Source organism: Capricornis sumatraensis, chromosome 1 (assembly GCF_032405125.1).
Source record: "Capricornis sumatraensis isolate serow.1 chromosome 1, serow.2, whole genome shotgun sequence".
Classification (NCBI taxonomy): Eukaryota; Metazoa; Chordata; class Mammalia; order Artiodactyla; family Bovidae; genus Capricornis; species Capricornis sumatraensis.
Genome location: NC_091069.1, coordinates 141,953,845 through 142,025,933, shown reverse-complemented (window position 1 = coordinate 142,025,933; position 72,089 = coordinate 141,953,845). Strand labels below are relative to the sequence as shown.

Sequence of the window (72,089 nt, the reverse complement as noted above, 5' to 3'; positions counted from 1 at the left end):
GGAAGAAGATGACTAGCAGAAAATGGATACAGGAGAGTGTGCAAGCCTTCCCTAGAGTATTGTGTCTTTCCTCAGGCATTAATATCCAAGAGCAACAGTGTGATTTTTACACTATTTTATACACACCATTGAAAAGATTCTCTCTGCATCACAGAATTAATAAAAGACCATCTATAATAAAGAGCCTCCTCCAGTGGACCTCATTTTGTCGGAACTCTTTACTGTGACCTGTCCAACTTGGGTGGCTCATAGCTTCATTGAGTTATGCAAGCCCCCTTGCCACAACAAGGCTGTGATCCACTGAAGAGGGATACACTGGAGAGGAAATGGCAACACACTCCAATATTCTTCTCATGAGAACCCCTTGAACAGTATGAAAAGGCAAAACCATATGACACCGGAAGATACGCCCCCCACCAGGTCAGAAGGTGTCCAATATGCTACTGGGGAAGAGGAGAGGGCAATTGCTAATTGATCCAAAAGGAGTGAAGAGGGTGGGCTAAAGCAGAAAAAATGCTCAGCCATGGATGTGTCTGGTGGTGAAAGTAAATTCTGATGCTGTAAATAACAGTATTGCATGGGAATCTGGAATGTTGGGTCCATGAATCAAGGTAAATTGGACATGGCCAAGCAGCAACTTGCAAGACTGCATGAACATGGACATTTTAGGAACAGTGAACTAAAATGGGTGGGAATGGGTGAATTTAATCCAGATGACCATTATATCTACTACTATGGGCAAGAACCTCTTAGAAGAAATGGAGTAGTCTTTGTAGTCAACAAAAGAGTCCAAAATGCAGTACTTGGGTGCAATCTTAAAACCAACAGAATAGTCTTGGTTCATTTCCAAGGTGAACCATTCAAAATCACAGTAATCCAAGCTTATGCCACAAACAAGGATAGTGAAGAAGCTGAAGTTGACCAGTTCTATGGAGACCTATAGAACCTTCTAGAACTAACACCAAAAGAACATGTCCTTTTGATTATAGGGGATTGGAATGCAAAAGTAGGAAGTCAAATGGTACCCAAAATAACAGTCAAGTTTGATATTGGAGTACAAAACAAAGCAGGGCAAAGGCTAACAGAGTTTGTGAAGAGAACACGTGGGCCATAGCAAACATCTTTTTTCAACAACCCAAGAGACAGCTCTACACATGGACATTACCAGATGGTCTGTACAAAAGTCAGATTGATTATGTTCTTTGCAGCTGAACATGGAGAATTTAGTCAGCAAAAGCAAGACCTGGAGCTGACTATGGTTCAGACCATGAACTCAACTGTTGCAAAATTCAGGGTTAAATTAAAGGAAGTAGGGAAAACCACCAGGCCATTTAGGCATGACCTATGTCAAGTCCCTCATGATTATATAGTGAAGGTGATGAATAGATTCATGGGATTAGATCTGGTAGACAGAGTGCCTGAAAATTATGGACAGAAGTTCATAACATTGTATGGGAGGCAGTGACAAAAACCATCCCAAGGAAAAAGAAATGCAAGAAAGCAAAGTGTTTACTCTGAGGAGGCTTTATAAATAGCTGAGGAAGGAAGAGAAGTGAAAGGCAAGAAAGCAAGGGAAAGGTATAATGAACTGAATGCAGAGTTCCAGAGAACAGCAAGGAAAGATAGAAAGGCCTTATAAAATGAAAAATGAATAGAAATACATTAAAGCAATAGAATGGAAAAGACTAAGGAGCACTTCAAGAAAATTGGAGATATCAAGGGAACACTTCATGCAAGGATGGGCATGAAAAAGGACAGAAACAGTAAGGACCTACAGAAGCAGAAGAGATTAAGAACAGATGGCAAGAAGACACAAAAGAACTATGTAAGAAAGGTCTTAATGACCTGGATAACAACACTGGTATGGTCGCACATCTAGAGCCAGATGTTTTAGGGTGTGAAGTCAAGTGGGCCTTAGGCAACATTATTATGAACAAAGCTAGTGAAGGCGATGGAATTCCAGCTGAGTTATGTAATATCCTAAAGATGATGCTGTTAAAGTGCTGCAGTCAATATGTCAACAAATTTAGAAATTTCAGCAGTGGCCACAGGGCTGGAAATGATCAGTTTTCATTCCAATCCCAAAGAAGGGCAATGCCAAAGAATGTTCAAGCTACTCTACAATTGCACTCATTTCACATTCTGGAAAGGTTATACTCAAAATCCTTCAATCTAGGCTTCAGCAGTATATTAACCAAGAACTTCTAGATGTACAAACTGGGTTTAGAAAAGGAAGAGAAACTGGAGATCAAATTGCCAAAAATCAGTAGATCATGGAGAAAGCAAGGAATTCCACAGAAACATGTACTTCTGCTTCACTGAAGAACACTAAAGCCATTGACTGCGTGGATTATAACAACCTGCTGAAAATTCTTAAAGAGATGGGAATACCAGATCATCTTACTTGTTTCCTGAGAAACCTGTATACAGGTCAAGAAGCAACAGTTAGAATCAGACATGGAAAAACTCACTGATTCCAGACTGAGGAAGGAGTACATCAAGGCTGTGTATTGTCACCCTGAGTACTTCATGCTAAATGCTAGGCTGGAGGAATCACAAGCTCGAATCAAGATTGCCAGGAAAAATATCAACAACCACAGATATGCACATTATACCAATTTAATGGCAGAAACTGAAGAGGAACTAAAGAGCCTCTTGATGAGGATGAAAGAGGACAGTGTGAAAGCAGGCTTAAAATTCAACATTCAAAAAATTAAGTTCATGACATCTGGTCCCATCACTTCATGGCAAATAGAAGGGGGAAAAGTGGAAGCAGTGACAAATTTTATTTTCTTGGGCTCTTAAAATCACTCTAGATGGTGACCATAGCCACGAAATTAAAAGACACTTGCTTCTTGGGAGGGAAACTATGACAAACCTAGACAGCATATTAAAAAGCAGAGACATCACTTTGCTGACAAAGTCTGTCTAGTCAAAGCTATTGTTTTTCCAATAGTGTATGGATGTGAGAGATGAACTATAAAGAAGGTTGAGAGCCAAAGAACTGATGCTTTTGAATTGTGGTGCTGGAGAAGACTCTTGAGAGTCCCTTCGACAGCAGGGAGATCAAACCAGTCAATCCTAAAGGAAATCAACCCTGAACATTCATTGGAAGGGCTGATGCTGAAGGTGAAGCTCCAACATTTTGGCCACCTGGTGTGAGGAGGTGACTCACTGTAAAAGACTCCAATGATGGGAAAGATTGAGGGCTGGAGGAGAAGAGGGTGGCAGAGTATGAGATGGTTAGATATCATCACAGACTCAATGGATATGAATTTAAGCAAGCTCCAAAGGATTGTGGAGGACAGAGGGGGCATGCTGCAATCCATGGGGTCAGAAAGAGAGGAAGTGACTAAACCATATAACAGTAAGTAATGAGTGGTGGAGATGATTGTTTTAGTGATTTATCTTTCTGTATAAAATGTAAAATTGTAGTGAGATAGGAACTGTTTGTGACAGCATCTTATCAATGAGATGTCCTATGAGAAAATATTGATTTGCTTTTTTCAGGGAATGAAACTGCCCAGATCCTTTACATTTGGGCAGATCATCATGGCCCTTATTAATTATGCCATCTAGACGAGGGGAACTTGCACTGCACTGATGTGTGATAGAGTCTTTGTTTTACAAAACAGCCTGGGATGCCCATATTTACGGCTCTGTGGATGAGGCCATTCATTCACATGAGGAACCTAGAGATGGAATTATTCCTTGTATCCCCTCCTTGCTCCTGCCAGCCGCACACATAACCACCTCAGGACAGCTGAGGAAGGTGGTACTTGTGGTGTGGACCTAGTACCATATCTGAAGAGAAAGCAGTGTGAGAGGATTCTGGGTTCAGATTGAACCTTTCCAAAATCACCTTGTATCCTAAAGAGATAGGGGCAGGAACCAAAAGTGTTCCTTTTTAGGAGTTACAAAAATGCGACTCATGGCTGTAAGGGTCTGGGGCCAGCTTCACAGTGCATAATTCATACGCATTTGCTTCTCTAACAATTTCTTTAGCCAGTCAATGGCCTGCACCTGCCTCTCAGAGGATGCCTTAAGCTGTATAAACTTAGGCAGTGGAATGAAAGGCTTGGACGACCCTTGTCAACCAGCGTGAGAGCTCTTTCCATTGACAAGAAACACATAAAACATGTCGGTCCACTACCCTAGGTGGTGTGACTTTGTGGCCAACATTTTGCTCTAAACTCTCTGTGTACACGGGACAGGTTATCAATAAGACTGTGAAACTTCACACCACATTTAGAAAATGGTTAATCTGAGAGAAGCTATATTGTAACTGGGGGCAATGCAACCAAAGATGGAATTGGACCCCCAGCCCCTGCCACCTGCTCTGACATTTCTGCTTCCAGCTCTGCTGCTTCTGTGTGATGGCTTCAGCCTCGTCCTCTATGTCCTCCTTGAGCCAGTTTCTAGACTCCATATTCCAAGCTCTGTCATGCAGGGAAACTGAGGTCCATTCTCCCATCTTTAAAAATTTTAAAAAACAAGATCAGAGTTCTTAAGAAAGAGCTTTGCTTGATTTGTCTTTAGATCAGGATTTGTCACCTAAGCATATTGACATTCTGGGCCAGCTAACTGTGTGTCAAGGATGGCCATCCCGTGTGTTATAGGAGGTTTAGCCGCACCTGTTTCTTCTACCTACTAGGTGCCAATAGCTCAGTATCTCCTGTTGGACAAAATTGTTCCATGGTTGAAAATCATTGCCTTATTCACTGTGGTCAGAAATACAGGATCCCTTTATGACAGAGCAGGATGGTGAGGTGGGATTGGGAGAAAGAATAAATCCTCAATTTATTGTGAACTAGGCAGCCACCACAACTTGAACTTGCATATCTTATATCTTCCAATGCTACTTTAGCCATGTAGGCTCTTTCTAAGCTTTTGCACAGATACATTCTCTAGTCTTTGTTGTCACATGGTTATTTCATTACCGTGGAAAGTTATTTAAAAGGTTTGGATGAGTGAAGAATAAGAATTTGGTAAAATACCAGATAATTTTTATAATATTTACCCATATTGAAACATGAGTATATTTAAGCAACTTATCTCAAATGTACAAATAACAAAATCATTAGCCATAATTAGATTTATAGATTAATATTTTCCTTTGACAAGGAGGATGAATTATTCATTATTTTTCTATTTTACTTATATCAAGGAAAATCTTTTCATTGGTTAAATAAAGGGGAGTATAATTTAAGAATAATTATGATAACTGTGAAGGTCCTTCCCTGGTGACTCAGACGGTAAAGAATCTGCTGCCGTTCAAGAGGCCTGGGTTTGATCCCTGGGTCCCTGGAGAAGGGAATGGCAACCCACTCCAGTATTCTCGCCTGGAGAATCCCATGGACAGAGAGGCCTGGCAGGCTACTGTCTATGGTATCACAAAGAGTCACACACAACTGAGTGACTAACACTATTATAATTTTGAAGGTCAAGTTGATAATTTTGAATGTTTCACAGGATAAATATCTATGTGGTTATCTGTAACTAAAGAAGCTCATATGTCATTCACATATTATTTCATGTTAGGGTTTATTTATTGAGTTCATTTCCAAGATTCTTCTTGATTCCTTTTTCATGGATATTGCATTTAAATCTTAAGAAACTACACCATATCATTGTAGAGTATCTATTCATTAGGCCTTGCAAATGTGGACATATTAAGGCAGAAAAAAATGTAAGCATGAGAATTCTGGCTGGCTAACGTTATAGAATCAAAGAAAAAATCTCACCCACCCAATAAGTCCTCAGAAAATGATCAGAGCATGTGTTTTGTCCTTGAAATTTTTGCTATTCTTTTGATTTATAAGCAGTCTAGAGAAGAATCCTATAAATTAAAACATATACTCCTGCATCTTAATTTTTATACAGAACCCAGTGGCAGATTTACAGTCATTCAAGACCTACTTCATCATAATTAAATTGTACTTGTCAGCTTTTTATTGCTCTTCTTAGAGATAAATCCTTATCTTAGAGGTTCCCACAGTGATTGTCATCATGGCCTCTTGCTTTCATCATGGAGAGGGGATTCTAACAGAATCATAACTCCTACAGATCTTGTATGACATACCTTCAGCTTCATTTCTTTATCACAAAACAGTTATTTTGTTATCTAAAAACATTTTGATTGCTCATTTTGTCAAAGTTTTCCAGAGCTTTTTCCCCCTCATTCTATTTCACTTCCTCTGTCCCTTTTATTCTTTCCTTTTCTTCAAACAAAAAAGAATTGTTGATTTTGCTTGACTTTGTTTATAATCACAGAACTTCCTATTCCACTGTGTTTAATGGAAGTTTGCCTCCATATTACTCATCAGAGAGTAATAAATATTCTTGCTGTAAATGTGAAGGTCTCTGATGAAGAAAAGTATCCTTTATCTCTAACTTGCCTATCCCAAAATTAAAACTACATATGCCATCCTTTCATTCTCTTTTCTCCTATTTATTTATTTGACTTCTAATAAAATTTAGATATAATTTTTCCAAAACATCTCATGCCATAGTCATCAAATAAGGGGAATAAAAAAATATTTTGTTGGTGGTGGTTTTTATCTATTTTTATGAAGCAAAAATATTTTACAAGATTTATGAAATGACTCATTTGTTTTATGCATATAGGAGTTAGTTGTATGTCAATCTGAAAACTAAAGGAAAAAAGTATACTAAATATGACAGATAAAAGTGATAATTTTAACATATTGATAAATACTGAAGTTGCAATAAATGAGGGAAAAAATATAAAAATATTGAGAGACAACTTACATAAATGCCCAGAATACCTCATCAATTTTAAAATTTAATAAAAATTAGAGCAGTTAAATGTCATACTGATGTTTAAACTAACAAATATTTTTGAAAATCAGAACAGGTAAATATCAATACAAATCTTTTATATTAGCAAATATTTTGAAAATATTACTATATTATTCTCCCAGGCTGCTGTAACAAAGTACCACAAACTGGATGGCTTGAAACAAAATAAATGTATACTGTCACAGTTCCACAAAATAGAAGTCTGAAATCAAAGCAATGATAGGGACATGCTCCCTTGAAGAGCCGACTGGTTAGAAAAGACGCTGATGCTGGGAAAGATTGAAGGCAGGGGGAGAAGGGGATGACAGAGGATAAGATGGTTGGATGGCATCACTGACTCATTACACATGAGTTTGAGCAAGCTCTGGGAGATGGGTGAAGACAAGGAAGCCTGGCGTGCTGCAGTCCATGGGTTGCAAAGGGTCAGACATGACTGAGCAACTGAACAACAACAGCCCTTGAAGAGAGCATCCTTTTTCCTCTTCCAGCTTCTGATAACCCCGGGCCTTCTTGATGTTATGGTGCTGTAACTCCAGCCTGTGCCTCTGTGTTTACACGGCCATCTTTCCTCTGTGTCTGTGTCTCTTCTCTTCTTATAGGAATACATATCACGTTGAATCAGGGTCCACCCTAGTTCAGCATGACTTCATAGGTGGCCCTTGTGGTAAAGAACCTGCCTGCCCATGCAGCAGACATAAGAGATTCAGGTTTGATTCCTGAGTCAGGAAGATCCCCTGGAGGAGTGTATGGCAAAGCAAGAGAATTCCCCAAAAATATCTACTTCTGCTTCATTAACTATGCTAAAATCTTTGACTGTGTGGATCACAGCAAACTGTCAAGAGATGGGAATACCAGATCACCTAACCAGCCTCCTTAAAAATCTGTATGCATCTCAAGAAGCAATAGTTAGAACCAGACATGGAATAACAGACTGGTTGCAAATTGGGAAAGGAGTACGTCAAGGCTCTATATTGTCTCCCTGCTTACTTAACTTATATGCAGAGTACATCATGTGGAATGCCAGGCTGGATGAAATGCAAGCTTGAATCAGGATTGCTGGGAAAAATATCAATAACCTCAGATATGCAGATAACACCACCTTAAAGAAGAAAGGGAAAAGGAACTAAGGAGTCTCTTGATGAAAGTGAAAGAGGAGAGTTGAATATGTTGGCTTAAAACTCACCATTCAAAAATTGAAGATCATAGCATCCGGTCTCATCACTTCATGGCAAATAGATGGAGAAACAATGGAAACACTGACAGACTTTATTTTCTTGGGCTTCAAAATCGTTGCAGATGGTGACTGCAGCCATGAAATTAAAAGATGCTTGCTCCATGGAAGAAAAGTTATGACCAACCCAGTCAGCATATTAAAAAGCAGAGACATAACTTTGCCAACAAATGTCCATCTAGTTCAAGCTATGGTTTTTCCAGTGGTCATGTATGAATGTGAGAGTTGGACCATAAAGAAAGCTGAACGCTGAAGAATTAATGCTTTTGAACTGTGGTGTTGGAGAAGCCTCTTGAGAGTCCCTTGGCCTGCAAGGAGATCAAACCAGTCCATCCTAAAGAAAATCCGTCCTGAATATTCACTGGAAGGACTGATGCTGAAGCTTCAATACTTTAGCCACCTGATGCGAAAAACTGACTTATTAGAAAAGACCCTGTTGTTGGGAAAGATTGAAGGCAGGGGGAGAAGGGGACCACAGAGGATAAGTTAGTTGGATGGCATCACCAACTCAATGGACATGAGTTTGAGCAAGCTCTGGGAGATGGTAAAGGACAGGGAAGCCCGGTGTGCTGCAGTTCATGCAGATGCAAAGAATCAGACATGACTGAGTGACTAAACAATAGCAACAGCTCCAATAAATAGTCTTACGGACAAATTTCTGTGCATATCCAAGATTATTTCTATAAAATAAGTTTGTGGAAGTGGAATTCGTAAACCAAAACAGGAATATTTCTAAGGCATTGACTTGTGTTGCCACCAATCTTCCAGGAAGCTCTTTACCACTGTGTATTCTTGTTGGCACTGTAGAAGAATGCTCATTTCCTAATTTACTTACCGATGGTGCTTTGTTTTTGATATTATATACTTGCTTTCTTGGACTTTTGGTTAATTTTATGTTAGAAATATAATCTAATTGAAGTCTTGTTTCTGGTGACTGTATGGAGCTTCTCCATCTTTGTCTGCAAAGGATATAATCAGTCTGATTTCAGTATTGACCATCTCCTGATTTTCATGTGTGGAGTTGTCTCTTGGGTAGTTGGAAGTAGGTGTTTGCTATGACCAGTGCATTCTCTTGGCAAAACTGTTAGCCTTTCCTGCTTCATTTTGTACTCTAAGACCAAACTTTCCTGTTATTCCAGGCATTTCTTGATTTCCTACTTTTGCATTCCAATACCCTATGATGAAAACAATATCTTTTTTTTTTTTTTTTCTTTTTTGGTGTAGTTCTAAAAGGTCTTGTAGGTCTTTATAGAACTATTCTACTTCAGCTTCTTCAGCATTAGTGGTTGGGGCATAGACTTGGATTACTGTGATATTGAATGGTTTGCCTTGAAAACGAATCAAGATCATTCTGTCATTTTTGAGATTGCACCCAAATACTGCATTTCAGACTCTTTTGTTGACTGTGAGGGCTACTCCATTTCTCCCAAGGGATTCTTGCCCACAGCAGTAGATATAATGGTCATCTGGATTAAATTTTCCCATTCTGGTCCATTTTAGTTCACTGATTCCTAAAATGTCGATGTTCACTCTTGCCATCTCCTGTTTGACCACTTGCAGTTTACCTTGATTCGTTGACCTAAAATTCCAGGTTCCTACACAATATTGTTCTTTACAGCATTGGAATTTAGTTTATCACCAGACACATCCACAACTGGGTGTTATTTCCCCTTGGCTCAGCCTCTTCTTTCCTTTTAGGGCTATTTCTCTGCTCTTCTCCAGTAGCATATTGGGCTCATACTGACCTGGGAAGTTCATCTTTCAGTGTCATATCTTTTTGCCTTTTCTTACTGTCCATGGGCTTCTCAGAGCCAAATTGCTGAAGTGGTTTGCCATTCCCTTCTCCAGTGGACCACATTTTGTTAGAACTCTCCACCATGACCCATCTGCCTTTGGTGGTTCTGCATGGTATGGCTCATAGTTTCTTTGAGTTAGACAAGGCTGCAAACCATGTGATCAGTTTTTTTGTTTTTGTTTTTTTTTTTCTGTTATTGTGGCTTTCATTCTGTCTGGCCTCTGATGCTTAAGGATAAGAGGCTTGTGGAAGCTTCCTGATGGGAGGTACTGGCCCTGGGGCAAGTCTTACTCTGATGGGTGGGGACATGCTCAGTAAATCTTTAATCCTGTTTTCTGCTGATGGGTGGGGCTGTGTTTCTTCCCAGTAGTTTGGTCTAAGGCCAATTTATGACTACAGAAGAGACTATGAGTCTATAAACCAGATTTTAAGGCCAAACTACACTAGGGGTAATGGTAACTAATCTCCTTTAAAAGAACTTACACCACCATGCTGCAGCTCCTAGGACTGTTGTACTCAGTGCCCCTGACCCCATGGCAGGCCACTGTTGAGCCACGCCTCCGCCAGAGACTCCTGGACACTCACAGGCAAATCTGGCTGAGTCTCTTATGGGGTCACTCCTCTCCTCCTTTCTCCTGGGTCCTGGTGTGTACAAGATTTTGTTTGTGACCTTTAGGAGTGTGTTTCCCCAGTCCTGTGGGAGTTCTATAATCAAATCCCACTAGCCTTCAAAGTCAAGTTCCCTGAGGATTCTCAGGCTCTTCTCTATCCCTGGGTTGGGGATCTGGCAAATTGTTGTGCAGTCTGTGGGTCCTTTGCTCGGCAGCTCTGTGGTGGGGCTGATGGTGACCTCCTCCAAGAGGACTTGTGCCATGGGCCATCCCCCCCGGTCTGCTATGCCCAGAGCCCCTGTGCCCACAGCAGCCCACTGCTGACCCATGCCTCCACAGGAGACATGCAGACAGGATTATCAGTCTCTTGTGGGGTGCCTGGGTCCTGGTTCACACAAGGTTTTGTTTGCACCCTCCAAGTGTCTCTGGAGGGTATGAGATTTGCTTCTAAATGCAATTTGGCCCCTCCTGCTGTCTTGTTGGGGCTTCTCCTTAGCCCTTGGGCACAGGGTATCTTTTTTTGGTGGGATCCAATGCTCTCCTGTCAATGGTGGTTCAGCAGCTAGTTGCAATTTTGGAGTTCTCACAGGAGAAAATGAGTGCACGTCCTTCTACTCCACCACTTTGGATGATATGAAATTATCTTCTTTATCCCACTTAGGAAAACCATTATTGTTGCTTTTGTTCAGTGGCTCAGTCATGTCTGACACTTTGCAACTCTTTACTGGAGTTAATTGCACTGAAAAATTGCAAATTAAATATTTAATAATAAGATATAGGTTTAATAAATAATAAGACATCCAGATAATAAAGTGCTATATATTTAATGACATGGGAAAATGGGAGATAAACATTTTACAGAAGAGAAAAGAAAATTACAAAACAGTATTTATAATCTTATCTCATTTGTATGTTAAAGCTAATTTATGACTACAGAAGAGACTATGAGTCTATAAACCAGATTTTAAGAGTGGTAAGATTGTGGGGACTACACATGCTTTTGAGGATTAAATAAGTTAAAACAGCTTTCAATACCATACCATTTGCTTTCTTGAAGTGGTTCACTGACTCAGAAAGATTTTATTACCATTTTCATTTTGAATACGTTTGTATTATTGGAGTAGATGAGTGCTTGAAGAGCATTGACATTTATAAGTGGGGAGAACCTAGAAGAAGACTTAATTTTTTTCTGTTTTCTAGAAGACACAAGGGATTCAATTACAAAATGGGAAATTGCATGTTTATAATATTTAACTTTTATATGTAGAAAAATATAATTTTGGCTGTTAATATAAAAAAGATTCTTAGTTTTTAAATATCTGAAAGCTAGGAAAGGATATTTTAGAAATAAAGCAAGCCTATAAGGAAGTAGAAAAAAAATAAATTGCATTTAAAATATGTTAGTCTAAAAATTACAAGATTTGGGGGTTTAGAGATTACTTGATTAAAAAGCTGATTACATATGAAAAATGTTAGGATATTTTTTTAGAAATAACCACAAGTTGGGTTCTGTGCAATATCATCACAATGTTGGAACTTCTTTTTCTGCTCTGTTAAATTTGTGGCTCAATTATTATAATTTCCAATATACTATACTTTGTTTTTATTCTACAGCCTTTTCTGTGTGGTCACGGTTTTAACATTGCTCTCTTGTTCCAAGACACATGAGTGCCAAATGAACTTCAATAACTCCTAAGACAGTGTTCCCCTCTTCTTATTCTCTGTTCCTTGCCCTTAACTAATGAAGATCTTTGTATAAAATCAGGAAGTTGGCTATATATATTTTAGAACAGGCCAGAAGGGGCCTCAGCAGATAAATACAATAGATTTTTATATTCACATAAGGTTTATCTTATTTCTTCTAACAGTTGGTTTTGTAGGCAGTTTCTGTACATTTCTTATGGTTTGTTCTTTTGGACATGTCCTTCCATAAAACTAGAACTAAGGGTGAGCCTTCATCACTGAGCCTGTTAACACTGACTCCTGACTTAAAACGTGCAATGGGATTTTTGTGCTCATACAAGGCCTATAATATTGCTTCCAACAACTTGTCTTATGGAAGTTGGTCCCTTGCCAGGTGAGACTTTTCACAGGCTGCCTCATGACATGGCAGCTGTATGCTTCCAGTTTCAACAATCCAAGAGGCAGAAATGGGAGAGGAACATTGACAGGAGGGAAACACCTGTCTTTTCATAACTTCATCTCAGAAATGGCATTCCATTGCTTCTACCATTTTCTATTCGCTAAAAGGGAATCAATGAGTCCATCTTTCACTCTACATGAAGCAGTTACACTATGGTATTAGTTGGGGAGGAAAGAATCATTGGAGGCTATCACCACCTAGTGACTGGTTGAGAAAAAAATAAATAAATAGAGTAGGTTGGTTAAGTAGCTTTTAGAGATATTATTTGGATGTGGATTTCAGTGGATATATATTTCAGGACCCAGGTAGGGGTACTGGCCAGAACAACGTGTGACTCTGGTCACAGAACTAACGTTGTGAAGAAGGGCCACCATGACCAGAAGACTGCAGGAACACTAGGGAAATAAGAACCTAAGTTTAGGCCTGGGACATGGGCGCATAACAAGGAAGCAGTTGTGACACAGAAGCTAACTTAGAAGTCATTTGCCTCTATAAAAGCAATTTCTGCTACACTACTCTTTCAGTTCAGAAACTGGGTACCTAAAGGAGACCTGAATCTGGGAAGCTTCATTGGCTTAGCCTGAAGAACAAGAAAAAGGCAAGGCTGACGTGAACCACAGGACAGTGGTTCTCAAACTGTTTGGTATCAGAATCAAACAGTTAACTTGAAAAAGTGCAAAGACTCAGATCCTATGTTACTTCAATAAGCCTAGCCTCTGTATGTTTCATTTTAATGCTCCAGGTAATTCTAATAGATACCAAAGTTTGAGAACCATTGCCATATAAGGGATATTATGTTCCCTAAGGAGTATACCATTTACTGATTCATGATAATTAATTCATTAAATTAACAAATGAACACTAAACCCTGACACAGTTCACAGTAGAAATATGAATGTGCATCCTTGCAGGCAGAAATGGAGAAAAAGATGGTTATAACTAAAAGCATTCCAAAGAAAAGGCCTGTGCTTTTATGCTGGAAGAACAAATCATGGCTGGCACTGATTAATAGATTCTGCTCTCTTAGGCTGGCAATATCCAAAAGAATTTTCTTTGCCAGAAATAACAAAATGGACACCCAAGCCAGCATCTGGAAGTTATTCTTAAAGAAATATGGCATTAGCTAAAATTAGAGTGGTGGGTCAGTTTCTATTTATCCATTCATTGGTCCGTGCTGATGAAAGGTTAATGCAATTTAAACTAAAATCTTCATCCTGTTTTTCATTCTCTTCCTTCTTGTTCCATCATGCTTATTTCCAAATGTGTTTGACAAACATATAGTGGTGGCACTTTGCTAAGACTTATATGGACTATTTGCTTAGCTGCTCAGTCATGTCCCATTCTTTGTGGCCCCATGAACTGTAGCCTGCAAGGCTCCTCTGTTCATGAAAATTTCCAGGCAAGAATACTGGAGTGGGTTGCCATTCCCTACTCCAGGGATCTTCCCAACCCAGGGATCAAACTCGTGGCTTTTGCATCTCCTACACTGGCAGGAAGATTCTTTACCACTAGCCTAAGAGTGGTAAATACTTTTAATCACTCAAGTGAGAGAATTCCAGCATAGGATGTATGCAGTCTTTGGACCCAGAGAGACCTGGCTTTAAATCCAAGTGACATCATTTACTGCCTGTAAAAACTTAAGTTACTTGTCTTCTCTAAGTTCTCTATTTGTATATATGTGTGGATTAACTAATTGCTTTGCAAGATTAGTATGAGAAGTGATGTAGGCAAAATGCTCGACTCATAAGTCGACTCATAAGTGCTCAGTAAACTGAAGTATTCCTGCTATTGCTGACTGATACCTCACATTTTGTGAACATCAAAATACATTAGAACCACTGTTTGTTCAGGATCAGGTACAGTTTATGCCCATTAGGTTGTATTTTTGATTTTCTGGTTTTTTTTTCTTCTTCTATTTTAAAAATTTATTTTTCAGTTCAGTTCAGTTCATTTCAGTCGCTCAGTCGTGTCTGACTCTTTGCCACCCCATGAGTTGCAGCACGCCAGGCCTCCCTGTCCATCATCAACTCCCGGAGTTCACTCAAACTCACGTCCACTGAGTCGGTGATGCCATCCAGCCATCTCATCCTCGGTCGTCCCCTTCTCCTCCTGCCCCCAATCCCTCCCAGCATCAGAGTCTTTTCCAATGAGTCAACTCTTCGCATGAGGTGGCCAAAGTACTGGAGTTTCAGCTTCAGCATCATTCCTTCCAAAGAACACCCAGGACTGATCTCCTTCAGAATGGACTGGTTGGATCTCCTTGCAGTCCAAGGGACTCTCAAGAGTCTTCTCCAACACCACAATTCAAAAGCATCAATTCTTCGGCGCTCAGCCTTCTTCACAGTCCAACTCTCACATCCATACATGACCACTGGAAAAACCATAGCCTTGACTAGACAGACTTTTCTTGGCAAAGTAAAATCTCTGGTTTTCAATATGTTGTCTAGGCTGGTCAAAACTTTCCTTCCAAGGAGTAAGCGTCTTTTAATTTCAAGGCTGCAATCACCATCTGCAGTGATTTTGGAGCCTCAAAAAATAAAGTCTGACACTGTTTCCCTTGTTTCCCCATCTATTTTCCATGAAGTGATGGGACCAGATGCCATGATCTTAGTTTTGCGAATGTTGAGCTTTAAGCCAACTTTTTCACTCTCCTCTTTCATTTTCATCAAGAGGCTTTTTAGTTCCTCTTCACTTTCTGCCATAAGGGTGGTATCATCTGCATATCTGAGGTTATTGATATTTCTCCCGGCAATCTTGATTCCAGCTTGTGCTTCTTCCAGCCCAGTGTTTCTCATGATGTACTCTGCATATAAGTTAAATAAGCAGGGTGACCATATACAGCCTTGACATACTCCTTTTCCTATTTGGAACCAATCTGTTGTTCCATGTCCAGTTCTAACTGTTGCTTCCTGACGTGCATATAGGTTTCTCAAGAGGCAGGTCAGGTAATTTGAGGATAATTGCTTTACAGTGTTGTATTGATTTCTGCTGTACAACAGTGTGAATCAGCTATAAATATGCATACATCCTCTCCATCGTGAGCCTCCTGCCAACCCTCCCTCATCTCACCCCTCTAGGTCATCACAGCACTGAACTGAGCTCCCTGTGCTCTATACACTGACTTCTCATTAGCTATATATTTTACACACAGTAGCGTATTTTCAGGGAAGGAATAGAGATGCAGATATAGAGAACTGACTTGTGGACTGACTTGTGGAAAAGAGGGTGGGATAAGTTAAAAGAGTAGCACGGGTATCTGTTTTTAAGTAAGAAAGTATAATAAGTAAGAGCGCACATTCTAGATCCAGACTGCCAAATTCATATCTTCCTTTATCATTCACTAGCAATGCATCTTTGGATGATTTAATAGACAATTTACTCAGCCTTTCTGTTTTGCTCACCTCATCTTTAAAAGAGGCTTCCCTGATGGTTCAATGGTAAAGAATCTGACTGCAATGCAGGAGATGCTGGTTTGATCCCTTTGTTGGGAAGATCCTCTCAAGGATTAAATGGCAGGTCACTCTAGTATTCTTGCCTGAAAAATCCCACGGACAGAAGAGCCTGGTGGGCTACAGTCCAAAGGGTCACAAACAGTTGGACATGACTGTGCACCATCTTTAAATTAGGGTTAATAATGATGCATCTTACGAGTTTGTAAGGATTAAATATGTATTTGTAAAGCATTTTACAAGAAAAAGCATCATGTGTGTTAGAATTGTTGATCATGTATATATATATATATTTGGGTTTTTTTTTGGTAAAGTTCATCCTTTACCTGTGCTTTTTTACTTTAATAATAGTGAATATGGTTTATCAAAGAAAATTATGGGTTAAATTGTACTTTTACATTGGTCTCAACTTTTTGATGGTGTAATAGTGCTATATGTCTCTGGATTGTTTTATAATCCTTACCCTGAGTAGAGGATCCAGTTCTTCCAAGCACGTGAGCTGTTTACCAGGAGTCAATTACTTGTGGGAGCTTCAATTAATCATCCAAATCAGAGTAATTCATAGAATTGCTTTTAGTAAACTAATTAGTGCTCATGTGATCCAAACATGTGAAAGAACTATCTCAACATACCTGACTGACTCTCAAAGAAGTAACATTCCTTATGAGAGCTCTGCTCAAAATTGAAATAATGGGAGAGAATGATTTAATCTTTTTGCCTTTCTGACAGCATATAGCAATAAAATGTTCTGTGCAGTGGATGCCAATATATGTGATGAATGCTAGTATAACAACAGAACAATATTTTCTTACATATAAGAGAGAATATCGTATTAATGCACTTTTTTATGTTGTCTACTGGAGAAAATTTATTTCAAAGACTGCCTAATTCTTAAAATTAAAACTGTTATACCTATATTGTTAGAAGAGAAGTTTCTGAGATCATAAAATTTATTGTCATGGCCATTTGGGCAGAGAAATATCCTCAGGTGACCAAGAGTGTGAATGTCCTGTGAATACTGTTACTGATGTTAATTCATTCTCTAGGCTGATGGGTGATAAATCTATGCTGCCTTGAGAAAATTTCCTAGAAAGCGTCCCCTCCCTCTTCTGCTTTTGAGAATTCACATCTTAAAACTAAAAAGATGCACTTGTAACACACATTGAATTGATATTAAGTATCAAAATTTTCCTGATGTCTGCACAGCCCCAGGGATAGAAAGTCACTTTGCTTTCCTCTCATAGCTGTGATAAGAGCACTTTGAATGAATGGAGAAGCAAATTATCATGTGTCAGCCTGTTTGGATTCCCAGGGAGAGGGCAGTTGTCTTCTCAGTGACTTTCACTAAGCATTCAGAGGTTTATTCCACCGCCACTGAGATTCTCATGTTTGAGAACCTCCTTTCGTGCATTGGAGAAGGAAATGGCAACCCACTCCAGTGTTTTTGTCTGGAGAATCCCAGGGATGGGGGAGCCTGGAGGGCTGCTGTCTATGGGGTCGCACAGAGTCAGACACGACTGAAGCGACTTAGCAGTATGATGCAGAGCATGAGGAAGTCTGAATGTGGGAGTTGGAATCTATGGGGGTTGGGTAGTCCCTGAGGGAGCAATACCTTGAAACTTGCCCCTTGGGGCACCAGCACACAAAGTGTGAGGCATGGATGCAGGGCAGGTGTCCCCAGGAGGACAAGGACAAGCAACAACAGTGTGACAGACCAAATGCATGGAAAGAGCTCAAAGAGAGAAGCAGTCTCAGAAGAAATGTAGCACTCTGTCCAGAACGTGCAGCTGCAGAAAAGAGAGAGTGTAAAAGCAAAGGGCAGAGAAGAGAATGAAAGTGCAGAAAGAGGCAAGACAGCTTACCTGGATTCCCCCCGCAAACCACAGGACCCTTGTAGGACCCCACCTAGATACTGAGTAAATACAGTGGTTCTCAATTCTCTGGGGACACATACACAGATCCAAGAGAAAAGCAGAATGACATGCTGATGGAGTCACCTACTGCTGGACCATATTTATGGACACTTTTTGTGAAGTTGGCTTACTGTTCAAAGCTAAACTCATACTTGTCTGATATGCTTATAGTTCTATGTCAGGTTAATTTTAACTATTCATTAAAATCAGTTAATGGTTTGTCTTTAGTTTTGTCGCTTTTAAGCAAATCCTGTTTGTTTTATAAATTCAAATAAAATACTTTACAAAAAGTATGTTTAATAAGGCATGTTTCCTCACTAGTATCCTTGGCATTAAAAAGTAATTGTTGGATTTGTTTTCAGTGTGACTGAATGTGAAATAACAAAGGTGTGCACATAACAAGCAGGCTGGAATATCTGAAACTTCTCAAGGGATGCACTTTAAGGTGGAACTGCTCAATGTTACTGAAAGCTCTGTGAACAAAATACTATTCTAGTACATTCATCTCATGGTATTAAATTGTCTAGGGAAGACACTTGTTTTGATTATTGCAGATTTCATTATAATGATTCATCACATCATTAACACAGTAAAAGAAATATCCCTTTAAAACGTATTTATTGTGAAGTCTGTTTTTGAGAGAATATTATTTGTGATATCACCAAGTCCTATTTATGGGGAACATTTTTCTTCATACCTGAAAAAGTACTGACAACTAGTTTGCTTTTACCTTGTGGACCATTAAATCATATGATTGATTATGTTTCCCACTTTGTGTGGCTTCTAGAGAGATTTTAGAGGCAAAATTGTGGCCCATCTAGATCAAATTCACTGGATCTTATTACATGTATTTCATGTACTAGGCTAATCACTGGTTTCACTTTCTTGACCCTCATTTTTTTATTTTTCCTTTCCTCCAGTTTCCTCTAATTAAAAAAAAAAAAAGTTTGCAGCTCTAATTCTTCTTGGACTTGGTGGATGCCCAGATGTGTTTACTAAAGCCTGGGTAGCTCCTAGCATCCTACCTGCAGGCCTCCTGGTTAGAGGAAGGTCGGGATTAGCAGTTCAATAAAGGTAAGTTACCCAAGCTTTGAAAGAGATCCAACCAGTTATTCCTAAAGGAAATCAGTCCCGAATATTCACTGGAAGGACTGATGCTGAGGTTGAAACTCCAATACTTTGGCCACTTGATGCAAAGAACTGACTCTTTGGAAAAGACCCTGATGCTGGGAAAGATTGATGGTGGGAGGAGAAGGGGACGACAAAAGATAAGACGGTTGGATGGCATCACTGATGTGATGGACATTAGTTTGAGTAGGCTCTGGGAGGTGGTGATGGACAGGGAAGCCTAGCATGCTGCAGTCCATGGGGGTCAGAAAGAGTTGGACACGACTGAGTGACTGATGGAGAGGGAAATGGCAACCCGCTCCAGTACTCTTGCCAGGAAAATCCCATGGACAGAGGAGCCTGGTAGGCTACAGTCCATGGGGTCTCAAAGAGTCAGACATGACTTCACTTTCACTTTTCACGTTCATGCATTGGAGGAGGAAATGGCAACCACTCCAGTTTCTTGCCTGGAGTATCCCAGGGATGGAGGAGCCTGGTGGGCTGCCTACTATGGGGTCACACAGATTTGGACGTGACTGAAATGACTTAGCAGCAGCAGCAGCAGAGCGACTAAACTGAGCTGAACCAAGCTTTCTAGTTCTCACTGATGACCAGTTCTTTCTATTCTTTCCACTCCCCCCCTCCCCCATACCTTACTTCTGTGGCTTTTTTGTTAGCTTACTATTTTACTTGACTTTTTGGAGAAGACTTTTTGCTCTCTGATTACTCAGAAATGATTGTACTTCTTTCTGAAGTGAAATGTTTTTGTATTTTGATTAGAGGTCTCCTTGATTTCATAAGCCATTGCTTATAAAAGATTTATGAAACGATTAATGCTGTTGTGCCCTCTCCTCACATTATATTTAACCAAATACATAAAAAGAAGTGTCTTTGATCAAACTTCATCATTTAAGTTTGCCTAAATAAATGAGAATTTGACTTCTGCCTTAAGCTGAGAAAAGGAAACACTTCCAGAACTTATAAAACAGGTGGCTGGGGGAAAATATGGTAATGTATTAAAGCAAAATCTAGTAAATGACAGAGCAAAGTCAATTAATAATGCTGAGTTTATGTACAAAAGAGTTCAGCAGAAAGAAATTTTTACTTAAAGGTTAAACTGAATGATAGAACTACTCTGAGAATAAAAAGTAGGTGGTTTAAAAACAACAACAAAACAAAATCCCAGTTTTACCTTACAGAATACCTTTAGGATACCAAGAATGCACATGCATGTATGCTTTCAGTACTGGGCCAACCCCCAAACCTGAGCTTCTTATTTCTACCTGTATGATTCTTTCAGTACTAAAATGTGCCTAATACTCAGAGGGTGGATGGCAGGTGAGGCAGCAGCAGCGGATGTAGCAAGGAAGTCTGATAAAGTGATTTTTGAACAGAAACCTGGACCAAAACTTGGGCTTTGCAGAAAAAGAACATCCCAAACAGAGAGCACATCACTGCAAAAGCACTACCAGCCCTTCAGTAACCGCTCAGCACACAGTTGGTTTTCTTCTGTAGTATCATGTATGGCCATGTAGGTGATAAGAGAAAAACCTGTAAGAAACCTTGTACTCACACATTTGTATAGATCTCCAGTCTTAAAATTACAGCCAGATTTGTTTTAAAAATTAACTGAAGATAATTCATTACTCATGATGCCTTATCTCTCTAATCAGCTTTTGTAGGTCTTCCATTTCTAAACATATAAAGGGATAACATAATTTATAAGAAAACGGAGCCACAGGAAAGAAGGAAAATGATAGCACTTTGTGATATTCATAACAGAATGTTTCTAGTTGCAAATTCTGAATAATATCTCAAAAGTAACTTTCAACTAACATTTCATGAATATCAACTCTTTCAGATGATCCTGGAGGGCAGAGCCAGGTCTCCCTTACAACGCAGTGCAGTGACCGTGAAGCTGCAGAACTGTGTCCCTCCACATATGTTACAGAATGATTTAAAATGCAATTAAGTAATTCCAGAATTTGTTACTACAGCTCATCTGGCTCTTCCATCCTTATTTAAGCTGAACCAGGATAACAGGATTAACTGCAGGGGGCAATGCGCATATGATGGATTGTGCAGTGCATGCCTGGGGGTAGAAAGAGGAAACCAAGCAACAGTATCCTTGTGTCACAACTTGCTGACTCTCTATGTTTTCAGAAAGTCTGGTGGCCCTGTCTCTTTCAGACCTGAGGCACAGGGGCCCCCATATTTCTACAAATCAGATAGCCATCTGTCAGACTGAGTTGAATCAGATTTCCATGATGTGGAAAAAAGGCTCAAGAGTATTGTAGATAAAGCCATCAAAATTATGTTCCACCTGTGGCCATAGCCAAGCAAAACCTGCCAATTTTATCCCATGGCAGATCCAGTGACAGCTCTCATCACTTGGCTTTGCTTGCTTCGTTCTGCCTTTCTAAATTTCACTCCAAGCTGAATTTTCTTCAAGACAATATAGGCTTGAACAGCAGGTGAATCCAAATGATGAGAAATTCACTGAAAAAAAATCTGAGCCTATTTTCACATGCATAATTCACATTTGTAATGGTTTTGTTCAGGTGGCTTATTGAATTCTTTTAAATACAGTAGGGTTTTTGTGTGTGCATCCCTTGACAAAATGGATTTATCTTATACTGTATAAATACTCAGGATAAACTATCAAAAATTGTCTCAAACTGACCAAAATGATTTCTTTTTTTTTTAAAAATGATTTCTATAGTATATAAAATTAAGTATAAGGAAGAATATAAAATTTAAAATTTGTGGCCTTTGTCCTTTAAATTTTACCTTTCTGGAGTAGATTTAGAGTCCTTGATATATATTAATAATAAGAGAAAAGCAAAGAAAATTTAATGTAGTTGTTTTGTAACACTTTAGGAGTTATTAGGAGTCCATAACTCTAAAGGTGGAAAATAAAATTAATTTAAATATGGAATTCTTTCTCCAAATGCAAGTATGTTATTATATATATGCATATATATATATGATTTACACACATGTACTTGTTACATGTCAAACCAACTTCACACACACACATATACACATATATGCATATACACACACCTGTATACACATATATATTATATACATAGGTATAGGTTTATGTGTGTGTATGTATGGTTGATTTGGTTTGGCAAGTAAAAAGGAGACAAATAACCTAATAATATTTCATTCTGATTCTGTCTTTAACACCAAGCTTGCTATTGACTTGTTCTAACTTCCCAAGCCTTACTTTACTATTTTGTAAATAAGAACTAAAGAAATGGAGAAGATTCAGTGATTTTCCAGATGGTGCTGTGGTGAAGAATTAGCCTGTCAGTGCAGGAGACACTGGTCCCATCACTGGTTGGGAAGATCCTCTGGAGAAGGAAATGGCAACCAGCTCCAATATTCTTGCCTGGAAAATTCCATGGACAGAGGAGCCTGGCAGGCTACAGTCCATGGGGTCACAAAGAATCGGACACAACTGGGTGAGTAAAATGCAACGGCTGACAAATACAGATGGGATATATTTTTTACAGGCTATACTATTATACCTGAAGTGTCTGTTGATTATTCTACCGCTATAAAGCTGCATGTTAAAACTCCAAAGTTGAAAATCCAAATTTCATTATTTGTTATCTTCAGGTAAGCTTCAGCTCCCTAATACCGACAGATGTCATTTTAAACTCTGCTGGAACAAGGAAGAAAATAAGTAAACACATTCAGAGATACAGATCTTACTGAACTTAAAAGAATTTCAGGCAAGAGGCCAACTTGGGATTTGGATTGGAACTGACAGTATGTCCAGATAATGTTATTAACTAACATTTATTGAGTGCTTACTATGTGCCAGATACTGTTCTAAATGCCATAGCATGCTAGCTCATTTAATCCACTTAAAAATGACTATCCTAATTTTACAAATGAAAACTATGCCTTAGTGTGGTTAGGTAACCCAACTAAATTTGCCTGGATTTAGAATCAGGGAGTCTGGTATGAGTATTCCCAGGCTAATAACAGTCATCAGCTAAGTCATTTCATCTCTCTAAGCTTCAGGTTTTTCATCTGTGAAATGGAAGTAAACCAAAGTTCTTCTTTCCTAAGGTTTAAATGAGATAATAAGAATTTAGTATTCTAGGGATTAAATGAGACAATACTTAAAACCACTTAGCACAAGGGAAATAGTTTGATAATTGCCTAACGTGCACTTATCATATGACCCAATGGTTCCATTTTATTTATCAAAGAGAAATGAAACCATATATTATCACAAAGACCTTACCTAAATCAAGTGTTTTATTCATAATTATAAAAACTGGAAGCGACCCTAAAGTAATTCAGTAGGTGAATGGAAAACCTGTGGTGTTATAGAATATTTCTCATCAGAAAAAGGAACAAAATATTAATACATGCAACAATATAGATTACTCTCAGAGTCATTATGCTAAAGCAAAGAGTTTACACACAAAAGGCTAATGATATATAAGTTGCAACTCCATTTATATGAAATCCTGGAAAATTATAAATCAACAGGTACAGAAATCAGATGGTCACTGCTATCTAGTGTCTAGAGGTAGGGTTTTGGGGAGAGAATTGATTACAAATGGGGACAAGTGAATTATTTGGCGTGAATGAACAATTCTATAATTTTAGTGGTGTTGCATGACTATATACATTTGTCAAAACTCAGAACTTTTCATCCAAACAGGTTGAATATTACTCAACATAGATTAAACCTCAAACAAGCATTTTACCAAAAAATGTTTTTAAAAAAGAATATTTAGCAAAGTTCCTAGTATATGTGTGTATGTGCACAGTTGGGTCCAACTCTTTGTGACCCCATGGGCTGTAGCCTACAAGGCTCCTCTGTCCATGAAATGTTCCAGGCAGGAATGCTGGAGTGGGTTGCCATTTCCTTCTCCTCCTAGAATATAGTAATGATAAAATATTATATATGATTACAGCCACAATGCAATGTGGCTTGCTTGCTCCTTGGGAAAAAAGCTATGACAAACCTAGATAGCATATTAAAAAGCAGAGATGTGAGAGTTGGACTGTTAAGAGGGCTGAGCACCAAATAATTGATGTTTTCAAATCATGATACTGGAGAAGACTCTTAAGAGTCCTGTGGACAGCAAAGAGATCAAGTCAGTCAACCCTAAAGCAAATCAACCCTGAATATACATTGGAAGGCATATTCATTGGAGTGATGCTAAAGCTGAAGCTCCAATACTTTGGCCACCTTATGCAAAGAGCTGACTCATTAGAAAAGACCCTGATTCTGGGAAAGAGTGAGGGGAGGAGGAGAAGGGAGTGACAGAGGATGAGATGGTTGGATGGGGCCACTGACTCAATGGACATAAGTTTGGGTGGACTCTGAGAGATGGTGAAGGATAGGGAAACCCGGCATGCTGCAGTCTATCGGGTTGCAAAGAGTCAGACATGACTTTAGGCTATTGAATAATAGCTTATTTGTCTTTCATATTTGATCTTTCTTTTTTAAACATAATATACAATGGCTGAGTCTAAATTAGAATAAAACTGCTTTATTAAATGGATGGCTATTAAAGAGTAATGCTCTCTAAGGCACTTAATACATTACGCTGAAAACAACAACTCTAAATTTATTCTTGACTTGATTTCTTGTGAGTTTGGGGCTTCCTCTCAGAAGTCTTCACCTTACTGAATAGTCTTAATGGCATAACTTTTATCTTCAAATGATAAAGATGACTGCTTCCTCAAACTACATACATACCACATTGAAATCGTTTAGAATATCCATCTCAATAATGTTCAGATGAAATACAGTTCTCTGTATTCTCACCTGCCAATGAGGTATTTTATGATGAATTCTCTTATCTTCCATACCTCCTATATCAGTCACGGGTTTGGGGATACCACTGAGAGAGCTGCTGTAATTTGGGGTTCACAATTTACTTTGCCAACAAAGGTCTGTCTAGTCAAAGCAATGGTTTTTCCAATAATCATGTATGGATGTGAGAGTTGGATTATAAAGAAAGCTGAGCACCAAAGAATTGATGCTTTTGAACTGTGGTATTGGAGAAGACTCTTGAGAGTCCCTTGGACAACAAGGAGATCCAACCAGTCCATCCTAAAGGAAATCAGTCCTGAATATTCATTGGAAGGACTGAAGCTGAAGCTGAAACTCCAATATTTTGACCACCTGATGTGAAGAACTGACTCATTGAAAAAGACCCTGATGCTGGGAAGGCTTGAAAGTGGGAGGAGAAGGGGGCAACAGAGGATGAGATGGTTGGATGACATCACAACTCAAAGGACATGAGTTTGAGCAAACTCTGGGAGTTGGTGATGGACAATGAGGGCTGACATGCTTCAGTCCATGGGGTCACAAACAGTCAGACATGACTGAGCAACTGAACTGAACTGAATTTGACAAAATCATAAGCACTGGTTAGGTCTGAAGGACAAAGGGGATAGGTGGCTCTTGGAATTCAGGGAGGACAGTATAAGGAGGAAGCAGCCTGATTGGAGATCTTTGGAGGAATTCCATGGCCAAACCACAGTGACCTAATAGGAACGGGAAGTGAAAGTGAAAGTATTAGTTGCTCAGTCATGTCTGATTCTTTGCAACCCTATGGACTGAAGCCTTCCAGGCTCCTCTGTCCATGGAATTCTCCAGGCAAGAATACTGGAGTGGGATGCCATTCCTTTCTCCAGGGACTCTTCCCAACCTAGGGATTGAACCCATGTCTCCTACACAGTACCAGAGTCTTCTCCATCTGAACCATCACACAAGCCCAATTAGGGAATAAATATCTGACCTCACTCTCCTTCTCTTCAAAGTCTGCAGGTGACTTACACTGCCAGAGGAAGGAGAATGTGTTGGTGGAATCTATAAAGACGTTGAGGTTGTCAGGCTTCCAAGTTGCTCAGGGGTAAAGAATCTGCCTGCCAATGCAGGAGACACAGGTTTTATCCCTGTGTCAGGAATATCTCCGGGAGGAGAAAATGGCAACCCACTACATATACTTGCCTGGGGAATCTCATGAACAGAAGAACCTGGCAGGCTATAGTTCATGTAGTTCCTGAGGCTGAAAAAGAGTCAGACACGACTGAACGACTAAGCATGCACACATAGAAGCTGTCACCACAGACACAGGGTGAATCCAAGTGGAGAATGGATCTGGAGGGGTTACTAGAAGATGGCCAGCACGTTGCCCTAAAAATATTCAGAACCACGAAATTTCTCTTCCAAGTATTTTCTGTTTTGCAGATTAATTTCCCATTCTCTTTTGTTTGTTTTGCACATTTTCAACACTTCTCACTCTCCTCATTATTTACCTTGCTCTTGTCAGATCCCTTTGTCAGTCTGAAAGTGCAGGCAGGGACCTGGCTCTGTCTATGGCCATCCCACCCTGAATGTGCCCGATCTTGTCTGAAAATGCAAGTGGCTGTCTTTTCATGTTGACCTAATTCAGGGTCTTTCAGTTTGGCCAAATGGCCTAAACCAAAGTTCTAGAATGATGCAGGAAGCCAAACTATGGATGGAGCAGATAGGCTGGCCCCTGGAAAGAGAAGGGGGTGAGTAGGACAAAAGAAGTGCAAATTTACAATTTTAAGAGAAACTGGGGCTGTGGGGCAAGTGAGGAGCATTTTGTCATAGAAAAGTGTCTGGGACTTGGAGTAAACTATCTGGGTTTTGTTCTGGGCTCAACAAAGATTAACCATGTGGCTTTGTACAACTTATTTTACCTAGTGGACTTTGGTTTTCTCATTTATGAAAGGAGAACTACCAGAGGCCCTATGTGGGGATAGTACAGAGGCTCAGGTGTGCTTATAAAAGCCAGTGTGCCTGGATTTGAATCCTGGCTTGCGTCCTGACTTTGCCACTTACTAGTTGTGCAAGTTACTTAACTTCTCTAAATTTAAGTTATCATGAAGTATCTATCTAGCTCATAGAAATTATTTAATAAAGATGGATTACTAGTATGCCAGACCTAGAGGTCAGTTACAGTCATATTTAATCCTTCAATTAATTACTAGCAATATAGATTATAAACGATGCTTTCATCAGTATTTAGTCAATTATCCTTAGAGTTTGGGCTATGAACTGTCAATCACTATATTAATAATGTATAGGATATTTCTTTGCTGTCATGTCTGACTCTTTGCGACCCCATGGACTACAGCACGCCAGGCTTCCCTGTCCTTACAAATAGGATAAAATTCTTCAAATATTTATATGCTTAGCAATGGAAATTTTTAATAAAAGGATGGACTTTAATATAAGAAATATTATTTTTAATATTCCAGTTTTGAGTGTCCATTTTGTCCCAATTTTATTAGATCTCCATTAACAGTGAATTTTTTATAATGGCATAAAATATTTCCAAATGATTTGCCATATGTCTCATATGTATATATAGTAAAAAAAAGATGCATTTACTACAGTACCTATTTTTCTAATTGAGACTCTAAAGAGCTACATGGACAAAGTCAAAACACGTATTTCTAATCTTCATTTTAGGACTTTGTTTCCCCTCAGAATAAAGGTCTGTGAATATATATGTTATATGTGTGCTTCAGTCATGTCCAGCTCTTTGTGATCCCATGGACTGTAGCCTGCCAGGGTCCTCTGTCCCTGGGATTTTCCAGACAGAAAAAATTGGACTGGGTAGCCATTTGCTACCCGCTGTAATTAATTATTGTTAGTTAATTAACCCAATGTAGTTAATTATTAATCACTAAAATATTTAAATTACTATTATATAAATTAATTTTAAGTGACAAATTTGTTGAACTATTTCTAAATTAAATAATGAATTAGATTGTATTTCATTGAGTTTGCTATGATTGGTTTAATTAATTATATCAGAATGGAAACAATCCAACACATTTATCAGGAAGCATGAATAAAATATTTCTAAGTTTCTCTTTTTACAAAGGAAAATAACTCTTTCCTGGATATCTTCTCCTTATATTTATCTTCAGCTATTTAGGGAGTCCAACAAGATCTTCTTTACATATACCCTTTCATGAGATTGTAAGGGATGCAAAATTAGTCCATTTAGAATAACAATTTGTGGTATTGTTATTGATTGGTTGGCAGTATCTGTTGCTGTTGTCTTCCAGTTAAGTTTAACAATGGGAAGAATCAATACAACAAGATAAATTCCATAATTGTCACCTACTAATTTATGGAGAAAACTTTTTTGTAAAGTCTGACTTCAAAAGAAAATTATAAATTTTTCCTGAATAACACTATATAGCAACATTATTTAATGAGATATATCTATAAATATCTAGAAATTTTATTAACAATAATAACTAGTAATTAAGTTAAACAATAATTAGCAATAATTAATAATTAAGTTAACTTAATTTTATTAACAATAAATTAACAAGTTTGTTTTATTAGTTCCTCTGTTAGCACTCTAGACATTAAAGTTCATTTTTTGAAGTTATGATATTAATTTTAAAGACTTTTAATATGGCATTTATAAATATCAATACTGTTTCCTTTGCATAGGAAATGAATATGCATGTGTTTTTTGAAATAGACACTAAAGATTCATTAATTTCATTAGTTTCTTTAAATGACTACAGATGATCCACACCTGTTTTGTATTTTCTGAAACAAATTCCAAGAACAAAACAATAAAACAGCCTTTAGAAAACATTTTGTCTTCTGGGAACAGAAAAAAAATGCAACTTCACATGAAGGATTGTTAGATCATATATGTTAGAAAATTATTTTTAAAATAAACTTTTATTGCATGCTGTCATGGAGTTAGATTGCAATTTCATTTGTCATAGTGTTATAACTTTGTTAATTTTGAGGAAGAAATTTGTTTTTAAGCCAGTGTATCCAAACTGAAAATAAAAGTTAAAAAATAAATATTCACTCCATTTTTCATTTATTCATTCAATAGGCATTTTGTGAGTATCGATTAGAGGGCAAGTATTGTGTTAGACACTAAGGTGAGGGGATGAATGGCTCCTTTCTTGAGGTGTCTACAGTCTGGTGGAGGAGACAAAAATTATGACAAAATTATGAACAGGATATTAGGAGCCGCTAAGGATGAGTGTCCATCTCAAGCAAAGGAGTGGAGAACAGAACTGAATCTTGAAGGATAAATAGTATTGTGTAATCAGAGAAATGAAATTTAGTACTCCAGGAACTCAGAATAATTTTTTTTTCTACTGAAATACCTTGTAGCACTCCTTAATCTGAATGCTGAATTTTAGCAACTGGTGAATGGTATCAGATCTGTTTTCTTGAACTCTGCCTTAAAGCTTAAGGACATTTAACCCTGTCATCCAAGATGGCTGAGTGTGTTAAAAAAAAAAAAAAAGTCAATTTAATTGCAGTATATTATGAACATTTAACATAGGATTCCTATGAATCTTATATATCCTAGTGACTTCTCAGTTTATCTGTATTCAAAATACCTGGTTTTTTTTTTAAAATACAAATAGTATAGAAAACGATGCTAAAAGCAAGTACAGTTGACCCTCAAACAATGCAGGGTTTATGGGTTGACCCTCAAACAATGCAGATTTTCAACTGAAATGCAGGTTTCCAACCCTCCAATCAGTTGAAAATCTGAGTATAATTTATAATTGACCCACCTTACACACCGTTCCTTAGTATCCACAGTTTCATAGTCACAGATTTAACTAACCATGGACCAGTATAGTACTGTGGTATTTACTACTGAAAAATATCCTTATATAAGTGGACCCATGGAGTTCAAACCCATGTTATTCAAGGATCAATTCTAATGTAAAAGTAGCAGTTTAACATAAATATTAAAACAAATAATTAATATAAAATTAGTATGTCAGTATATCAAGCTTTCCCCCATTAAGTCTTTTAAAACATTAGAGATTTGCTTTTTGGGGAAAAAAATTTTCCCCAAATATAATAATAACACATTTAAAATATGGTGCATATTGATAATTAAAAATAAAATGATCTTTAATAAAATATTTTATTAATATTACCTAGAAATTACAAGTTGCAAATATAGTGTCTATTAGATATTTAATTCAACATCTTAAGTATTGAAAGAAAATAATAATGTGCTAAAAGAAATAGGACATACTATATTCACTTGAAAAATTCGACCCACTAAGAAATATTGAAAGCAGTCCCTGATATCCAGAAACTGGCCTGACATGAGCAACAAGGCCCCAGTGTCTTAAAAGCTGGCCTGGCGCTTACAGCTAGGCCATTCTGTTCTTCTGGACACAGACTCAAAGAATACCAAGATCAGGTGAGGTCACTCTGAGACCATGATAAAATGAGACAAAAGCAAGGCCATTGCACAATTTTGTCTAGGTGCCAACAGAAAACAAGGTCATTGTGTAAACCATGAAATACCAATCATCTTCTCATGATTAACTTGAGTGACTGCTGATTCTTCACTAGTTACAGCTTGATCCTCACCCTAGTCTTTTCTTCTTTTTATAGGTAGAATTTTTTGAGATAGCCAATCATAGATTTGCACTCACTTTCTGACAGCATCTGTAAGTGAAGGAAAGTGAAAGTCACTCAGTTGTGTCTAACTCTTTGTAACCCCATTGGAATTCTCCAGGTCAGAATACTGGAGTAGGTAGCCTTGCCCTTCTCCAGGGGATCTTCCCAACCCAGGGATCAAACCCAAGTCTCCTGCATTGCAGGCAGATTCTTTACCAGCTGAGCCATGAAGGAAGCCCTCGTGGATTCTGACAGCATCTAGACTTGGGTAAATGCTCCCTTCCTTAAGCCCTCCTGAAAGTCATCCAACCAAAGCTCAAACTAGAAATAGCTATTTCTAAAACTCTCTTGCAGATACTACAGCTTTCCAAGATGTGTGTTCTTCCATGCTATGGTGTAAAACAAACCCAACTTATTCAACTCCAGGTATTTTCTAGCAGTCCTTGGCTGTAGGAAATTAATACTAACCAAAACCCTGCCCTAGATTTAGATTCTATATTGCAGGATAACACAACCACATTACTAGTAACTGATGCTGTGTCTTAGCACAGGTCTTCACAGCAGATCTTATATTTAAGAGCATTCACTTTGTATCCATATTCCCTAAAGTCAAATTGTAGCTCTGTCATTCACTAGCTATGTGGTTCTTAGTAAATACTTAATCTCTGAGCCTCTCTCTATTGATATATCTGTAAAGTGGGGAAATAATCATACTTTTTTTTATAGGTTTTTATGAAAGTAACAGCTCTTTGGAACATTGTTAATGCTAAATAAATGGTAGCAATCATCATTTAAAATTATCAATACTCAAAAAGGAGGAAACTTTTTACCTAAAATATGAATATTTCAGTAATGGGAATAGTCTGAAACCTGATTTATGAAACATATTTTTGTGAACGTACTGTCATAAAGATGAAACTCAATATATTGATCTTTTGGTACTAGTAGAGTAACCTGACACATTCAATGAATAGATATTCTATACCAGTTTAGGCCCTGAGTCTATAAATTTTTTAAGTTCAATTTTTTCTTTTTACGTAGAGGTTCTCTCTGAATTTTTATATAAAGTCTTAGTTTGAGGTCTGGTAACTGATCTTCAAAGATGGCTCCTCAGTGAGGCATGCCTCCTGATGTATCCAGGCCCTTGGGTGGTCCCTTCCTCTTGAACTTAAGTTGACACTGTAACTTACTTTTGAACCCTAGAATATAACAGAAGAGATGCCATATGACTCCTGAATCTGGGTCACAGGAAACTTGTGTCTTATTGCCTAGGTATTGTGGGACACTTGCTCTTTGGACACTGCATCTTGAAACCAAGCTACCATGCCATGGGAAGCCCATGGCACATGAAGAGGTAGATTTAAGATGTTAAAGTTTATAACACCAGCTACACTTAGAGCCAACAAGCTTCATCAACTGTCAGGCACATGAGTGAACCCTTGTGGCTATACAGTCCTGTCGAGTCTTCAGATGAGTATATCTCCTGCTGATATCTTACTGCAAGGGTACAGAAGACTTCATCTGAGACCACTCTGTGAGCTCAGTCAAGCCCCAGATTCATTAGGATAATAACAAAATGTAATTTCAAGATATTAAGTTTTGGGTATTTATTACATAGCAATAAATAACTGAAAAAAGTGTGTGGTTTTAACAGTTTGTGTCCATTTGAATATTTGAATAGACTGACTGAAGGAAAATTTTTGCTAGCCAACATATTTTTGATGTGGTCACTAATTTAATAAAAATAACACAAAGAGTCCAACACCTTTGAACACACTCCATAAGTATTTCCTTCATGGTCAATGTTCAAAGAGTTTCATTCTCATTTCTCTTTTATTCTGATATTTTAAGTTCTGGTATTTATCTTTTCCATATGGCAGAAAAAGAACATATTAGCTGTTGGAGAAAAGGGGAAAGATCTATGACTTAAGCAACACAAGAAGTGGCTTATCATTCTTGATAGCTCTACAAGAAACAGATGTCACTATGGTGACTTCCTGCCAGGGAGTGTGAAAGGAATTCTGGGAAAGCAAATTGGATACCAGCAGAAGTGTGCTAATGAATCATGTGATAAGCCACATGTTAATTGCTAATAAGTGGAACAAATGATTACTTCTGGTGGAATGATAAAATTTGATTGAAATATTTCATGTCTAATAGTCTCAATCAACTTCATGTGTGCCTTCTGGATGCTCCAGGGAAAAAGTTCTTTGCAGATGTTTTTAAATACAACTGAACTTTCCCTGAAACTACCTCCTAAATTGTTGGTCTGATTCACTACCAAATTTTATGAGTCTCATATTGGCATCAGAGATTTCTTAAAGTTACATAGATGGAAATCTGGATAAGAGGCAAAACAATTCTAATGAGCCTGTAAAACCGAAAAATTTAGACAAACATGAATTAGCAAAACAAGATGGAGATATTTAATGGTAGAAATAGATGGAAGAGAAATGTAAAAAATATTTTCAGTAATCATCAAAATAATGGACTCTAGGATTTTTTTTTCCTCTCTCTCTCAAAGGAAAGTTTAGAAATGTGATGATCAGTTCAGTTCAGTTGCTCAGTCGTGTCCAACTCTGCAACCCCATGAATCGCAGCATGCCAGGCCTCCCTGTCCATCACCAACACTCGGAGTTCACTCAAACTCACGTCCATCAAGTCAGTGATGCCATCCAGCCATCTCATCCTCTGTTGTCCACTTCTCCTCCTGCCCCCAATCCCTCCCAGCATCAGAGTCTTTTTCAGTGAGTCAACTCTTCGCATGAGGTGGCCAAAGTACTGGAGTTTCAGCTTTAGCATCATTCCTTCCAAAGAACACCCAGGACTGATGTCCTTTAGAATGGACTGGTTGGATCTCCTTGCAGTCCAAGGGACTCTCAAGAATCTTCTTGGGAGTCAAAAGCATTGATGATGCTTTTGAGTTCAAAAGCATCAATTCTTCAGTGCTCAGCTTTCTTCACAGTCCAACTCTCACATCTATACATGACCACTGCAAAAACCATAGCCTTGACTAGACAGACCTTTGCTGGCAAAGTAATGTCTCTGCTTTATAATATGCTATCTAGGTTGGTCATAACTTTCCTTCCAAGGAGTAAGCGTCTTTTAATTTCGTGGCTGCAGTCACCATCTGCATTGATTTTGGAGCCCCCCCAAATTAAGTCTGACACTGTTTCCCTTGTTTCCCCATCTATTTGCCATGAAGTGATGGGACTAGATGCCATGATCTTAGTTTTCTAAATGTTGAGCTTTAAGCCATCTTTTTCACTCTCCTCAATGTGATGATACATAGATTTTTTTTTTCCCTTAAAAGTGTAATTTAAAAATGTTAAGTCATTTCCCCCATTTTATTTCCTTCATCTTTGTTACATTTATCAAAATTGACAATCTCTCCCTCAGTCACAAATAAGTAGCATTTTGCTTGTGAATCCATCCTTACTACTATTTTTCCAAAATATTCCTCTTCTTTAGTAAATAATGTTGCTTTAATCTGGTTTGGTGGTGCCAGACCATATATTTATTTTATTTTTTTGGATTACCTCTTGGATTCTCTACATCTATGAAGCACTTTCTTGTTTACAAACCCTGAGTATAATTAAGGGAACTATGGGTACTTGCAAAGAATGCAGAAATTCTGGCTTTAATTTCCAGTCATAGGTTCACTCTGCAGTCACACTTGTTATTTACCATGTTTCTGGAATGTTATGTTAGAGGTGATATGTTCTTTTAAAAGAATCTTGGGCTGACGTATCTTATCCACGTGAAAATAACCAAAGTAAGGAAAACAATGGGACTTACTGTTCCCTAAGAGCCACTCGCCCCTGTTCATTCAAATGAATGACAGTTGTTTTTTTATAAGATCTGATGCCAATCACCTCTCTTTCTGGTCTCCTTTCTCCATTCACACTATCTCCTTTCTCCTTTTCAATATTACAGAGTTGAGCTTGACCACCTAGTCCCCATTCCCAGGCCATGGGCCATAAATGATGAGATATGACCCTGTGTCTTCTAGTCTGGTCTGAATTGTTATAATTTCCTGGAGTGAGAAAAATCCAAACCCACACACCGCTGGCAATTTGGCCAAACTTATTGAGGCTGGGTCTTTTTGAGTGTTTCAAGCTACACATGGCCTTAATAATGAAACAATTCCTGGCTTGATCCCTGACTTCAAAGATTAAAGATCCAGTTTTCCTAGGATACATCCCATTCTCAATCTTTTCCCCTTGATTTATGTCCCCAAGTGCCCACTATATTTCTCAAAGCATGTGTTTACACCACTTTGCATTTGGAAATTGTCAAATTTTACAATTTGCAGTCCATCCAACACACTGTTGCTGGAGTTATCTTTATAAAGCACAGATCTTATTTTTTTCTGATAATGGCACTTCTTAACTCAAAGTCCAACTGAATGGTTCTCCCTCTAAACCCTTCACTTGGTCTGTTACAGCATGCCACAGGTGTACCTCAGAGTTGTCTCATTGCAATAGACTCTGATGCTGGGAGGGATTAGGGGCAGGAGAAGAAGGGGACGACAGAGGATGAGATGGCTGGATGGCATCACCGACTCTATGAACGTGAGTTTGGGTGAAATCTGGGAGTCGGTGACGGATAGGGAGGCCTGGCATGCTGTGATTCATGGGGTTGCAAAGAGTCGGACACGACTGAGTAACTGAACTGAACTGAACTGTAGTCAACTGTGTACAGTAGCATTATGTTTAATAAAATAATGAGCATACCTTAATTTTTGAAATGCTTTATTGCTAAAAAAATGCTATCATCTGATAATACAGGATTGCCACAAACCTCCTGTTTGTGTAAAAACTGCAATAACCGTGAAGCTCAATAAAAAGAGCTATGCCTGTATGTTTTCATTATGGTAGATCTTCTCCTTATTGTCCCACATTTAAGAAAAAACAGGCACTATCAATATTATAAGAAAATAGATACATACCTAGAATTACAGTTATGCTAACTATAGGCCACTCTATTCCTCATGATTTAACACACCAGATCCTCAATCATTCCACAGCCAGGCATTTCAGCTTTCCAGTAGCTTTTTTTTCCCTCAAAACAATAATTATGATTGCTAATATTAATGTAGTAACTCATTGCATCCTCACAACAACTCAAGCAATTGATCTTATTATCCCTCAGAGGAAACTGAGGCACAGAGAATCTAGGGAACTGATTAGTCACTGATAATGCCTAGAGAATGTGAAAGTGTGTGAAAGTAAAAATTGCTGTCATGTCTGATTCTTTGTGACCCAGAGGACTGTAGCCCACCAGGCTCCTCTTTCCATGAAATTCTCCAGGCAAGAATGCTGGAATGGGTTGCTGTTCTCTTCTGCAGGGGATCTTCACGACCCAGGGATTGAATCCAGGTCTCCTGAATTTTTGGTGAACTCTTCACCATCTGAGCCACCAAGGAAGCTATGAGAGAGCCAAGATTCAAAGGGGAACAAGGCTGGCTCCAGGGCCCTTTCCTGTTAATGTTACTGAAGGGTTTTTTCATTCATTTACTTCCTAAATTTCCATTCTTTAGGAAGAATAACACAGCATTTGAGAGAAGTCCTGAAGTCAGAATCTCTGGGTTCCAGTTTGGGCTCCACCAGATGGCTGGCTTTGGGTAAGTTATTCAAGTTTTCTAAGATTCCATTTACTTCATTTTCTATGACCCAGTTTTAAGGGTCATTGTGATGGCTAAGTTAAATCATGTAAAGATTTGAGTATATAGTAAGCTCATGATGATTAGTTTCTATTAATATTAAATGCTACCTCTTCCTCAAAGAACTTAAGTTTCCCCATTGTTGTAGCACTTTGTTTTCTTGCTGTGAAGCTTGGAGAATTACTGACTGGAGAAACACTTAAAGACTTCTGATGCAGTTCAGATTTAATATCAACATTTCTAGGGGTGGGACTAGCCATCAGTATTTTTTTTTTTAACTTCCAGATGATTCGAATATGAAGCCACTGTTGTGAAAACTGCCTTAAGATTTTTCTAATATGAAAAATCTTTGTGCATATGTTTCTCTTTCCATAAATTTCAAGGTCCTTGATTGCAAATGCTCCATCAAATTCATCTTTGTTTTTCCAGTGGTAACTAGCACAGTCTTACATAGAGTTGGCACAAACAATTATTTATTCCTTTGAATTAAAACATCCCCCAAATATGCTCACTGTTATAGAATAAAGGATAAGCTCTTTTTTGCCATCACTAAACTGGCCACCTCATGCGAAGAGTTGACTCATTGGAAAAGACTCTGATGCTGGGAGGGATTGGGGGCAGGAGGAGAAGGGGACAACAGAGGATGAGATGGCTGGATGGCATCACTGACTTGATGGACATGAGTCTGGGTGAACTCCGGGAGTTGGTGATAGACAGGGAGGCCTGGGGTGCTGCAACTCATGGGGTCGCAAAGAATCGGACACGACTGAGTGACTGAACTGAACTGAACTGAACTGAACTGAACTGAAAGAACTCAATGTCTGTCTTAATCAAAGATTGGCAGGATTCAGGTAAACAGATTTGGATGGGAAAGTGGCAAGAATGTGGTGATAAAACAAAACACCTCACTTTTAATTTTAAAATAACAAGCTGCAAACTTGATTATGCTTTATAATCATCTGGGAAGATTTTTACCAAAAAAATTGAGACCCTCTGTTTCCCAGGAAATTTCAGTGTTTTATCAAGCTTGAGAAATACTGACTTAGATGGATCATACAGACTCAGGACCTGCCTCCTTCTACCCCAAGGTTGAAAGTCAACCACTGCAGTTTACATTTAAATACCAAGTAATGAAAAGAATAGAGAAGATCCTGTTGTGTAAGTGTACCTGCATATCTAGGAGGAGCATGATAAACATACATGCATGTGCAGACACACAGAATACATTTATCTGTTTTAAGTTACCTTTTACCACAGACAATGAGAACCAGAGGATAGGATCAGTCCATAAGGACAGTATGTCCAAGACATTGTTATTGGTGAGGTCATTCTGTTTTGGTGAAGGAGTCAAGGAGATAGCTTTGCCAAATAACTATCAAATATGCAGAGTCATTTTTAAGGGGAACACTTAAGTTTAACTTACTGTATGATAATCTGGACTGAATCTAGATGATGCTAACTTGCTACCTTAGAATTACCATATCTAGCGTTGTGAAGTACTAGAACCGTTTTTGCCATATTTCAACCACAATTAATTCTCAGATGGGAAGACTTCACATTATGATATTAGCCTATTCAATGCTCTTTAATATTTTAACAAATAATAGGAAATAAAATATTAAGGGTACAATATATTGACACAGTGATAAAGAATCCACCTGCCAGTGCAGGAGACACAAGAGACTCGGGTTTGATCCCTGGATTGGGAGGGTCATCTGGAGAAGTAAATGGCAACCTGCTCCAGTACTCTTGCCTGGAAAATTCCATGGACAGAGGAGCCTGGTGGGCTACAGTCAGTGAGGTCACAAAGAGTTGGACATGATTGAGTGACTGAGCACACACACCAAAAACAAGAATATGAATTCTTGTTCTATGATGTGCAGATTGCTAGCATTTTACATAGTATTTCAAACTGAGATAAAACAGTGCTTGTACCATTATTATATTCTTTTAAATTTTTGTAAACTTTTTTTCAACATGCCACATTATTCGTCCAAATATATTTCAATTTAAGTTAATCTTAAAGCTATTTGTTTTCTCTTTCTTGATAAGAAAAAGAAAAATCATGATAAACAAAACATGTGAATAATGTTATATTTTTAAAAATTAAATTTTTTTCAAATTTTTTCAAAAATATGCCAATAACACATCCCTAATTATTGGTCTTAACATCTTTTTGGTAAAGAGATCAATTAAGATGATATTATTGATGTACATAAGAAATACTTAAAGCCAGATAATACTGATATGTAGTGGGAAATTCTCATCATATCATCCATCTACTATGAACAGATAGAAATGAGTAAGGCATGATTTATAATCAACTTCCCAAAATCAACTGCAGTATTTTAAACAAAAAAAAAGTAAATGAAAAAAATCCATTATTATTTCTTCCTCTGTGTGACCCAAAGAACTTTAATTACACTTTTTAGTCCCTATTCAAAGTTTTTATGTGTTATACTAAGTTATTAAATTATAAACTCCTTAAGAGAACATATATTAATTATTTCTGGATTTTTTGCAGTTCCCAACAGGGTAATTTATACATACAATGTGTTCAATACATATTTTATTGAACTAAAGTGTAAAGCAGTTTTTAAAGGCTGCCACATTCTAACCTTGTATTAAAGCAGTATCAAATTAAAATGTGGTCCATGGATGAGCATCAGTATAGCTGTGAACTTGTTAGAAACACAAATTTTCAAGTCCCACACAAGACCTGCTCTATCAGAATCTCTGTGGTAAACCTATGTTTAACTAGCTGATCTTTTAATCCAGGTGATCTTTATGTCCTCTTAAGTGAGAGGACTGACAGTATATTTCACATCAATTTCTTATGCAAATAGATAATACCTATTAAATCTGCTGATTACCACTAAGCTGGAAATGATAACTAATAGACCCATCATTTTGGAGGGAGGGAGATTAAATTAAAATTTGAAAACTAGAATAATTGTTGTTTCTAATAGAATAATATTAAATATAGATAAGCATAGGCTATTGTATATTAACCATATACTTTTTTAACAGCAACTATTTGAGCAAATTCTGGGAGATAGTAGAGGATAGAGGAGCCTCATGGGCTACAGTCCATGAGGTCACAAAGATTCAAGACGAGACTTAGGTACTGAACAACAACAGCAACAACATTATATCAAATACTATGCCAGATAATGGGATGGATACAAATATATTTCCTGCTTTCAAGGAGGAATATTTAGGCTGAAGAGACACTTATCCACACGAATAACTTAAAGTTCAGTGAAATAAGTGTGTCAGTTGTTTAGTAATTGTCTCCCAGTTCAACACCTACCGCCATATACATCTTCATTAATGTTTGGTCTGGGACACCACAAACCACATTTTTGGATGGGCAGCTGGCTGCCTTTTAACTTCTGAGTGGGATGCTGATGCTGCTGCCGCTAAGTCACGTCAGTCATGTCCGACTCTGTGCGACCTCATAGATGGCAGCCCACCAGGCTCCCCCGTCCCTGGGATTCTCCAGGCAAGAACACTGGAGTGGGCTGCCATTTCCTTCTCCAATGTGTGAAAGTGAAAAGTGAAAGTGAAGTCTCTCAGTCCTGTCCGACTCTTCGTGACCCCATGGACTGTAGCCTACCAGGCTCCTCTGTCCGTCGGATTTCCCAGGCATGAGTACTGGAGTGGCTTGCCGTTGCCTTCTCTGGAGTGGGATGCTAAAGGAAGGCAAAAAAGTTAGAAAAAGAAAAAGGGACTTGCTATTTCCCCGTGTTTCCATTGGCTTTCTACTGTAGTTAGCATCTTTCCAGCTTCACTACTTCACTCTAGTGTTAGTCGCTCCGTCCTGTCTCTTTGTAATTCCATGAACTGTAACCTTCCAGGCTCTTCTGTCCATGGAATTCTCCAGGCAAGAATACTGGAGTGGGTTGCTGTTCTCTTCTCCAGGGGATCTTCCCGAGCCAGGGATCAATCCCAGGTCTCCTGCACTGCAGGCAGATTCTTTACCATCTGAGCCACCAGGGAAGTCCTTACTAAGGTGATGCTGCTGCTGCTGCTAAGTCGCTTCAGCCATGTCCGACTCTGTGCGACCCCATAGACGGCAGCTCACCAGGATCCCCTGTCCCTGGGATTTTCCAGGCAAGAACACTGGAGTTGGCTGCCATTTCCTTCTCCAATGCATGAAAATGAAAAGTGAAAGTGAAGTTTCTCAGTCTTGTCCGACTCTTAGTGACACCATGGACTGCAGCCCACCAGGCTCCTCCATCCATGGGATTTTCCAGGCAAGAGTACTGGAGTGGGGTGCCATTGCCTTCTCCAGATATGAAGGTGATAGTTGGTTCCAATCACACCAGCTGAATTTAGTTTGCAGTTTTTTTGAATACTTTTAGAAGCAGCCTCCTCTGCACCTCTTTAGAAACATCAAAACTTGTGGGCTCATCCCCCTCCACAGAGATCTGAATTCCAGCCACTAACAAAGGTCCATCTAGTCAAGGCTATGATTTTTCCAGTGGTCACGTATGGATGTGAGAGTTGGACCTTGAAGAAAGCTGAGCACCAAAGAATTGATGCGTTTGAACTCTGGTGTTGGAGAAGACTCTTGAGAGTCCCTTGGACTACAAGGAGAGCCAACCACTACATTCTGAAGGAGATCAGCCCTGGGATTTCTTTGGTAGTAATGATGCTGAAGCTGAAACTCCAGTACTTTGGCCACCTCATGCGAAGAGTTGACTCATTGGCAAAGACTCTGATGCTGGGAGGGATTGGGGGCAGGAGGAGAAGGGGACGACCGAGGATGAGATGGCTGGATGGCATCACTGACTCAATGGACTTGAGTTTGAGTGAACTCCGGGAGCTGGTGATGAACAAGGAGGCCTGGGATGTTGCAATTCATGGGGTCGCAAAGAGTCGGACACGACTGAGCGACTGAACTGAACTGAACTGAAAGTCCATTTTCTGGGCTAAGAACCAGCGCCAGCTCAGAGGCCCATCATCAAAGCATCTCAGTTTTAATAATTCCACTGTCTTCTGTTTATTTTCTAGCCCTACTTGTGGTTGCTGTTTCCTGCAGTTGCTCCCACTGCAATAACCTAGTGCTCCATTTTTGCCTTTGTATCTTAATCAACTTTAAATCCATTAACAATTTTTTATATTATCTGTGTTAGAATAACTGGTGAGTTTTCTGTCTCCTCACTGGACATTAACCAATATAATAAATGATAGAAGATAGGGACTGTGGTTAAACAACAACAACAAAAATCCCCGAACTATTTAAGTCATAGAGTATCCTCATAGCAACCAAATTTGTGGCTAGTTGAGAAGAAATAACTTTTCAGGTCTGACCTCATTTTGGAAATGAATTTTAATTTTTTGCCAAATGTAGAAAACTCCTGTATTGGGGAACCATTTATTTGATATTGTTGTATGGTGACAGTCTGTAATTGGAAACGTCATTGAATTAAATGGCAAATTAATTATTGGGGTTCTATGATAATGGTATTTGTATATTAATTTTATTATGCCCTTTTCCAGCAAAACAAGTGTTTCTTGAAATGTGTAGAACATGCAAAAGGAAGTAAGGCAAAGGAGTGCATAAACGGAATGTTTATGTCCCCACATAATTCATAGGTTGAACTTAATCCCTGATAGGATGACATTGGTAGGTGGTGCTTTCGGGAGGTAATTAGGTCTTGAGAGTGGAACCCTCATGAGTGGGATTAGTGCACTCATGAAAGGGAACCCAGGGAGCTCACTCAAACCTTCCACCAAGTGATGACAAAGTAAAAAGAAAGTCATCTTCGAACCAGGAAGTGAATTCTCACCAGATGTTGAATCTGCCAGCACCTTGAACTCTGACTTCCCAGTCCTCAGAACTGTGAGAAATAAGTTTCTTTAAAATATATATATTTATTGAGCTATAGTTGATTTATACTGCTGCGTTAACTTCTGCTGTACAGCAAAGTGACTTAGTCATAGACATATATACAATCTTTATTATGTTCTTTTCCATTATGGTTTATCTCAGGATATTGAATATAGCTCCCTGTGCTATACAGTAGTACCTTGTTGTATACATTTCTATTGTTTATAAGCCACTCAATCTATGGTAATTTGCCAAAGCAGCCTGAATGTACTATGACAGGGAGTAAGATCAGAGTTAGAGGAGGACATTGGAACATGGTACTTGACTGAAGCCTGCGTAGGTGGTCAGGTACTGGAGCAGGGCGGTGTATTAAGAAAGTAATTGTAAAGAACTTGGGCAAATAGGCTGACAAAAAAAATCCCTCCTATCTCTGGACCCTTCAATCCTAGTAATAAGCAAGGTCAGAAACCCTTGCAGCTGAGGTTTGTCCTTGTCTCAGCTTTCATAGGCCATCTTTGAAATGCTCTGTTCCAGAACAGCATGTACACATGGAAAGTGCTTATCTGTGAGATGGTTGCTTTTTCAATCTTGGTTTTTTCTTTTTTTTAAGTTTGCTAAGATAGTTGCAATAAATTTGAACTTTATGTTATATTGGAACATGATACAAAATTCTATTGACATTTCCAATAAAAATATTAGAAAATTTTCTACAATATCATCATCAGCCATGACAACAGCACATTTTATTGGAATATGTCCCTTTAAAATTTATCCAAACCTAGTAAATAGACAGCAGCAAGAATTCTTAGTGTTTATGAGATGTTAGAAACACATGCATGCCAATTTCTATAAATGATGTAAAAAGAACAATCTTATATACGATTGGCAAGTGTGTTGGGATTAATTAGACAAATCTGCCAAGTTTTAGACATAGCATTTTGTAGACTTCACATATAAATGTATTAGGGTGGGTTCATATTTATGAGAATGTCCTATTATTTTACTTTTACTTAAACAATGCTGAAAGTTGCATATTAAAAGTGAGGGAGACAACAATCTGTATTCTTTGTTTATAATATGCCAAATATCCCATTATTTAGAATATCCAAGTGTTTAATTTCATTTAGACTCTAATGTTTAGTTAGTGAACTAGCATTTCATTTTGTATCTCAGTGCTATGGCTTCACAAATACATAATCAAGAAGGCAAAGTTTTAGTTCTCCAAAATTAGAGTGTATTCATGAGGTTTATTACGTATTACATAAGAAGTTATAAAATTCCTATTGTGGCAGGACATTAGATAGAATTTTCTAGATATATACTATTCACTGACATGTATCTTATCTTTACATCAACCAAGCCTTTTGACTAATGAGAATAGAAAGAGTATTATTTCACCTGAAAATGTAATGTTCAGAGGGAAACTTTCAAGGAACAGGATTGAATGTTTTTTTCAACAGTTCTTAAAGACTGTCTTGGAGAAGAGAATGGCAATCTACTCCAATACTCTTGCCTGGAGAATCCCATGGACAGAGGAGCCTGGCGGGCTACAGTCCATGGGATCACAGAGAGTTGGACACGACTGAGCAACTAACACAACACAAAGACTGTCTAATAAATATGTTAGGATTAAACACAATACTTTCCACTATTCTTGGAAGTTTTAACACACATTTTAAAGGTTCACTGAAGTGATGTCATGTGTCTATGACAAGGATCCTCCTTATTTAGATTCATTTATCATTATTTTCATTGCAGAAGACTTGTGATACTGAGACGTGTTTGTATGTAAGTGAAGTTCTGGAGTGGACAATTGTATACTTAAATACCCATTTTAGCTATGTTGGTCATTTAACTATATTTCCTTCCCAATAGTTCTATGTAAAGCTAAATCACAAAGTTAAGTGAGAAACTTTTAAAAATCTCACGTCAGAGCCAAAACTTGATAAAGTCTGTGTTAGAAATGGAAGTATGCACTGGTGAATCTGACTTCAAATATCTATTCTCTTAAGACTATATGAGTACAATAAAAATGGATTGTTTTTCACTTTTGATTGGTACTGATTACAAAAGTACCAAATATGTTTACTTCTCAATGGGAGATCTGGTTTCCATGGGGACCAAACCAACCTCATCTGCTGTTTTGCAGACCATGCTCCATGTACCACCTCCACTTTGGCAGGAGTAGAGAGTGGCTGAACACAGCTACCCTGGCAAGTGTGCACAGCCCTCTATACAGTTTCTCCTTCATTTTCCATTCCCTTCCAAGAACAGAGCCCAGGGGGGGTTTCAAAGATGTGCAGCTTTCCTCCCACTTTCAAGTTGCATCGCTTGTGATGCTCTTTGAAACTGGAACATTCTACATGATGATGGTAAACATCCGCCATGTGTCACAATGTTTCTTCAAGTTAAGTGTCAGATTATCTGGCAACATAAATAAGTGCCTATTTTTTATTGTTTTAATGCCTCTGTTACAGATCCTGCACAGATCAATGATATTTCTTACACAGATGGATCAAATATCTATCAGATGCTGGCAATTTGCCCTATTTGATAGATATTTACTACTAATTCAGGTGTACATCCTACACTTAACACAGCTTGCTATGTGCCAAAAATTCTTCTAAGCCTGAGGGATATAGAGATGAGGAAAACGAGTTCTTACTCTCAATAGCTTAGAATCTAGAAGAGAAATAAGAATCACAGAAGCAGTATTTATAAACCACTGTGGTAAGTTTAATGATACAATATTTACATTGAAAGATATGGGGTCACAGCAGGGACCCCAGTCTCATCCAATGGCATTAAGAAAGGCAAAAGGAGGCTTTCTGGGAGGCTGGCTTAAAAGAATGAAGAGAAATCAGATGGTGAAGAAGCAGTAACTTCAAGCAGTAAAGTAAGAAACAGCAGCTTCTGGTTTCAGAGACAGAGGCAATTTTGTGCTTGACCAAAACTTGTGAGGTGAGAAATAGTAAAACCAGTGAGCTGAAGTCAGGTCATCCATTCCCCAGTGAATATTAGAAATTATGGATTTTCTCCAAAGCCACTGAAAAATATAAAAAGGAATCATAATGAGGACCACTGGTCAGTTGTGTGTTATTGAGTAACAAGACCCTGTGAAATATTTGAAGATCATGAAATGCTTAAATAAATAAATGGTCACTTAGGGGACCAGAATATAGCCCTGATGAATGTCAAAGCCAAAACTTTTAACATTTAAAACTCAAGATTTCACTGAATACAGTTCATGTGTTATCTTTAAAATCAATGTGTTACATTTTATTTCTACTTAGCTTAGAAAAGAGAAATATGGTGGGAGGATGGCATACCAGCAGGCCTGAGGACGTGTGAATAATTGTGGCTCCTTGGGTCACTGGCATTTAGTGAACCAATGGACAAAAGATATAGGGAGTCAAGAATATTCTTAAAATTTGAGCTTTTTCCTTTGGGTTATCAAAAAATATAGTGAGTTATTCACTGTCAGAAGTAGAAATGCATAAACCTAATAATTTGAAGGTACTCAGAGATTACTAGTTCAATTATTTTATTTTATAAAAGTGCAAACAAAGATCAAACAGGTAAAATGATTTGACTAAATCACACAGGAATTTCTATTGCTCTTTGTTCATAGGTTGTTTTGTTTTTTTTCCTATTCAGTTGAACAAAGTATAGAATAAACTGAAGATATAAACAGATAATTTTGGGCATTGGGAGAGATATTAAATATAAGCATTATATGGTTCTATCCTAGTCTAACAGTCCATGGGTTTTTAAAGATGTTCTACTTTAAAATTTGATAAAATGTTGGCTAATGAGTTGAAACCCTCTGACTCCTCTCCAGTCAAAACTAATTCATTTGAAATAACCATATTTTCTTTCATTATCTTATTCCTATTACTTTTTTACTTTATACTATTATTATCTTGTTGACAGTTTAAAGTATAAGTTATTGTTTACTATAATTGTTTACAGTAAATTATTATTTAATAAATTTATTGTTTACTAAACATGAATTGATGGGCTATATAAGTAAGACAGTTTCTCTATTATAGAGGGGGGTGCAGCCAGTGGCATGATCATATATCATTAAAACAACAAATCTTATTCCTTAGGAAATTGTCTTTAGCTCATTCTGCTAGTCATTTATAGCAGTGTTTTGCAATAACACAAATAACAAAGCAAGGAGCAATATTAACTTAAAATGTGAAGCCATTCATTATGAGGAAAAACTCAGAATGGATGAAAATTTGTTTCTTGAAAACTAAAAAAAAATCTGGTAAGATGAAAAGCCAAAGATTTTGAATAGTTTAAGAAAACGTCTTTAGAAGTATTTTGGCAAGTACTATTAGAATATTAAATGAAAAGGTAAAGCATTTGTCTTTCATCCGGAATAGTATTAACTATTATTCAATATTTCAAATTAGAAAATGTGTGGACATTTGTGTCTGTGTGGGTGCCATTCAGTTTGGTCTTGGGCAATTGAAATGGCTAAATAACACCCATATGGTAAACAGCTTGGTACGCCCAGTATAAAGGAAAAGGTGTTGGCAGGGAATCTGTGAAGGAGGCATTATTATTTGCACTCTTAGAGGTAATGTAAATGTCCAGCTTCAAGGGCTTTGTTTCTTTGCTTTAGTTTTTTTCTTTTTCCTTTCTTTCTTTCTGTAGAGATGTTAGACTTTGGCTGGGTTTTCATAGAATAGAATATTTTTCAATATTAAATACTCATGTCCAGATAAAAATTACGTAGTTTGTTGCCTTGGAGGGTGATAGAAGGAAACCTATATATTTAGTTTCTATAACAAGAATCAGGGGTATTAGAGAGTTATGGAAAAACATAAAATGATTTTTATCTGAAAAAAATCTTGCATTCTTTATAGGTCAACATGACATGTGAAGGAAAGATAGTCAGTAATAATACTTAATCATATTAACAGTTAATATATACTGAATATCAATCATCTGCCAGGGTCCTTGGAGAAGGAAATGGCAACTCACTCTAGTATTCTTGCCAGGAAACTCCCATGGACAGAGGAACCTGGTGGGGTCTGGGTTCACAGGGTTGCAAAGAGTTGGATCTTATTGAATGACTGAGAATGTCAAGGCCCTTATTAATAATTTCCATGTATTGTCCATTGATCTAACTTCATTTCATTCCCATAATATGTCTATGAAACTAGCATCATGACGATGCTGATTTTGCAGGTTTAGGAACTGAAGAACTGAGAGGTTAATTTAAACCACTGAGTGTGGGGTCAGGAATCTAATCCAGGCAGTCTTGTTCCACAGACATACTTGTCACTAGAGTGGTATGATGCCTTTTTGTAGTAAGATACCAATTTTTTAAATGTTTTTGCAACATTTCAAAAGTTGTGGAGCTAGAGAAGACATTTAATATGATGTTTATAATGGATGTGAGCAAGAGCTCAGAATTTGGAGTAAAGAGAACATAGCTTCACTTCTCCATTCTGCCAGTCTTAGGAAGTATTTACCTTCCCAAAAAGGTAAAGTGAGTCTCACTGTCTTCATCTTTTTTTCTCTTTCTTTTTTATTTTTTAAATTATGGATATGGGTATTTTTAATATATTATAAATTATATTTAAAATATATTTAAGGTTATGGTAACACATTTATAGAAGACTTTTAAAATGGGGACATCTTTTCCCACATAGTGTTGTTTTCAGGATTAAATCTATACGTGTAATGCATTTACTTATTTGCTCGTGTGCTTTCAGTGAACTGTTATTTTTTTCAAAGCAAAGATCTAATGTCTACAGAGAATATGTTGTGTGAACCATTTATCTTCATTTCAGCAGAGTGATATTTGAGCATCAAATAATTTCTGAGGCTTACATTTCTGAATTAGAAGATGAACATTAAGAAATCATTTCCTTTTTTATTTAATTTTGGAAGTCAATAGTACATATACTTAATTCTGGTGCAGTATAATAATTTTATTTCTGAACTTAAGTTTAGAAGATTCAAACTGATGCTCACCAAAAGTAAAAATGGAATTATTTGTCTGTGTTACATAAACTAATGTTTTTAACACACAGTTTAAGACTGCTAACATCAGGGACATTAAATACTATACCTAGACTAAATAAGTAACTCTTTTTGAGGTTTTACATGGATTTTTCAATGGAACATAAAAAAAATTATATATCCATTCCTAGAAATATTTCTTAGTAATTACCATAGAGGGTGATGTGGAAGACAATTCTTATGTTTTCTTCTTATGTAACAGGAATCAAAACTTTTTAAATTCTCACAGAAAATTTAACTAATCTGTTAATTTTTAACATGTTTTGAAATATAAGATTGCTAAAACAAAATATCGTTGAAGTGGAATAATATCTCTTATTAAAAATTAGTCAAAACATGACATAATATCTTAAAACATTTTCTTATTATATTTAAAAATAAATTTTTAGGTATTTTATAAGTACATCATTTAGGAAATGATGTCCACAATATAAGAATATCTTCTGAAAATGAATCTAAAAGAGATTAAGCACTATATTTAGTGGGAATAGTCTGTCATAGGCAATTGAACACAAACCAATTTAAATAAGATATTCCATAAATATGTTAAATAAATAAAAATCTGATGTAGAGCTCATTCATTACATAAAAAGAAAAAATATGACACTTTCACTTTAATAAAGCTTAGACTTTTTATGAATTTTATACTTACACAAAATAAACTATCACTTAGATCTAAATTTTTAAGGATTTTCACTTATAAAGACTCAAAATTGTAGGACTTTGAGAATCATCTGCCTTTTGACATAGATTTGATAACTTCAAATAACTTTTAGTTTCAATTCTGTGGCAACAAGGGAATCATCACCACATGCTGAAGAAACAGTATTATTTAACTCCTCTCCTGGACACTTAAAGGAGCAGCCTACAATGTGGTTTGGGACAGCTGGCTCCCATGTGCCTTGGTTTCAGTATTTATCACAGGGGTAGATGAACCTCACCTTGAAATGTGGGCAGAATAGTCTCTTCACTCAGCGCGCAGAAGGCTATGTGGCAGGGTTGAAATCAATATTCACACTTGCCCTGTGAAATCTACTTGATTCAAAGTTTTCCCTTTGCGGTATTAGCAATGGTAAAGGATGATATTCAGCTCCATAACCAGTTGGAATTCATGAATTTCAAATTAAAATTTGAGTCTTCTATAGTAAAAAAAAAAATCATATCTTCTCCATCTGGGGTTCATGGAGAGACTTCAGGGGACCAAGGGGCCCGGAACCAAGTTGAGACTGCGTGCTGTTCCACGTGTATGCACGTTTTTCTATGAAGCAGGCTCTTAACGTCTATACTTCTGTTGCATTCTCAAGAGGATATGTAAACTATATTTATATATAAATATATAAAAAATATATTGTTTTATATATATATATATATATATATATATATATATATACAAAGAATGTAAGAATCATTATGTTGAGAGAAAAGGAACTCCAAACTTCTGTCACATGTTTTAAAGAAGCCAGGAACAATTGACCTAAGTTTAAATTTTGTGTCAAAAAAAATTGCTTTGTACAGGCTCTCTAAATAGTACTCAGAAATGCCGTGAGGCAATCAGGGAATTATCTTGAATATAGCAAGGGTGGCTGTGAAGGCGCATATAGCGGCTGAGGGGAGCTACCCCAAGTTCGAGGTCGGGGGGGTGACCTGGAGGAGCAACCCCACGTCCAAGGAGCGGTGGTTGCGCGAGCGCAGGAGGGCCTAGAGGAGCTATTCCACGTTCAAGGTCAGAAGGGGTGGTGATGAGAAGATACCCCTCATCCAAGGTAAGGAGCAGTGGCTGCGCTTTGGTGGAGCAGCCGTGAAGAGGTATGCCACGTCCAAGGTAAGGGAAACCCAAGTAGATGTTGCAAGAGGGCATCAGAGCGCAGGCACACTGAAACCATAATCACAGAAAACTAGTCAATCTAATCACACTAGGACCATAGCCTTATCTAACTCAATGAAACTAAGCCATGCCCTGTGGGGCCACCCAAGATGGACCAGTCATGGTAGAAAGGTCTGACAGAATATGATCCACTGGGCAAGGGAATGGCAAACCACTTCAATATTCTTGCCTTGAGAACTCCATGAACAGTATGAAAAGGCAAAATGATAGGATACTGAAAGAGGAACTCCCCAGGTCAGTAGGTGCCCAGTATGCTAATGGAGATCAGAGTAGAAATAACTACAGAAAGAATGAGGGGATGGAGCCAAAGCAAAAACAACACCCAGGTGTGGATGTGACTGGTGATAGAAGCAAGGTCTGATGCTGTAAAGAGCAATATTGCATAGGAACCTGGAATGTTAGGTCCATGAATCAAGGCAAATTGGAAGTGGTCAAACAGGAGATGACAAGAGTGAACGTCGACATTCTAGGAATCAGCTAACTAAAATGGACTGGAATGGGTGAATTTAATTCAGATGACCATTATATCTACTACTGTGGGCAGGAATCCCTTAGAAGAAATGGAGTAGCCGACATAGTCAACAAAAGAGTCTGAAATGCAGTACTTGGATGCAATCTCAAAAATGACAGAATGATCTCTGTTCATTTCCAAGGCAAACAATTCAATATCACAGTAATCCAAGTCTATGCCCCAACCAGTAATGCTGAAGAAGCTGAAGTTGAATGGTTCTATGAAGACCTACAAGACCTTTTAGAACTAACACCCAAAAAAGATGTCCTTTTCATTACAGGGGACTGGAATGCAAAAATAGGAAGTCAAGAAACACCTGGAGTAACAGGCAAATTTGGCCTTGGAATATCGAATGAAGCAAAGACTACTAGAGTTTTGCCAAGAAAAAGCACTGGTCATAGCAAACACCCTCTTCCAACAACACAAGAGAAGACTCTACACATGGACATCACCAGATAGTCAAAACCGAAATCAGATTGATAATATTCTTTGCAGTCAAAGATGGAGAAGCTCTATACAGTCAACAAAAACAAGACCAGGAGCTGACTGTGGCTCACATCATGAACTCCTAATTGACAAATTCAGACTGAAATTGAAGAAAGTAGGGAAAACCACTAGACCATTCAGGTATGACCTAAATCAAATCCCTTATGATACAGCGGAAGTGACAAATAGATTTAAGGGCCTAGATCTCATAGGTAGAGTGCCTGATGAACTATGGAGGGAGGTTCCTCACATTGTACAGGAGACAGGGATCAAGACCATCCCCATGGAAAAGAAATGCAAAAAAGCAAAACGGCTGTCTGGGGAGGCCTTACAAATAGCTGTGAAAAGAAGAGAAGCAAAAAAGCAAAGAGAAAAGGAAAGATATAAGCATCTGAATGCAGTTCCAAAGAATAGCAAGAAGAGATAAGAAAGCCTTCCTCAGCGATCAATGCAAAGAAATAGAGGAAAACAACAGAATGGGAAAGACTAGAGATCTCTTCAAGAAAATCAGAGATACCAAGGGAACATTTCATGCAAAGATGGGCTCGATAAAGGACAGAAATGGTATGGACCTAACAGAAGCAGAAGATATTAAGAAGAGGTGGCAGGAATACACAGAAGAACTGTACAAAAAAGATCTTCACGACCAAGATCATCACGATGGCATGATCACTCACCTAGAGCCAGACATCTTGGAATGTGAAGTCAAGTGGGCCTTAGAAAGCATCACCACGAACAAAGCTAGCAGAGGTGATGGAATTCCAATGGAGCTATTTCAAATCCTGAAAGATGATGCTGTGAAAGTGCTGCACTCAATATGCCAGCAAATTTGGAAAACTCAGCAGTGGCCACAGGACTGGAAAAGGTCAGCTTTCATTCCAATTCCAAAGAAAAGCAATGCCAAAGAATGCTCAAACTACTCCACAATTGGACTCATCTCACATGCTAGTAAAGTAATGCTCAAAATTCTCAAAGCCAGGCTACAGCAATACATGAACCGTGAACTTCCAGATGTTCAAGCTGGTTTTAGAAAAGGCAGAGGAATCAGATATCAAATTGCTAACATCCACTGGATCATGGATAAAGGAAGAGAGTTCCAGAAAACATCTATTTCTGCCTTATTGTCTATACCAAAGCCTTTGACTGTGTGGATCACAATAAACTGTGGAAAATTCTTCAAGAGATGGGAATACCAGACCACCTGACCTGCCTCTTGAGAAACCTATATGCAGGTCAGGAAGCAACAGTTAGAACTGCACATGGAACAACGGACTGGTTCCAAATAGGAAAAGGAGTACGTCAAGGCTGTATATTGTCACTCTGCTTATTTAACTTATATGCAGAGTACATCATGAGAAACTCTGGGCTGGAAGAAGCACAAGCTGGAATCAAGATTGCCAGGAGAAATTCAATAACCTCAGATATGCAGATGATATCACCCTTATGGCAGAAAGTGAAGAGGAACTAAAAAGCCTCTTGATGAAAGTGAAAAAGGAGAGTGAAAAAGTTGGCTTAAAGCTCAACATTCAGAAAACAAAGATCATGGCATCTGGTCCCATCACTTCATGGCAAATAGATGGGGAAACAGTGGAAACAGTGTCAGACTTTATTTTTTGTGGCTCCAAAATCACTGCAGATGGTGACTGCAGCCATGAGATTAAAAGACGCTTCCTCCTTGGAAGGAAAGTTGTGACCAACCTAGATAGCATGTTCAGAAGCAGAGACATTACTTTGCCAACAAAGGTCCATCTAGTCAAGGCTATGGCTTTCCCAGTGGTCATGTATGGATGTGAGAGTTGGACTGTGAAGAAGGCTGAGCGCCAAATAATTGATGTGTTTGAACTATGGTGTTGGAGAAGACTCCTGAGAGTCCCTTGGACTGCAAGGAGATCCAACCAGTCCATTCTAAAGGAGATCAGCCGTGGGATTTCTTTGGAAGGAATGATGCTGAAGCTGAAACTCCAGTACTTTGGCCACCTCATGCAAAGAGTTGAATCATTGGAAAAGACTCTGATGCTAGGAGGGGTTGGAGACAGGTAAAGAAAGGGACGACAGAGGGTGAGATGACTGGATGGCATCACTGACTCCATGGATGTGAGTCTGAGTGAACACCAGGAGTTGGTGATGGACAGGGAGGCCTGGCGTGCTGCGATTCATGGGGTCTCAAGGAATCGGACACAACTGAGCGACTGAAATGAACTGAAATGGATAAAGTGATACTGAGAAGACTATGCCTGAGAGTCTGAAATACATAATCAGAGGGAGGGGTAAAAGTTAGAAAGTGAAAACGTCATCAGCAACTATTTAGTAAGAATTATCTACCAGCCACTGAAGTAGGCATGTTACATATGTGAATATAGAGCGACCTCAAACATCACTTGGCAGTTATCACCATTATTCTCAACAGACAGATTACAAAAGGAAACAAAAGTTAAGAATCTTGATGAAGTTAACACACAGAGCTGAAGAGGGAGATCTGAAGTCCTCACCAAGGTCTGACAAGACTGCAGTATTTCCGATATATCATGATTTCTTGTGTTTAAAATCTTAGCATTCTATAAGTAAAAAATTTGAGGAATTTTGTTTTATTCACCAGTATGTAGGGTTAAGTTGGTTGCCTAGAACAAAATAGGAACTAAGTGTAAAATGACTGCATCTAGCCCAAACTACCATTTAACAGAGAAAATATGAGAACAAGAGAGGGAAAATATCTTATTAAAGGCCACTCACCTAGTTAGTGGCAAAAGTAATGGAAGCCCAATATCCTGTATCCTAGAAAAATATGTTGTCTACTGCATATGAGTGGTAAAGCCCATTCCAGAATACCTCTTTATCTTGGATCAGTACTGCCTCTCTGAAGTAGATGACATCTTTGAAATTATTCTGTGTAATTGCACCCACTAAACACTCTATCTGTAACAAGTTTTCATTCTGTTCTTGAAAAGAATTTGTCCTTAATTATGATATAGTTTCCTTCATCTGGTATATTTTGCTAATGTTCTTATTTTGTCCTTCTGATCTATAAAGAATCATATAATTCTTCACATCCTATAAATTCACCTTCAGTATATGTCTAGCAAATAAAAGAGAACATGTCCCAAACTGACTCTTGCAATGCAATTTGTGCTGATCACAGAGTTCAGCTTTTGGTTTAAATTTTCAATTGCTCCAGATGTATGGTTTATTCTGAATCCTGATAGAACTTTTTACCTCACTTTAAGCAGTCATCAAGCTTTATAATTATTCTTGTTTGTGTATACATTTAATCTTTCCTAAAACAGAACTTATATGTGATTTTATATCTTACCTACAATAAATAACTCTTGTTAGATGCTCATGCCTTGCTAATAACCGGGTATTGCTCTGAATTAGCTGGGGCTTTGAGGTACTTCTAGTCCTGAAAAGTTATTTAGTAGCTACAATATTTATAGAAGCTCAATTTTCCCTCAACAATTACCAGGCTACTTCATTGTCCTTTTACATTTCCTCATATATCCTTAATTGATCTCTGTACAAATGTATATTTTCTGATCATCTATTTATTAGGTAGAAAGTTAGGCCTGAGCCTAGCAGAAAAGGATGCAAGCAGATCTCTAAACCCCACCCCAGTCAGGGGCTAACAGGGCCCAAGAGAGCTCACAGATATCTACAAAATAACCACAGAGACTTTTCTAACTCTGGGACCTGCATCCTAGGTACACATATGATACAAACTAACCATAGGGGCTTCTCCAACTCCAGTATGTGAGTCCTTGATACACAGCTGTGTCCCCAAGTGACCTTAGGCAGCCAGGAGCCCATTAACGGCTCATGAACATTCAATACACACATACATCTGATTATAACAGACCGAATTATGGGAAAGACATGCTCAATAGAGCCTGTTGTTAGGTAACTTGCAACTGTCAAATCAAAATCGTCCGTCCAAGCCCCTTAGATGAATATGTAAAAGCCATATCTTGAAAACACTGTACCTCATCATTCCAGCACCAGTACTTTTCTTGCTTGGCCCACCTCTCGCTGAGGTAGTCTTTCCTTAGTAAACTTGTTTTTGTCATAGGTAGGACTTCAGATTCTTCTTGTATCCTTGCCAAGTACTAACGCCCACGAGGAAGGGTCCTCTTTGATGCTCCCAAATCCAGTAACATATTAATTCATTGGCCAACACTGATCTCAGCTCCCAGTTGTGTCTTTTAGTTGTGGTAAAGATTCTCTAGGCTGAGAAAATTGTTAATTTTGCTAAATATACCTCCTGATATCAATAAGATACAATTATCATCAACTTCTTATGAAATGAAAACAATATAAAACAAGGCCACATAGGCCCCAAGGAACTATATTTTCTGAGGTACAGATTACACTTTAAATTCTGAATTTTACTTTAAGATACTGTTTATCTCTACCTTTCAAAAATATGGAGAGAAACAGATATATATAAATATAATTGAAAAAAAAATTAGTTATATTACAGTTACCTCAGGTTTTTCTCCCCTTTCTATGGGAAATATACTTGGCTTTAGCAAAAAGTATTGGAAGAGAAAAAAAATTGCATCTAATGTGTATGCCAGACACTGCTGAGGAAAATCATCCTACTTCATTTGTTTACCATGTTCTTTCAAAGTAAATTTCCTTCAGTTAAAGGGAGATTGTTAATGTCAGATCTTTCTATGTCTAACCAAAATATATCAAATATGGTTTAAAGAGCTGACTCACATTATGTCTGTGTATTGTACAAAGGGTGCATTAAATATAAGTTTTTAATAACCAAGAAATTACTGATAGACAATCCTTAAAAAGAAGCCATATAATGAATGTGGGATTAAGCCCTTAACAAGAGTCCTTGATACTTGCAGACATCCTGCAGCTCTCTGAATTCCCATCATGTTTTTAATCATAATTGCTTTCTTAGCACCCATCTGGGCTGCTATCAACAGAGGCCTATTACTTCCAGAAAAGAATAAATAGGGAGGCAAGTTAATTCTTCGGAAGCTCCAGTTCTGCCTTGGTGCAGATTTCTCCATAATAAAATAAAAGAAGGAAGCATTAAAAAAAAAAAAAAAAAAAAGATTTAACTGAAGCAAGTATCCCTAAATAGATTATTTTCCACAAAGAATCAGTGGGTGCTAAATGTTCCCTTGTTGGCTATAAAATCACTGGGGGAGAAATAACAATTCCAGCAATCACAGCATTAGTTTAACCCTACGAACTTAGATACAAAGAAAAAATGAAAAATACTTTCAAAAGACCATCCTAAAGAAGGCCACACAATTAAGATGGTCATTAGTGGGAGGTTTCCAGCTTCTTTGCTTTTGCTCTGGAAGGGGCTCCATAGGGTCTATGATTACCCTTCAAAGCATAACAATATGTGTTTCTGTTCATGGATTTGGGGGTTTGAATATGTTATTAAAAGAGTCGCTGTAGTTTCATCACTTCTAGTATCTCCTGGGGCATTGTATACAGCTGCATTCAAAGAAAATGAACTGTTTTAAACTTGATCATATTCGTCCCTTGGGCTCATCTGATTACAAAATTGCCCAATGAGCTGTTACAGTATTTTCAACTAATTAAGTAACACATATATAGGAATTTCTTTCTTCCTTTTTTTTTTTTTTTTGCCTTTATAGTATATGTTTCACCTGTCTCTAACAGTGTGAATGTCTCAGTGTTTATTGTGCTGCCAAAACACTCAAACCACATCCCTAAAATACATCTTTTCTCACATCCCTCTTCATGTCATGGAGATGAATAGTGCACATTTGTTTTGCCATTTTATTGATTCTTAATCAGAGCCATTAAAGAGCTTCAATCCAGGAACTCTGAGAGCTACATTTGACTACCAGATCATGCAATTTCCTAAATCAGTGGGTGACAATTCAAGAGTCCTTTGGGACATAGTTACTACACTGAAGCAAGGAAACAGAAACACATCTTCAGTAAAAGAAACTGTCACATAGAGGAAGAAGTGAATCCTTCAGAATGTGTATTTTTGCCATGTTGCAAATTTCTCTTTGAAATCAAGGAATGATGGATTAAAAAAAAAAAAAAAAGCCATTCAATGCTGCTGAGAGAGGGTTCCATGCAGCACTGTTTTGGGATCCCAGCTTAACTCAAAAGGAAATTTTTGTAGTGTCTAGAATCCTTGTTGTACTACAAATGAAGGAAGAATATGTCCTCAAATTCCTTGTAGCAGGAACCCATCAGGTGGCACCAATCTGGACTTTCAAATTGGACAGTACATCTACAAAAGGAAAAGCGATGGCATCCACATCATAAAAACTTAGTTCCCAAGACGTAAGATCATGACATCTGGTACCATCACTTCATAGATGGGGTAAAAATAGAAACAGTTACAGACTTTATTTCCATGGGCTCCAAAATCACTGTGGACAGTGACTGCAGCCATAAAATTAAAAGATACTTGCTCTTTGGAAAAGCTATGACAAACCTAGACAGTGTATTAAAAAGAAAGGACATCACTTTGCTGATAAAGGTCCATATTGTCAAAGCTATGGTTTTTTCCAGTAGTCATGTACCAGTGTGAGAGTTGGACCATAAAGAAATCTGAGTGCCAAAAAACTGATGTTTTTGAGCTGTGGTGCTGGAAAAGACTCTTAAGAGTCCCTTGGTCAGCAAGGAGATCAAACTAATTAATCTTAAAGGAAATCAGCCCTGAATATTGATTGATTGGAAAGACTGAATGCTGAAGCTGAAGCTCCAATACTTTGGCCACCTGATGTGAAGAGCCAACTCATTTGAAAAGACCCTGATGCTGAGAAAGACTGAGGGCAGAAGGAGAAGGTAGTGAGGGGATGAGATGGCTGGATGGCATCATTGGCTCAATGGACATGAGTTTGAGCAAACTCTGGGAGGTGGTAAAGGACAGGGAAGCCAGTGTGCTTCAGTCCCTAGGATCGCAAAGAGTCAGACACGACAGAGAGACTGAACAGCAATCACATCATAAATCTGAAGAGAACCTGGGAGAAGCTTCTTCCAGCAGCTGTGTCATTGTTGCCATTGAGAACAGCTGATATCAGAGTCTTACCCTCCAGGAATGTTGGCTAGCGAGTTGTACTGAAGTTGGCTGCTGCATCTGGAGCCACTCCTACTAGTGACTGCTTCACTCCTGGAAGCTTTACTAAGCTGGATCCAGGCAGCTATTGCTCTGTGTAACACAGACTCTCCTCTTTGTTATGTAGATGTTGCGATCTGAGCAAGAGCAAGGGAAATCACTCAATGGATCTGATGTGCAGGATGCTGGCCTAGGAAGTTCTGCACACACATGGCATCATGTCCCCCTGAGCAACCATGAGAGGTCTTGCCTGATATTTGCTTCCAGGGATAGTAAAGAGATTTCTAAAAAGGCTTGTGACCAAGGAGGAAGGTCAGGGCAAATGGACCAGTCCAGCTTCTGAGTTTGCTACTACTCAATCTGAGGTTGCAGACTAAAGACACAAAGGAGTCCTCTGTGTCTATCCAACAGTTTCCTACTAAAGATGGTGATGGGGCTTCCCTGGTGACCCAAATGGTAAAGAATCTGCCTGTAATGCGGGAGACTGGGTTCTATCCCTGGGTCAAGAAGATCCCCTGGAGAAGGAAATGGCAACCCACTTAAGTATTCTTGCCTGGAGAATCCCCATGGACAGAGGAGCCTGGTGAGCTACAGTCCGTGGGGTCAAAAAGAGTCAGGCACCACTGAGCGGCTCACACACACACACACACACAAAGATGGTGGTACTCAGTCCACCACCAAAGGCTCATGGGCAGCTCCCACTGCTCAGGCCACTGAATGGCTAAGAACAACCCCTAGTAGTTTTAATGTGCTCCTTAATCTTAAGAATTAAGGGTGGGGGGAAATAACCAGTTTCTTTGAAAAAAATGATTCAGCAATACAAGTGTTATGGATAGAATGTGTACCCCTAAAAGGCATGTATTGAAGCCTTTCCCCTCAGTGTATTTGGAGACCAGGTCCTTAGGGAAATAAGTAAGGCTAGATGAGGTGGATCCTGATCCCACAGGACTGGTGTCCTTAGCAGAAGAGAAAGACGCACTACAACTTGTACCCTTTTCCCTCAAGAGCCAAGGGAAGAAGCCATCTGAGGACCCAGAAGGGGCAGCTGCAAGCCAAGAAAAGCACTTTCTTCAAAAACCAACCCTGATCCTGCTTGCACTTCTGACCTCCAAACTGTGAGAAGATTAATTTCTGTGGTTTAAGTCATCCTAGTCTGTGGTACTTTTTTATGACAGTCCTAGCAAAGTAGTACAGTGAGCTCTAAGGAGATTATTCTATAGGAGAGCAAGGACAGTTTTCCTAACTCAAAAAGAAATAGTTTGTTGTTTAGTTGCTCAGTTGTGTCAGACTCTTTTGGGACTCCATGGAGCCTGCCAGGCTCCTTTTTCCATGGGATTTCTCCGGCAAGAACACTGGAGTGGGTTGCCATTTCCTTCTCCAAGGGATCTTCCTGACCCAAGGATCAAGCCACTGAGCCACCAAGGAAATCCCATATAGTTCAAAATAAGTGAGTAAAAGTACAGTTTAGTTCAGTTCAGTCACTCAGTCATGTCCAACTCTCTGCTGCCCCATGAATCACTGCACGCCAAGCCTCCCTGTCCATCACCAACTCCCAGAGTCTACTCAAACTCATGTCCATCGAGTCAGTGATGCCATCTAGCCATCTCATTCTCTGTCATCCCCTTCTCCTCCTGCCCCCAATCCCTCCCAGCATCAGAGTCTTTTCCAATGAGTCAACTCTTCACATGATGTGGCCAAAGTACTGGAGTTTCAGCTTCAGCATCACTCCTTCCAATGAACACCCAGGACTGACCTCCTTTAGGATGGACTGGTTGGACCTCCTTGCAGTCCAAGGGACTCTCAGGAGTCTTCTCCAATACCACAGTTCAAAAGCATCAATTCTTTGGTGCTCAGCTTTCTTCACAGTCCAACTGTCACATTCATACATGACCACTGGAAAAACCATAGCCTTGACTAGACGAACCCTTGTTGGCAAAGTAATGTCTCTGCTTTTTAATATGCTGTCTAGGTTGGTCCATAACTTTCCTTCCAAGGAGGAAGCGTCTTTTAATTTCATGGCTGCAATCACCCTCTGCAATTATTTTGGAGCCCCCAAAAATAAAGTCTGACACTGTTTCCACTGTTTCCCCATCTATTTCCCATGAAGTGATGGGACCAGATGCCATGATCTTAGTTTTCTAAATGTTGAGCTTTAAGCCAACTTTTTCACTCCCCTCTTTCACTTTCATCAAGAGGCTTTTTAGTTCTGTACAGTAAATGCCAAAAAAGCTATATTCTTGCCAGGATAATCATAAGAACAAAATGCTATAAATCACTGTCTGTTTTCATTCAAATCTGCAGTAGAATCAAAGGACTGTACTAGTCACATGTCACAGAGCTTCTCAGAATCCAGCATACTTCCATGTTGTCTCTTAATGACCTATATATGACACCATCCTTTTTGATAGTGGACTTTGAGATGCTGCAGTGAAATGCCTAAAGATGGCATAAAAGCTCATAATACATTGTGGGGCTGAAGGCCTGTGCCTGAGAGGTCACAATCCATCAAAACGCAGTAGATAGACAGTCAATTCATGATGTTACTTGGAACAGTGCTATCTTCAATATCTTATCAGATGCCTGATTTTTATTAAATTAATACAACACGATAATATAGTGAGTGTGATAGTTGCAAAGTTGTGTAAAAGTAGGTAATATGATTGCTAGAATCAGATCTAATAATATGCCATCTCAATAAGGTTTATTTGACTTCATGAGAAAATTTCTTCTTATAAAGGAGATATTGGGTAACTGAAATAATGAGATTATGTTTGTGAAGTTCCCACTGGCATTATTCAGAGGGTACCTCAACATTCTATTTCCTAGTTATATGTGTGTAGCCTAAATGTCTCCCAACCCCCGAGCCTTTCCCATGATTAGACATAAATCTCTTTTCATGGAAGATGCAACAGCCATCACAGGACTGTGGATGATCGCTTAACTTTCTGTGCTTTCTCTACTACTTTGGATTCTCAGTTCTCTCCTGCCTTCTCGTTTCCTTCAGCTGCTGTTCTTTGTTGTGGCTCCTTCTACTGCCTTAAACGGGCAGAGACCATTTCTTCTGTATTCACCAAAGTAAATCTAATATGAAACTTCTGTGCAGAACAGAACTTTTACTGAAAATTTGGAAGTAACAGAGGAAAAATATCCCCAACAAAAGAGGAAAACATAAAAACTGCTATTTTCCTGTTGGTTGCTCTTGTAGCAGGGAATTTTCTCTAGCTTGCACACATTGCTGAGGATTTTTTGCCAGTCCTTTCTTGTCCTTGGGAAGGGAGTTTTCAGTTTTCCCAATGTTTAACTTATGCAACCATAAGGCAACTGCATAATCCCAATTATTTCATTTTACAAAGCAAATTATCTTTCATTTTGTTTTATAGTCTTTCATCAGACCAACACTGAAACATATATCTCAAATTATTATTCAGTAAAATTGCATTTTTACTCTACTGTCTTAAAATCTTTAATACAGATTCACTAATCAGATTATCGAACAGTTCCATCACCCAAAGCTCACTTGTTCTATGCCTTATAGAAAGCCCTCTCCCATCCCTAAGCCTTGACAACCGTTCATCAATTCTGTATCACCATAGCTTTTTGAGAATATCACATAAATGGAATCATAGATTATGTAACCTTGAGGGTGTTTTCTTTCATTCAGCACAATGCCTTGAAATTCATCCAAGTTATTGGATGTATCAATCATTTCAGCCTTTTTACTGCTGAATAATGTTCCATTGTGTGGATATACCACTGCTTATGTCTCATATGCTAAAGAACTTTTGAGTTGTTTCTGGTTTAGGTGATTATAAATAGGATTGCTGTAAAATTCTGCATAGAGATTTCTGAATAAGCATGAGTTTTGTTTTGTTTTTAATTTCTCTGAGGAAAATATCCAATATTTCCCAGAACATCCAGTAAATGTCCAGTAAAATATCCAGAACAGGTAGGACATATGGTAAGTGCATGTTTAACTTAAAACAAAAACCTGCCAAACTTATCCAAAGTAGGTGTATCCTTTTTTTTTTTTTTTGCATTCCTATCAGTAATGTATGAAACTTTCAGTCATTCTACAGCATCAATCACACTTGTATTGTCAGATAATTTTTAGCTGTTCTAGTGTTCTTGCCTGGAGAATCCCAGGGACGGGGGAGCCTGATGGGCTACCGTCTATGGGGTCACACAGAGTCTGACACGACTGAAGCGACTTAGCAGCAGCAGCAGCAGCAGCAGTAGGTATATAGTGGTATCTCATCATGCTTTTATTTTATATTTCCCTAATAGCTAACCATATTGAGCATTTTTCATATGCTCATTGTCCATCCTATATCCACTCTGATGAAGTATCTTTTCAAGGCTTTAGCCTACTTTCAGACTGGGCTGTTTGCTTTTATAATAAGTTTTCAGAGTTCTTCAGATATAAAAAAAAATTGTCTCATCTACAACATTTTCTGATTAATTTCTAAAGGGCAGTTTTTCTGATGTTTTCTCCCATTACTACTTAAAAAAAAATACAATCTCGAAAGAAATACCTTTTCCATTTGCTAAGCCTAAAATCAGTACCTATGTTCATCATCTGTATTCCTCTCTTTGTGCTATCTGTCTTATGCTCCTTCAATTACATTCTTCTTGATAGTTCCAAAATCTTTTGCATGGTCCCTTCTTTCTTTTAATGTTAAAATCTTTATATTGAATATAGACATAACTTGTGACTCCTAAGTCACTGCCTTTCTGTCATTGCCACTAGGCTTCTTGAAAAATGTACTATACTTTCTGCCAAAGTATAGTACAACTTTGTAGTACTTTATATAACTTTATAGTATTTATGCAACTCAAACTCTGTTTTCATTATCATTTTAAAAATGATCTCAAAACAATCATCAGTGACCAGCAGTTTCCTCTTTTGAGGGCCTCTTTGTGTTCATTTTTAGATGACGCACTTGCCTACGACTTCTCTCTAGATAATGAAATTATCACAGAGAAATCAATCATTGTAGTTACAGAGAAAGAGTAAAGTAAATATTTTTGGAAACAGAATCTTATGCTTTCTGAAAAAAATGTTTTATAGAAAAATTCATGTGGATAAAAGATGCAGAAATGCTCAGAATTTAGCATCCACATAAAATTTAACTGGGTATATTTATATGTGAAAGGCATTTGTGTTCATGGTATCTTGTTTCATTTGAACTCGTTCTTCCAGACTGAAGTATGTGAATTTGGTTTACTGATGTAATCTTTCAATGCTTTGTTTTTCTGATTTGTAAAATGGAGATAAAAATAGTAGCTAACCCAAAGAAGTTTTGTAAATATTGTATAAGATTATGAGTGTAAACCCAAAAAAGTTTTGTGAATATTATATGAGATTATGGGTGTAAAGCATTTATTAGAGTAACTGAAATACAGAAAACAATTAATAGGTAATCTGATTTTTTTCTTTTGCAGTATTTCTCTAATTCATTTAAAAATACGTTTTAAAGATATGACAGTTCATTCAGCATGAGTCATTGACACTGGTGACCTATAAATTTTGTGGAGCTTTGAACAGTTTTTTCCTTTTAATTGTGAATGTCTAGACGTAGAATATATGGTGTTTATGTGCCTTTTACATATGTTGGGTAAGTTTTCTCTTTGCTTGCCTGCAGAGAACCTCTACATAAACCAGATTTGTAGAGTTTAACCAACTCAGTGGGAACTCTACATTATGAATGTATTTTAACTGACAGAGAAGAGAATCATGAAAGAGTTCAACCAAAAGTTTGAGTGCTAATTAACAAAAAGCTTGTGCTTAGTTATCTTTTCTTTCTTAAAATCAGTTACTTGTAACAAATTATTACATAGATTTTTGCATATAATTCAGGTCCCAAGATATTCCTGGGGGCTTTTTTTCTGTGTAATTCTTTAAAACATTCTGCATTATCTATCATCTTAGGAGTTTGGTGATTTATTCTCTGTAGCATAGCATATGCATACACTGCAGGATTTTTGTTTTGCCTATTTACTTCCAAAGACTCCCTTGTCTAAATAATTCTGTTAAGAGTTTATTGTATAAACCACATTGTCTTTTTCTTTTTCATTTTTAAGTATTCACCTGTGCTCTTATAATTCCAGTTTTACAAAGAAGCAAAGGCTATTCATCAGATTTAACTGAAAATAGCTCTTCTTAGGACTGTTTCTTTTGGCAAGAGCAAAGAAGTGAATCATGTAAAAGGAATCCATTAGAATCATCATACCCAGCATTCCTAGAAAATAACATATTTATGGGTTTATGGCTAATTATAATAATGTTCCTTGGTAATATCTTGATTTTATACTTGAACACACAATAGAAAATTGCTCAATGTTCTTATTTCTCTTCATCCACTAAGGATGGAACAGTTATTTTGAAACAAGTTTCATGGGCATGTGGACTATGCATCTGTGTGTGTGTTGGAGGGGAGCGGTTAAAATCTTATTTTTTCCTGTAAATATCTGGCATATATTTATTTTAAAATGGTTTTTAATATGTTTTGGTTAATTTTTTTAAAGGTGCACAAGAATCTTTATTATATAGGATGTCACCTCTGAGTGATTTTGAAATATTCAAATTTTAATTTAACTAGTTTTAATGTTGGTTTCAAAATTTTCACAGTAGAATAAAATTTGTTATTTCAATGCAAATGCACTTGTTATTTTTTGTTGTTGTTGTTTTGTAAAACATTCAAACAATACAAAGTAGATGAAGCCAATGGATCGCATTACCACATCCATTGGTGATAACATAATATGGCTTTATTTAGGGCTTGGCCTGGTAGCTCAGCTGGTAAAGAATCCACCTGCAGTGCAGGAGATGCAGCTTTGATTCCTGAGTTGTGAAGTTCCCCTGAAGAGATAGGCTACTCACCCCAGTATTCTTGGGGTTCCCTGGTGGTCAGATGGGAAAGAATCTGCCTGCAATTCAGGAGACTTGGGTTCAATTCCTGGGTAGATCCCCTAGAGGAGGGCATGGCAACCCACTACAGTATTCTTGCCTGGAGAATCCCCATGGACAGAGGAGCCTGGTGGGACACAACCAAGTGACTAAGCACAGCACACGTGTCCACACATTAAAGTTGATGAACCACAATATTACTTTTTTCTCACAATTTTTCAACTCCCTTAGATAAAGGAAACTCAAGTAAATAACATTAATTTGAAACTAGTTGTGCAAAGTATTTCATCTAGAAAGGGGAGAATCTCAGGTCAAATCTCCTGTAGTCCTTTACCTTTTCATCTCAAAATTTACTGTATGTACTGATTACCTAGTGTTTTAGTCAATCTGGGCAGCTCTAACAAAAATACCATAAACTGGGTGGCTTAAGCAACACACGTTTACTTATTATGGTTCTGAAGGCTGGGAAATCCAAAATCAAGGCACTGATATAATAGGTTTCTATTGAGAACCTCTTCTTGGCACATTGCCCTTAGGCTTATCGTGTCCTCACATGGCCAGAGAGCTCTCTAGAGTCTCATTTATAATGACAGCAGTCCCATTCATGAAAGTTTCATTCTCATGACCCAAATACCTTTCAAAAGTCCCCATCTCTAATTGCCATCCCTTTTGGAGATGGATTATGGTTTTGTTAGGTAGTTAGAATAGGAAAAAGGGGTCCAAAATGGCAGCTAAAAGACAAAGAAGGGAAAAGCCCTCAAAAATAGAACAAAGGAAGGTCTGAGGACTGGAGCGAGGACCTCAGATAAAACAAACAGCCCTCCAAGCTAGCCCAATTTACACAGAGCAGGCTTAGTGGGAGGAGACAAGTGTATAAAAAGAGGAAGCCTAGAAGGATTGAGGCCTTTCTTTGTCTTTTGGGTCATTGTCGTCCCACCCTCACTCCTTGAGGGTGTAGTATCCTTTGTTTTTCCTAATAAAACTGAGCTATGACACTGGTCTGTCTGTTGCTTCAACTTTTTGCTGCGGTGAGACAGAACAGAAGAAATTACACACTCCTACAACAGTTTCAACATATATTTTTGGGGGAGGACATAAACATTCAGTCTAGAATACCTAAAGAACCTCGCTAAAGGCAGATTGTGATTCAATACATTTGGGGTGTGACCTGAAATCCTGCTTTTCTAATGGCTCCTAGGTAATACTGATACTTTCCCTGTCTAGACTGGGCACTATTAAAAAAATTATTTAATAAGGCAATTTAGAAAATACAAACAAAGTTTATTTAACATTTCATGAAGTGGATGGTCTTTATTTGCTGCTGCTGCTAAGCTGCTTCAGTCGTGTCCGACTCTGCAACCCCATAAATGGCAGCCCACCAGGCTCCTCTGTCCCTGGGATTCTCCAGGCAAGAATACTGGGGTGGGTTGCCATTTCTTTCTCCAATGCATGAAAGTGAAAAGTGAAAGGGAAGTCACTCAGTCGTGTCCAACTCTGAGACCCCATGGACTGTAGCCTACCAGGCTCCTGCGTCCATGGGATTTTCCAGGCAAGAGTACTGGAGTGGGTTGCCATTGCTTTCTCTATTTGGAGAACTGCAAAATGGGGCAGAAGACAGGAAGTTTTTATAGGATAAAAAATAATCAACAAAAGAAATATAGGAAACATGATTGGCTAGGGCCATATAGTTAAAACTTTCTTGGCATGGGAATGAACAAGAAAACAGGTACAGAGTTGGCTTGGCATTCCAGAATTGGCTATTGGATGTACTGCATGTATTGTGAAACAGAGCATTCATAGTGATACAAGTGTTACCTGAGTTTTGGTGTATTGTCATGAAACCCCAGGCAGGAATATATCCATCTTGGACCTAGAAATTTATTTCATCAGTACTGTGATTATTCTCCAATATTCTCAAGTTTCTTATGGGGAGTCAAGGCCATCTGGTAATAAACAGGGTACTCTATTACCAATGATTTCTATTTTTTTTTCTTTTTCCTTTTGATGTGCAAACTTTGTAAACTTTTTGTTTTGGCCTTGGCATTCATGTCAGACATTGAGAAGGGAAGAGGTGTAAAGATCCAAGCCTATCTTTGTACCAGATGCCAACAATGTTCAGACCCATTTGGATCGAAATTTTCTAGTTCATTATGGGTAGGTGCTGCCTGTCACAAGCTGTCAGTGGACCTCCATGAATGGGGCTTAAAGTGGTCATTTCACTGCCTTGCAGATTCTGGCATCCCTACAACTCCAGGCATCATGATTCTCAAAGGCCGAAAAGGATGCAGTCTTGCAGAAAAGCATAAAAAGTATTTGGTATTTTAACTTGTGTAATTTTGATTGTTTAAAGGAATATAGAAGTTCTTAACTTTTAGCAGAATATTTTATTGGCTTTTAACAGTTTGATGCATAAACATCCTAACACCACTTCTAGTCCTGTATGGATTCCTAAGTATGTAGGTAGTACCTAGTTAAGGCAAGAATGGTTGCTCAATTCTTTCAATAACAGCTGGATCTGGATTTCCTTGTTACATCTTTTTAAGTGAAGAAAACATACAGAGGGAATATGGAAATGTAATTTATAAAAGGTGAGGGAAGAGACTTCCCTGACCTCTAAAGAAAAATAAAGCAAGACATTTGAAAGCTCCTAATGCTATTGCCATGTTTAAGGCATTTCTTATATTTCTATTGCTTTTGCTTTGTTTTCCCAGAATAGCTTGTTATTTGTGGGCAATTGTCTGGAAATGATAGGAAATTATTTTTAAATTGTAGACATCAATATGTTACAAAGCCTTTGCGTTAGGCACTGGCTTCTATAAATTTATAAGAAGAATTATTGAAAGGAGCCAAACTCAAAGAAGTGTGAATCATCCAAACATTTTAGACCATCAGGGACTCAGAGGTTCTTGTACTTGTAAACACGAAAGCAAGTTTAACAACAGGCTTTGTTTTGCATGAGATTGATGCATAAATTACTCTCAAGAAAGCAGAGACAGAAAGAAAAACACCAGTACAGTATACTAACACATATATATGGAATTTAGAAAGATGGCAATGACGACCCTGTATGCAAGACAGCAAAAAGACACAGATGTGTATAACGGATTTTGGACTCAGAGGGAGAGGGAGAGGGAGAGGGTGGGATGATTTGGGAGAATGGCATTGTAACATGTATACTATCATGTAAGAATCGAATCGCCAGTCTATGTCCGACGCAGGATACAGCATGCTTGGGGCTGGTGCACGGTGATGACCCAGAGAGATGTTATGGGGAGGGAGGTGGGAGGGGGGTTCATGTTTGGGAACACCCGTGGTGGATTCATGTCAATGTATGGCAAAACCAATACAGTATTGTAAAGTAAAATAAAGTAAAAATAAAAATTAAAAAAAAAAAAAGAAAGCAGAGACATTTATTACTCCACCCTTCCCTGCAGGAATACTTCGAAGGAAAACTAATTAACAGTACTTTGCAAATTTTGTAAAGCTACAGGAACATCACAAAGTCATCATCTATGGCAAAGGTATCCTAATGTGCTTTGGATGCTAAATTCATCTTTTATGAGGTGAGAATGCAAGGTCCATCCTGCTGAGAAGTCTTTGTTAAAAGATTTGTGAGGGACAATGTACTTGCCTCCAACACAACCAATGGTTCTTGGGCCTTTGTATTTCAAAGATGAATAAATAGCAAAGCAAAAAAAAAAAAAGATATGGTGTAAACAACTAATTTAACCAAAATAAGTGCTTCAAATAAATCAGTTATTATCACTATTATTTCTATAAAGAAATGACACTGTCATTACTATCATTCCTAAAAAGAAATAGCATGTTAACACAGAAATATAAGTAGGGAAAATCTCTAACATGACACATGTTGACTAAAAAAGTAGTCACAACTTAGAAATTGAGAGTTATATTTTATTTGATGGGAATTGTTAGGACTTGCTTAGTGGGTAAAGAATCCACTGGCAATGCAGTAGCCACAGGAGATATGGGTTTGATTGCTGGGTGGGGAAGATACCCTAGAAGAGGGGATGGTGACCCACTCCAGTATTCTTGCCTGGAGAATCCCAAGGACAGAGGAGCCTGGCAGGTTACAGTCCAAAGTGTCGCAAAGAATCGGACACAACTGAGTGAATGAGCATGCATGTATGGTAGATTTTAAGCCTGGATGCATTCAGTACTAAAGACTAATATAGGATCTCTCAGCTGTCAATAAATTACTCTCATTCTCAGACCATGGAAGTGATGTAAATTTTCTCTTTGCTTTTTCATGTGTTTGTTTATTTTTGTTTTACAAATAGAATATGACTAACTACCAACTGGTGAAACTTCATTTCATCAGGGGAGTTTGTAATTTCCTTGGTTCTGTCTCGTCATGACAAAAATTTGAAGCAACAGACAGACCAGTGTTATAGCCCTCAGATGGACCAGTGTTACAGCCCAGTATAATTTCCTCTGACAGACCAGTGTTACAGCTCTGTTTTATTTAGAAAGTAAAGGAAAATACATCCTCTACATGTCAGGGTGGGCCAACCCAAAAGACATAAAGAGAAAAGAAGTCCAAAGCTCAGTTTTGGCTTCTCTTTCTATACGTTTTTCCTCCGTCCCCTGAGGCTACCCTGTGTAAATTGTACTAACCAGGAGGGCTGCTTGTTTTACCTGAGGTCTTGACTCCAGGTCATTGGACCTTTCTTTGTTCTATTTTTGCGGGGTTTCCCCTTCTTTGTCTTTTAGCCACCACTATTATGAACTGCTTTTTCCTATTCTAACTACCTCACAATTTCAAATCATGGTTCAAGAATAACATACTGGGAATTTTTCCCTTGGTAAAGTGGCCAAAGCACTAAGATTACTGGTTCAATTAGAATTAAACTTATGGAGATTTAATGAGTTAGAATTTAGCAGAATTTGTTATTAGATTGTGGCTTTCATGAGGAGAGGAGTGGCAGCTTAAATTCTTTTTTAAAAAATTATGGTCTTTTTATGAAACTATTCTAAATTAATAATAAAATAACATTTCACCACAAGAGGATATACATACAAAGACAGAAGAACACATCCCATGGAAACATACATCACCTTCTTATTGTAACCAACAGCCCCACTCACTTGGAGGGTGGGAGGATGCTGGCATGTCCCTCAACTGCACTATGAAACATTAAAGCTAAATCATGTTCTGAATTGCTGTGATAGTGGATCCTTCTTAAAACTTCTTCAGAGGAAACAGGCACTTTCAAGAGGGACTATAAAGTAACTCATTGAGATGTTTTCACTGATAAATGTATTATATGCATATTTAAGTAGTCATAATCATTTGCAGTATTTGAAGCAATAATTATACTATAATGCTTGGTTCATGTAACAGTGGATCCCTTGAGAGCTCATAAAATATGATGCAATTTAAAGTATATTAAATATATTCATCTTCCTGGGATAAGAAAATATCCAAGCTAAAGCAAAGGCCAGTTCAACAAATCAGTCTTTAGAATAAAATTTGACTTTACATGCTCATTTTGAAAGATGACTAAAAGTAAAACTGGAGGAAGAGAGATAAACAATGCTGTCCTCTTATAGCATAATTATTCTATGTTATGGGAAATAAAATAATACTAAAATATTTGAAATGTGGTATTGGAAGCACTTATTAAGAGAATGATAACCACTTTGGTTCTATTTAATGAAACTTAAAAAAAAATCAGTGCATTAGAGTACTGAACAAAAATGAGATAGTGTGGTAAATATTTGGCTGAATTAAGTATCTAATGTAATGTTGGACACTTACTATGCATGAATGCTGACTTGCTCAGTCATGTCGACTCTTTGTGACCTTGTGGGCTATAGTCACCAGGCTCCAGGCAAGAATACTGGAGGGGGTTGCCATGCCCACCCCAAGGGATCTTCCAGACCCAGGGACAGAATTCACATCTCTTCTGTCTCCTGCAATGGCAGGTGGATTCTTTACCACTAGTGACACCTGCACTTACAAGGTATTTAGGAAATATAAGATTAATGAGTGAATGAATAAAAAGGCAGCTGAGTTTTTGAGTTTCTCACTTCTTTGATAGTATTTCTGCATGCGAGTACATAAGCAAATTATGTAAATAGCCTGCAATTCAAAAGGGCTTTAAGGACTTAATTGTTCCATGCCTCAGGCATGGTGGGGATCTTAGTTCCTGGGACCAGAGATCAGACTTCATTCCCTGGAGTAGAAGCAAGACGTATTAACCACTGGGACCAGAGAACTTCCAAAGTGTAGGGATTTAAGATGAACACATAGATATCCTTACTCGTGAGAAATTCATAACTATACAATATTTAAAATGTGGAACTGACAAAGTAGGGAAGAAACTTATTTCTGTTACCCAAGACTCAGTGGGTATTTTCAGCCTATGTTGTACTTTATGGATAGAAGTTCTATGTTTATGCTCAATAAATTATTTAAGAAAACATATATATTGCAAAGTTGAAAATTTTAGAATATTTTTCAGAAAACTTGGCTATATAATAAACTCAATATCAAATGGAGGCAAAGGAAGTAAATTTCTACAGGAAAAAATTTTTTCCTGTCCTCTTGAGTACAACAAATGAATGACTGCCAAAGGAAACACCAGTTGTAACATGTATGTATATACTAGTCTCTGGGATATATAGATTAGTTTGCTAAAAAGACAATAACATAAATCTACTTATTAAACCTTTTAATATCAATAGCTCTTGAATGCAGAGTAGGGTTGTTGTTGTTTTTTTTTCCCCTATGAACACATCAATTATTTTCTTCTGGGCAGGAGTTACCTTTCCAAAGCAGCTTTGTTAGAATATATCTTGATGACAGTTTTACAAAGAACATGAAGGCAACTTATCTCAGTGCAGTGATTTGAACTGACAACTGCATTTTGGTACAGTCTACTTATGCATAGTAGTGTATATTAAACTCTAATTAGAAGATCATGAGCTGCAATGATACAAATTGCTTTTACAGAGTATTTCTACATGACATAGAAGCATACAGTAACATATGTCATTAATAATAATAGTCAATTAATATTTTATTAATTGAGATCAATTAATATTGATAATATTAATATTAATCAATTAATATTTATTGATTAATTCATTTTTATTAATATAAATTAATATTTTATTTCGAGCAACATTTTTTACT

General features: G+C 37.9%; 1 pseudogene; it reads left to right on the top strand.

Annotated features, from left to right (window-relative positions):
• The first annotated feature begins 17,711 nt into the window (after window positions 1-17,711).
• Window positions 17,712-59,139, top strand: LOC138076007 (small ribosomal subunit protein uS2-like; annotated as a pseudogene).
• Window positions 59,140-72,089: the final 12,950 nt, after the last annotated feature.